The following is a 72,089-nucleotide window of genomic DNA, read 5'->3' on the forward strand; positions in this document are numbered from 1 at the left end:
CTCTGAAAGGTCTATCTTATTCAAAAGAAATGTGAAAAAGATAAAAGGGAATAATTTTATATTAAAATGTATACTTGTATGAGGAAGTGTGGAAAGTTGGAGGTAAAAACAAAGTGGGAAACAGTTGTATGAGGAGGAAAAGAAATGATGTTCTACATACCATCTGAACACAGGAAGAATTAGCTGAGAACTTTGGAAAATAGATCACAAACCTTTATGGAAGCATGGTACTGTAATGATGGAGGAATTAAACCCTATAGACACCTATTAGAATGTTCTCTGCAAAACAGAGAAATATACTAGAAAGCAGAACAGCTACTAAATTTTGATCAGCCTTTAATAATAATCTTATCATTTAAGAAGTTGGAGGAAACCACAAGGAGAATTGCTTCCTGAACTTGATTCTAACCTATAAGAAGCGACTTGTTGCTGAAGTAGAGAAATCAAGAACTTTGATGGCAAGTGAGGTACAGATAACGTAGGTGCTTTACCAAAGGTCACATAGGTAGTAAATACTTGATCTAAGATGTGAAAGATTTTTAAACTTCAAATCCCTGGTTCTTAACAGGAATGATTTGAACTCATTGAAAGCAACAAGATGCTTTTTCACTTTCTCCTTAGTTATCTTGAGTTTCCAATCCTATCTCCCAGCTTTTCTTCTTGCCAATCCAGAAATCATTCTCCTTGGAAGAGAAAATAGAAGTAAAATGAAGAGTCCCTGTCAGTTATGATGATCTCATCTACTCTGAGCAGCACTCCTATTCTTTCTTACTCCTGATACGGCTTTAAAAATGTTTTCTTTTTCTTAGCATTTATTACTAGCCTCAAGCTGGCTAGACTTAGAGAATGTGACCTGCAATGTCAATAATAAATCTCTAGGCACTGACATAGCTCTCATAAGCCAAATGTCTACATGAAGTACATGGGGACATTTGACAAAGTGTAAAAGCTGAGATTTTTACTAAGAAACTTAATTTATCATTAATGATAGAAATTGGTAACATTAATCTGAAAATGCTGTTGATCATCAGGGAATTTGTCCAGTCCTTTTAAAGGCAGTATGAAGGTGTGTGGGCACTTAGTAATTAAAGTCTTAGGGAGTTGCCAGAGGCACACAGAGGTGAAATAGCTAACATAGTAGATAATTGAGTGTTAGACTTGGAATCAGAAGAGTTCAAATCTCACTCTCAAAAGGACACTTCCACTGTGATCCTGAGAAATTTTCTTCATCTATTTGGGCCTCAGGCAATTCCCTAGGACTTACCTACTAAGTGTATATACTAAGGAAGTCACATCCTTCATAATGCCTTTGGGAGATCTGACCAATTCACTGATTTAGCAACAGCCTTTTCTGCTACCCATTTCCATCATTAATGATAAAATCTCAGAATTTACAATGTCATCAAATGCCCCCAAATAGATGAAGTGTTGTTATTTGGTCATGTCCAACTCTTTATGATCCCATTTGGGGTTTTCTTGGCAAAGATACTAGCACGGTTTGCCATTTTCTTCTCCAACTCATTTTACAAATGAGGAAACTGAGACAAACAGGGTCAAATGACTTGCCTAGGGTCACACAGGCTAGTAAGTGTCTGAGACCAAATTTGAACTCAAGTCTTCCTAACTCCAGACCTGGTGCTCTAGCCACTGTGCCACCTAGCTGCCCCATATAGATGAAGCAGCATTTGACTTATCAGATCTATATCAGGGGCTAGAGATTTCTGATTTTCTGGCAGAAATATCTATTCCATTTTGAAAACTATTATTACATGTAGTTAGAAAAAAATACTATTATGAGAAAAAAAGAGAAATATCCATTTTTACAATCTGTGCTTTGCACACATTCCTATCAGTATTAGAGTTTATATTTGTCCAGCTAGTCTTTGTAATCCATATTTCCATGTTCAGTCTGGCATGATTTGGTTCTAATGAGTGGGTTTAATATTTACCAAAATCTCGTCTTGTTCTGTTTGATATTCCTAATATTTTCAAGCCTAGCATATATTCACTTTATTTTTAAAAAATAATATTCCATGTTTTAGGAAAAATGGGGTCTCTGGGAAAAAATCAACATGTGTGCACTTGACTATCCAGACCCATTTATAGTCAAAAAGCAACTGAGAACCTTATGTGGATACATCTTGGGTGATGCGTTTTCCTACCTTTCATGAATTTGGATGAGAACTGGCCACCTGGAACATCTTGCGACAATTATTCAAGCTTCGTTTCTTATCATGAAGACATAAAGCACTCATGCTGAAGGATAAGAACCCCTGACAAGTTCCCTTAAAATTTGTACCTAGTTGACAAGCCAAGTGAAAAGAATTTCGAAGTCTGTAGGAATCAAAAACTTCTTTGTTGATAAAACTGATTGGGCTGGGCAATTCCTTGTGTGTGTCTTCAGTGTGTGGGGAGGTATAGGTTATTAAAGTATAGAGCTAGACTTGAAGCCAGCTGGGCAGAAGTGAGTGTTTGATCACGTCCTGGTATGTTAATCAAAATAGTCTTTTTTAAAGAAAAACTCAACTTTGGAGGGTCGGGAGGGGGAGAAGGGAGACATAACTAAAATTCATCTCTGTATCTTTAGGGACTTTGATCTTTAATAGCAGCCTTTAAAGTTCTATCATGAGCTTTTAAGACAGATGTAAAGTGTTGATGAATAACTTATGTTCTTCACAGTCTGGATTTCTTGCTTGTTGCTCTATCATGACATCCCTCTAGATCAGAGACCATGTCCCGAAGGGTTCAACTCTTACCTCTGGAACTCTAGCCCTGGGGCCATCACTGTACTGATTGGTGATTACCTCATATGGCCAACTATATCTAGCTAGTTCCTGCCAGACATCCCTTTGTACCCTGGCTATCTTCTTGCCTATTGCAGGACACTACATACCTCCCTGCACTTCTGACCTTGGAACCATAACCAAATACTGTTATTGAAACTGGAATGAATGGATCAATCTTCTTCCAAACTCTCCCTATGATTTTTCTTACATTTTTTTTTAAAAATTATATTATTTTCAATTTACAGAACAAAACAAGCATTTCCATAACACAATACAATAAAAAAAGATGATTGTACATGAAACTGCAAATCTACCATGAACAACTTGCTATTCCCTCCGAATATACAACAAAATTATAGTGTAAATTTCTTTTTTTTCCTTCCTCTCCACTATCCCCCCCACCATTATACTGCTCTCTGAGCAGTATTTGTTATTTTTCCCTGTTAAAATGTATGTTCCTTGAGGCCTGGCAATGTTTTGCTTTTGTATTTGAATCATCAACGTTTAGAGTAGTGATTGGCATATAGTAAGCTCTCAATGAATGCTTTTTCGTTCATTCATTCACACAAAGCTAATCGTACTCATCCATATGCTTTTACTGGCATTTCTGTTACTATTAATGGATTTACTCTTTACTCTTAGCAATTCCCATTCATTTAATTGGCTCCTCTCATGATCAATGAATAGCATTTATTTTTTAAATATCTTGTTGGGTTGGTGAAGAAAGGGGCAAAGGGCTATGTTTAAGAACCATATTTTTAAGCTGACCATAAACACTGACATATCTTAATACTCTAAATGTGAGATCTTTATTCATTTATCAATGAGTTGATATGCTACTTGAGGATCTGAACCTCACTGGTATTGACATCCCCAATATAAATTCAAACAGAAGATATGAAGAAACTGAATCTAAATGGATAAATGACTTGCAATTTCTCTTCCTGAGAAATAAAGGAATTGGTAGAGTTCATTTCACCAACCATTCAAAAGCACCAAGAAACAATTTCCTAGGACTCTTGGTCATCTTGCTGTGCATTGTTCATGAGGAGCTTAGACAAAGGAACCAGTATAAAAATAATTGCCATTTTTGTGCCAATGTCCTTTTCAAAAGATGAAGAAATGAAAAGATATGTGTTCACTAAGGTGCACACCAATGTAGTGGGCAATGTCCACCACAGAGTCACAATGGAATAGGGATTTCTTTATCATCCATATAGATCGTAAGATTCTCTAGATACTGCTACTTGCACAGTCTAGTATGAATTGGATACTATAATGTGATATCGATAGTGGATACTCCTGAATAGTAGTATTGCTCATATGCCATACTTCATGGAGCTTGGAGTCAGAAAAAGCTGGATTCAAATACCATCTCTCACATTGACTTGTTATATAACCATGCAATACAACCTACATATCTCAGGCAACTCCCCTAGCCCTTCTCAGCTAACTCCTAGATACATTTGTACTGATGGAGGGAATTAATAAAATCCTAGAATCAGAGGGTCATGGATTTAAAACTGTAAGGGGTTTTAGAGGCCGTTAAGACCAACTCCCTCATTTTATAGATGAGGTATCTGAGGCACAAAGAAATTATATGACTTGCTGAGGTTGTCACAGCTAGTAAGTGTCTGAGTTGAGATCTTGAACCTAGATCTTCCTAACAGTAAGTTTAGTACTCTATCATTTATACAATAATACCACACTTGGAGGTCCCTATACTGATAAAAACCACAGATCCTTCCCATATTCATGTAGACTACTGTTTCTGCTATGACATACATGTTTGCTCAAAAGAGATGAGAAGGCAATTCAAGCAAGAAAAACCAACTGGATGAATTATATGTGTTTCCCAGATTAGGACACAAAATTGAAAAGATAGTCCACTCAATTAGTTCATTACTCTGTGTGTCTGTGTGTGTGTATAGTATAATTTCTATATATTTACATATATAAATATATACATAAATTATATATATGCACACACATACAGATATAGTAAGATATAGTATGTGTGTGTATATGTGTGTGTGTGTGTGTGTGTGTGTGTGTGTGTGTGTGTGTATCTTGGATAACTCCTGCAAATAGATAATGAGATGGACCCAGCATTGAATAAGGAGAGGAGAATGAGATGGTTTACATTTGGCCAATTGTATAACTCTTTCAAAGATAACATGCTGGCCCTGCTATCAAAATCCATCTTCTTAATATCAATAAGCTCATAATGATGTCATGTGGCTTCAAATCAGAGAGCACCAGAATTTCAAAATAATCATTTTCAAATAATGCAAAGGTCAATGGAAAGATGCAAAGTAGATGTGAATAGACTTCATTCAATGTGTTGACAATAATGCCTTCCACATGAAAAGTGGCGCAAATAATATTATTGAGAACATGTATGACTAGAAAAGAGTGCTTAGCACTCTTAGTGCTTAATAAATGTTTATTAATTGATTGATTGACCTGATCAATAGTGAGAGTAAGAATTACTAGTGTAAGATTCTAGTGTTCCACTAGAATCCATGAAATATTAAAAGCCCCAAGAGAGGTCTTCTAGTAGTTACGTGGAAAACTCTAAGGAGGATTTATCTAAGGACTCAGAAAAGAATGTCACAGAATAAAATGATACGAGTAAATTGTAATCTCAAGACAATAAGATCATGGATCTATATAAGTATCAAAGTAGTACAGAAATTGTGCTAATTAGAATCATGCCTTGCCATTAGGTAGTAGGTAGGATATGGCTAATGGCAAGTGACTCTTTCCCTTGAATCAAATGGGTTTCCTCCATGTAATAAATAACATCAAATCTTAGCTAACCTATAGATTATTGACATCAACAACAACCACCAAAAATCCTCCACAAACAACAACCAAAAATAGAAATCAAGTACTTAGTTGTAAGTATAGACAGAAAAAATGTTTAAACTAAACAAGTATCCAAAAATGGATGTTGAGGATAAGCTGAGTCAAAGAGAAATGCATGACAGCCAATAATGTGGACAAGACAAGACAGAATCAGAACAAGATGAAAATCATATATTGGGAAAGGAAACGAAAGAACAAAGCTTAAGTGGACATTGAAAAGTAAGAGGTTGGTCTTTATGCCAGCATATGCCCACCACACACTATCTTACCTCCTAAAGGGACCATCCAATTTGGATCTGGAAATTAAGCAGTTGGTTCCATTGATTAGGGGTTAATGGTGAGCCAAATGTATCAGAATTATTGACATGGTCAGTTGGCTTCACAAGAAGATCTAAGTTCTACAACCTTAAATTGTACCTTCATTTGCATACTGGCCAATAGTCCTGTAATTATGTAACATTTGTCATGAGGGAGAGCAGGTTAGATATTATGGAAGGCTCAGCGCAGGCCAATTAGCTCTATAGAAACAAACTCAATGTATGTACTTTAACCATCTGGGATTCCATCCAAGTAGCTACTCTCTCCATGGATACAGATCATAATTTCTTGACATCCTCTCCAAGCAATTTGTCTTTATGTTTGCTACAGCCAAAAACCTTGTTACCCTGTTATCAGCATGATAATGAGCACCTCTACACTTTGTTAGGCTGGTACTCAGAAGACAGGCATACAGGCCATCATAAGGCCTGTGAGCCAAAAGAATATAAGCTCCTTGAGGGCAGGGACTGTTTTATTTTTGTTTTTCTATCATCAATTCCCAGCAGAGTGCCTGTCATATCATAGGTATTTAACAAAAGTTTGCTAAATGAATTCAGGAGGGGCAGCTAGGTGGCACAGTGGATAGAGCACAGGCCCTGAAATCAGGAGGACCTGAGTTCAAATCCGGTCTCAGACCAAACACTTGACACATTTACTAGCTGTGTGACCCTGGGCAAGTCACTTAACCCCAATTGCCTAAATTTAAAAAAAAAATGAATTCTAGAAGGCCTGTATTTGACTCTTTTTCAGTTTGGTGGGACCTTGCAGAGTTTGTACTCTGTACTGGCATGATGTTTAAAAACCCAGGGTCATATTCATGTCATGGTAAAACTTTGCCCAAAATGGGTTATCAGAATTATTATTTTTAAAAATAATTTTATTGATATGATTTATAGTTCTATGACCTAAATTTCCCCTGGCACCTCTCTCACCTGTCTCATAGAGAATCTTCCCTTATAACAATTTAAAAAAAAGAAAAAGAGGGAAGAAAATAAAAAACAATCAATACATCAAAAAAAAAATCTGATAATATATGCAGTGTTCCATGCCTATGGACTCTCCATCTCTGCAAAGGAATAGGAAGAAGTATATCTTACATCTTATATAAGATATCTTATATCTCTTCTTTGGGGTCACAGTTAATCTTTGTGATTTTGCAATATTCATTTTTGATCATTTTGGGATAGTAATTATTTTGATCTACTTTGTTGTCATTCAACAGTATTATTGTTATATAACCGAGAAGCTAGGTTTTCTGTTGAAGAGATAAGATTTATAAAATATTTCATAAAAGATTGATGTCAGAGATTAGGGAGACTATAAGTGTTATGGGCAGTGGGTTAATCCATTTTAGGATATCATGGAATGGAAATTCAGTCACACTGACTTCTAATTTACTCTAGGAATTTATTAATATCATATAAACCACTGGAAGAACATTCACTCCCAAATGAAAAAAAAAAAAGAGGAGACAAGGGGACATGTATTTCCTCCTCAATGCCACCCTTGGGTCCCAACCTCACAAGTAACTACAACCCAGGAAATGGATTCTATCCAAACTACAGTGTGGCTTGGGGCAGCCAGGGACTATACACAAGGAAGTTGGAGCCTTTACAAACAATCAACCTAGACTGAACAGACCACAGGCACCTTTGAATACGGCAGTTATGAACAGGTCAGATAATGATAAACAGAAGAATGGGTAGAATTACTTTGGCAGCAGGGACTGCACTCTGTACTCATCAGTCATTTTTGTTATCTCTGTCTACTTATCCCCTCCCTCCCTCCAAGGGAAGGGGCCTTGTCTAACCAACTTACATCAGATACCATTGCCAAGAGGTATTATAAATTTCTCTGGAAGTTTTTCAGACCACTAAAGCATTTAATTGCCTGGGGATGGTTTAAGCTCTCCCTCTCAATAAGCAATTGAATTAAATGATCACAGAATCACAGATTCTCAAAGTTGGAAGTGGTTCAGAGAGACCATCTAGTCAAACCCATACCTGACCAAAAATTGCTTCAAAGAGAAGTCCCATCAACTAGGAGACAGCAATGGGTAGAGTACTGGGCTTGGAGTCAGGAAGACCTAGGTTCAAATCCAACCTCAGACATTTACTAGCTGTGTAACCCTGGTCAAGTAAATTAACCTCTGTTTTCCTCAGTTTTCTCAACTGTATAATGGAGGAAATAGCAGGGTTGTTGAGAGGATTAAATGAAATAGTATTTGTAAAGCTTCTGGCACAATGCCTGACACATAGTAAATGCTGAATAAATCTGAATCGACCCATTGGTACAGTGCAAGCTTTGGAAACAGGAGGCCCTAGGTTTTAATCCATCCTAGCTATCTGACTCTGGGAAACCAGAAAGGTTAAATTTTTGTGTATAACAGAATGCTATAAAAAGAGAAAACAATTCATGCTAACCAACAAAGTTACAAAGCAGAAAAAGGAGAAAATAGGAGAGGCTGATAAAACTGCAAGATGGTTTGTACAGGAGAACTGAACTTTCTCAAAAATAAAATGCCTCAGGGCAGCGAGGTGGTGCAGTGAATAGAGCACTGGCCCTGAAGTCAGGAGGACCTGAGTTCAGATGCAGCCTCAGACCAAACACTTGACACATACTAGCTGTATGACCCTGGGCAAGTCACTTAACCCCAATTGCCTAAAAAAGTTTAATAAATAAATAAATAAATAAATAAAATGTCTTCAGGGTAAGAAAAGGGACTTCTGTCAATATTGTGTCAACTGAAAAATGATATTTGGTAAAAAACAAGGTCAGAATTGTTCAAAGGTATAAAAACTGGAGTAATGGAATAGAATTTGGTAGTCTCTCTTGCTGGCTACCTACATGAATGTATTCAGCCTGCATGCATGCATGTGACAATCAATAAAGTTCTCACGAACTTGAGATAAAAAAAAAGAAGTCCTGCACAAGGAGACATCCATCCTTTGCTTGGAAACTTCAAATCTGAAGGAACACAGTAACTCCCAATGCATCTCATTTTACTTTGGGACGCTTCTAAATGCTGGAAATGTTTTCTTTCCATCAACTATAAATCTATCTTTCTTCAACTCCCACTCATTGTTTCTAGTTCTACCTTGTGGGGCCAAAAAAACAAAACAAAACAAAGCAAAATCAAATTCCTCTTTTACATGATAGCCCTTTAAATATTGAAGACTGCTATCATGTCTCCAGGAAATCTTTTCTTCCCAAGGCATTCCCAGTTCCTTCAAAAGATCATCATGTGGAATGGTGTAAAAGTCCCTTATTATTCTGATATCTGGATCTGAATTCTCTTCAGCTCATCAACTTCCTTCTTAAAATATGATGCCTGGAGTTGAACACCATAATCCATATATGGTTTGAGAATTTCACATAATCTCTCTGGTCTTCTGCTTTCCCAGCTATAAAATGGGAGGATTAGATTAAATGATCACTGAGGCCCCTTCCAACCTATGAACTTCCTTTGTTGTAGACATGATGCCCTCTCTTGATACAGCTTAAAGTTGAATTAGCTTTTTTTTCTGACACAAATGAATGAATGAGTGAATGAATGAATGAATGAATGAAGCATTTATTAACTGCTCAGTATGAGCAAAGTGCTGTTGGGGCTACAAATAGAAAAGTAAGATGGTCCCTGATCTCAAGGAACTCACATTCTTCTAATAGAGAAGACAATACAGTACATAGGGAAGATTTCAGCTGCAAGTTAGATAGAAAAGTACCATGATCCTTAGGGTGCAGCAGCAAAGCAGATATTAATACCTCCTCTTTAATGCCATTTCCACTGACCAAATCATAATTTCTGATATTCAGCCATTTGGTAGTGACGAGGACTTTGGTGACAAAAACTTTTTTTTTTCTGGATCTTCAGAAGCGCCCACATGAGTAGTAGCCAGGCTACATCTTTGTAGGCAGTGCTTCCCAGGATGATGGCTGCACTCTTTTGAACTTTTTTGTCATGAATCGGGAACCTTGGAATTCAGCAGAATCATTTCAACTCTAAAACTAATACTTGTCAGTATCCATACCCTTGGAGCTCCTCCTTCCCTCTGCTTAAGGGTGGAGATGATCTCTCCTCCTAGAACCACCATTTAAAAAGGGAGGACAAGTCAACATCTCTTCATTTCCCACTGACTACACTCTTGTGGACTTTTCCATCATACCATCATGCCACAGACCCTCTTCCTCTTTCCTGCTTACAAAATACAAAGATACACCATACCAAAAGTTATATTGTCTTTTCCCATTAGATTGTAAGACTCTTGGGGACAAGAACTGTCTTTTGACTTTCTTTGTATCCCCAGTGCTTAACACAATAACTGGTAAGTAGTAGACACTTAATAAATGTTGATTGATTGATTGAGAACACTAGGCTAGAAGTATTGTTATTCCCAAGGCTCTCGGGTTCAGGGTCCCAGGCTGTCTCCATCAAGATCTGGCACATGCTGTCTCCTCTTTCTCCCTCAAGGTGCCCTTCTGTTTCAGCTAGGCTGGCTTGCCTGCCCTTTATATGGCAGTTGATTGGCAGTTGGTGGGGATGGCTGGCCCCTTCTCTGTACTAGTTGCTTTCCCAGATGATGGCTGTCACGTCATCAACAGTACTACATTTACAGTCCCCTAAAACCTACAGACACTTTTCAGACAAACTGTTGTCTAGCCTGCTCCATCTTATAATTTTCTCAAGTTGATTTTTTTAAACCACAGTATAAAGTTTTAGGTTTACTTTTATCAGATTTTATCTTCTAAGACACTGTCCATCCTTCTAGCCTATTGAGAACGTTTTGGATTCTGACTCATCTGTCAACATTTTAGTTATTCTTTCTAGCCTTCTGCAATTTGCAAATTTGAACAGCATCTACATCTTCATCAAGGTTCCTAGACACCACTGAAGCAAGGAAAGATCCCTGAAGAACTCCATTAGAAAACTCCCTCCAAGATGAAATCAGCCCATTAGTGACTAGTTTGAGTCCAGTCATTCAACCAGTTCCCAGTTTACATGATTAGCTCCATAATCAACTAGCCCACATCTCCATCTTTTCCATTACGTATTATATTGAGTTATGGACGTGAAGTCAAGAAGACCTATGTTCAAATCTTACTTGATAACAGTGTGACTAGGTTAAGGCACAACTTCTTTGAGCCTCAATTTGCTCATCTGTAATAATAATAATAGCAAACATTTATTTATCACTTTGTTTGCAAAGAGCTTTACATATATTACCTCATTTTATATTCACAACTACTCTAGGAGATGGGTACTGTTATTATCCCCCATTTTACAGACGAGGAAACTGAGGCCTAAAGAGGGTAAATGACTTGCCCAGGATCACCTAGCTAGTAAGTATCTGAAGCTAGATTTAAACTCAGATCTTCCTGACTCCAGGTCCAGATCTCTATCTAATAATAGAGGTCTAGACCTCTATACTATTACCTCTAGTATCTACTTCACAGCATTATTGGGAGGCTTAAGTGAAATAACGTAACAAAAACACTATTTGTATGCTAACTATTATTATTGCATAAGAAACTGTGTTAACTACATCTGTAACATTGCTACAACAATCTATTAGTCTGATATTCCCATCAAAAAAAGGAAACAAGGGGCATCTATGTAGCGCAGTGGATAGAGCACCAGCATTGAAGTCAGGAGGACCTGAATTCAAATTCAACCTCAGACATAGAACACTCACTAGCTATATGACCCTGGGCAAGTCAGTTAACCGCAATTGCCTTGCCAAAAAAAAAAAAAAAAGGAAACAAAATGAACTGGATTTTGGGGACTTCTTCCTTTTCTAGAATTTCAATAGGCATCCCTTCAATAAGAAATTCTAAAATTTTGCTAGGAATTGGAGTCAAGCATACCGGCCTATCCTTCAGATTCTACCTTTCCAGTCTTCTCACACCATACTCCCCAACATGTAGTCTTCAATCCAGTTGACACTACCCTCTGGGCTCTTCTACAAACTCAACACTCCAAATCTCTGCTCCGGTGATTCCCCCATGCCAATGCTCTCCTTCCTCCACTCCAACTGATTTCCCTGGCTCAACTAAAGTTAAGTCTCAACTAAAATTCCACCTTCTACAGAAAGCCTTCCTTTTAATTCCAATGTTCTCTGTCTTTTAATTATTTCCTATTTTTCTCATTTATAGCTATCTTTGTATATATTTGTTTGCATATTGTCTCCCCCATTAGATTGTAAGCTCCCTGTGGGCAGAGACTTTCACCTCTTTTTTTTTTTATTCCCAGTGCTTAGCACAGAGAATGGCATATACTAGGCATTTAAGACATGTTTGTTGATTGATTAGTTGACTCCACTCTCTACCTTTTTTGAAAATTGGGACATTTACTCTTCTTCAATGCCAAAGGGACCTCCCTTTTGTCCATAATCTTTCAAAGATCATTGACAGTCATATACATCAGTAATTTCAGTAGCATGGCACTTAATTGATCTGGGCCCTATAACTTCAACTGTTCAAGGGCACCTAGTCACTACCTCTGATTTATCTTGGGTTTTAATTTTTCATTCCCTATTTTTTTTAATTATGAAGAACACTTTAATACAGGTATGTGAATACAGGTACAAGCTGATTACAAGAAGAGCATAAGAGAGGAAGAGAGGGCAATGTCAAGGAATCAGGTGCAGTTAGTTCGGGAGGTGTGCTAGATGGTGAGTTGAATTATCAGTTCATCTTCGGTTGACAAAGAAGTCCTCAATGCCGGGACAAGCCTGGGGCAGGAGGAGCCAAGGTGATAAGCACAGGAGACACAGCTCATTCTCGGGACCCCTTGATGATGGCTTTGCCTGTGCTGGGCCAGAAACCAGTCTGTGGGGCTCCTCCAAACCCCAGTGCCATGTCCTTCTTGTTTTTGCTCTGTCTTATCTAATTTTAAAAAATCTGGTTGTTGTTTTTTTTAAGAAAAAGGACACATAAAAATTATTTATCCTAGAAAGAAAATAAGAATTGGGTACTTCAAATTTCTGTTTTTATATTTGCCAGATAGACACACACACACACACACACACACACACACACACACACACACACTATGAAAAAGCACTTACTTAATAATTCTCTGATACTAACTATAAGGCAAGGCAAACAAAGAGATTTATGCACACCAAGCCAAAGGTGTTTGCCCCTGTGATAGAGAACTATTTCAAAAACCAGCTTGAAGAAGGAGAATGATATCTTCCAAATGTTTCTGTTGGCAGAGATGTTCTTGCCTTGCTCTGATTGTATCAAGCCCTGGAACAATGCAGAAGCTCCTAGTAAAGATACTTAATTTCTCAAAAAAAGTTTGGTTTGACTATTCACATAGAAAATACCAAATAGATAAAGAGCATCTGTGGCTCAAATTATGACACACAGGTGGATGGGCAATTACACAGAGTGCAAAGCTCTTCTAATAATCCCAGGTTTCTCCCAGAAAGGATCATCTTTTTATTATCAATATTCTAACAAGTTTTTTTTATAGTCAGTTCTTCTAAGATGCAACATATGCATTTCTAAAAATAACCACACTATGCAAAATTGTGCAATAAAAAGCACAGGGCTTATGGGAAAAATGGGTTTAGGGGCACAATACTCATAAACTTTATCAGTGACACATAAAAAAAAGATAGAAACCTAGTTAAAAAAACAGTAGCACAGATTTATACATATCACATGGTTAAGAAATACAAGAATCCTACAATAAATGGTGGGCAGCCACTTCCTTGGGCTGTTGCATGGCCTGTATCCCAGTTCCTACAGGGCCCAGGCTAGACAAGTCAATAGGTGAGAGTGTGTCCTGTACAGGTCTCATCTACAGGAGGAGGAGGCTAGGGGCTGTGTGATCCTGGTACTTTGGCCACTGTGGAAGGTGAGGGAAGAGAGATGGGAGAGGTGTGTGTTGGGGGGGGGGGGGGGGCTAACCAGTCCTTCTCTGACTACAGCAACTACTACACCAGAAAACGTATAATAAATCTGAAACTTTACCCTTTAAAGGACCTGAAGTTTGTCAAAGCAGACATCAGAAGGGCTGCAGCTTGTGAGTTTTTGTGAAGTGATATAGTTTTCTGCATTCTCCACTGTTTCTCTTGATTGTACATCATTCTGCACTTAAGGCAGTATTGGCAGCATCAGGGATTCCATGCAAGGGTACTGACAAGTAATAAAAAGCCATTGTCATAAATTTGATCTGTAACATGGACCTGCGGCTTCGAACCCCAAGATAGCACCCTGTCTTCAAGGTCTTTCATCAAGCAGGCAGGGGACTATCTCTATTTGTCCTGATGTACATCTTGCCACTGGACCCAGATGGCTCCAGAGGAGAAAGTGAGTCTGGTGACTTTGCACAGCCCTCCCTCACTTAAATATAATTCACTTGCATGTCATGGAATCAGCTTTCTGATGCCACAGTCCTCTTCAAGAATGAAAGACAAACAACGAGCAATCATAAGCAAACTCAAAATTCACTTTATACTCAAATTGTCCTCTAATATATCGATCATGTTGGGACAAATTTGTGTTTTCAAAACAAAGGTTATAGCAGAACTATGTCCATACAACATGGAGACATGGAATATAACAGTCTTTGAAGAATTGAAAAGGAAAATCAGTATTATACAAAGGACAATAGAGTTCACACAGTGGGTGTAAGTAGGTTCTAAGATATAACTCAGTCAGTAAGCATTTAATAAGTGCCTACTATGTGCCAGACACTGTGTTAAGCACTACAAATAAAAAGAGAGGCAAAAGATAAGCCCCGCCTTCTAGGTGCTCACAATCTAATGAGGGAGACGACAGGCAAACAAATATGTACAAACAAGTATATACAAGATAAATAGGAAATATTTAATACATATAAATGAATAAATAGGAAATAAGGAAGTCACTTAGAGTTAAGAGGGGTTGGGAAAGGCTCCCTGTAGAAGATGGGATTTTAGATGGGATATGAAGGAAGCCAGGGAGGTCAGTAGGCTAAAATGAGGAGAGAGAGTATTCCAAGCTTAGGAGAAAGCCAGAAAAAATGTCCAGAGCCAAGACATAGAATGTCTTATTCTTGGAACAGCCAGGAAGCCAGTGTCACTGGATCAAAGAGTATGTGTTGGGTAGCAAGGTATGAGAAAACTGGAAAGGAAGAGGGGGATTAGGTTTTGAAGGGCTTTGAATGCCAAAAAGGGGATATTATATTTGATCCTAGGGGTGATTGAGAGTTATTGGAGTCTGGGTAGAGGGGTGACATGGTTGGATCTGACTGCATAAAAATAAAGTGAGGAAAGCCTCCCGAATATTGGGCGGCCTCACTGTGATGAACGTATGAAAGGACGTGAACAATACTCACACAGGATAAACAGGTTTGGATGTATCGCCATCTGCATCACTACAGAAAACCAAATCAATAAGATGGCAGATTCTTTTGCATTAAGTATTTCATTCTCTCTTCCATCCATTACCTCCATCACCCTGTGCAATAGTCCTATCTCTTCCTTGATCGTCCTCTTTTTTCATAATATAGCTAAAAAATTACTTTTGTCGTCCTTACCATGCAACTAGCATTGCCAGTCTGAATTCACACTGAAGATTAGTGTTTTTGTTGCTTCCTTTGCTTTTTGAAGAAGGAAATTGCCACTGAGGCAAGTCAAGAAGTTTAGAACAGTGCCTGACACAAAGTGGGTGCTTAGCAAATGTTAATCAATTGAATTGAATTAAAAATATTAGCTTCTCTATATTTGCCCAGATAACCGAAGTCCCCCATCACTAGTCTATGATGGTTCTTTGCCAACTGTATGATGTTCTACAAACTCATCAGTTTCCACCCTCTGTCCATATGGCGTGTAATATATTCCCAAAATACCATTGCTTATCTTTTTGCCTCCATTGATTTTTTACACAAATGCTCTCTGCCACGCTTGCCCTTTTCAGTTCCTGTATTTTCTCATAGGGGTAAAACTTCTTAATATGAAATTTGACTGTTCCCTAATCTGCACATATTCTTTTCTACTGAATACTCTTTCAGAGCCATATTCCAGGCATGGAATCTAAAACAGTCACAAGGTTTACTTTTCTTCCTTATATCAAAATTTCTATTCACTTTAATTATTAACTGTATTGTATACGTTTATAAGGGCAGCAAGGTGGTACAATGGATAGAATGCAGGGCCTGGAGTCAAGAAGACTCATCTTCTTGAGTTCAAACCTGGCCTCAGACATTTACTAGTTGTGTGACCCTGGGCAAGTTACTTAACTCTGACTCAGTTTCCTCATCTGTAAAGTAAGCTGGAGAAGGAAATGGGAAACCACTCCAGTATCTTTGCCAAGAAAACCCCAAATGGGATCATGAAGAGTTGGACATGACTGAAATGACTGAACAACAACATGCATTTATATCTAAAATTTGAGTCCATGAGATTGTTGGTTAATTTCCTGTAAATTACTGGATCTCTCCATTGCTATTTTTCACTGTTGTAGCTGCTTCTGTGTACTATAGAGGCACCCAAGGAATGCAGTGAACAGAGCCCTGGACCTGGAGTTAGGAAGACCCTAGTTCAAATCTGGCCTCAAGATGTTTATTAAATGAACAAGTCACTTAACCTCTCTGTGCATCAGTATCCTCATCTGTAAACTTGGGGTTAATAATAGCACCTATCTCCTGGGATTGTTGTGAGGATAAAATGAGATCATATTTATAAATCACTTTGCAAACCCTCAAGTGCTATATAAATACTAGCTAATAGTACTAGCAGATCAAGCATTTTTCTTTCCTTTCCTCTTTTTTCAGTTTAAAACCCTCTTAATCAGATTCACTAGATTCTAGGCAAATATAATTTTACTGGCCATTTGAAGTACACTCCATCACTGACTAAGATATTTTAAACTGTAGTCCAGAAAGCCAAATCCTGTTGTCACATGTTGTCTTCTTAACCAGCCTGTTATTAGCTAAATCTGCCTTTCTCATCTAAAGTCCCTGTCTTCAACTGTGGAGGGTTATGAACTAGTGCCTATGCCCCTGTGGTCACAGATTCTGAGAGTCAGAAGAGACCTCTTCAATGAGCATCTAGTCCAACTCATACCCTAAAAGAATCCCAACCATAACACACCTAATAAATAGGTATCCAGCCTTGATAATATCAGACAGATATGGGGTGGGGTGCGGATAGTGTGTGAGGAGGGAATACCTTCCACATTTCCAGACAGTCCATTACATTTTAGAACAGCCCCAACTGTTAGGAAGTTTTTCCTGACATCGAGTCTAATTTTCCTCTTCAGACCTTGCACTCTATTAAGGCTTTTTGTTCTGTTTTAGGGGGTGCACGGAACAAGCTACCCTGTCTCCCCCGATTTTTCTCTTCTCCAGACTGTTTCTTCTCCACAGATTTTATAATCTATAGCAATGCTTTCCAGATTCCTTCTGATGGTATCATTTATTCTCACAGCACACAAAGGAAGTAAGTAGTAATCACTACCACTGAGAGGGATTATTAAACTTGAAGTGTCTTTTGAGCTTCTTCATCATACCCATATATATATATAAATACACATACCTCAAGAAGCAACAAATCACTCTGTGGTCTACGTCAGGTCAAAAAATACTCTGTCTGGAAGAGCTGTTGTCACCAACGACCACCATTCAGATCCGCTCTCATTGACCTTTGGTCATCAGTCTCACTTCTGAAATCACCTTGACATCACCAAGCAACAAGGAGCGGCTTCCTTCTCAGAAGGCCCGGAACTTCCCTCTGGACAAGAGTCTCACTTAACTCCAAGTGTCCAGAGGTTCTTCTTCCTTTCCTCATCAATATCATGTTCTTCTACCCTCCTAATATTTCTTTCTGCATCTTTAGATCCTTCTTCTTTGTATTTATATTAAAGTCCTTTCATTTTTTTTCCAAGGAACTCTTCATTCTCTCTGATAATCTGAAATATAAGGAATTATTCCCGCTCTCCCCTTTTCATTCTTTAGGAAGTCCTAGCATTCATAGCAATTCCTTCCTTATGTCAGAAAGACAAATGTTTCTCTTACTATTTAAGTCCCTGGAAAATTATCCTTATCTTCCATACTTACTAGATGCAAGATCTTCAATTTTTCATGATTCTGGTTGGTACCTTGTGTGGCCAGCTCCCATGGCAAATTACCTCAGCAAACCTTCTGCAGCATTTGACATTACTGACCACTCCCTGCATCTGGATATTCTCTCCACCCTTGACTTCCTTGACCCTTCTTTCTCTTGTTTCTCTTACCAGACCAACTATTTGATGTCACTCTCCTTTGCTGATTCACCATCCTCAGTAATTTTCATTATTTCTCCCCAAGTTGCTCTACATGCATCCACTTTGAAAAAAGAGGTTGGTAATATGCTTTAAATTAATCTACATTAATAAATACTTGCAGTTTTTAGAGATCAAGATTTTAATCTGGATCTCATATCAAGCATATTTCTTGTTCTGATCATGAACCACGTAAATAAGACAAATGGTGAATAATATCCACTAGTGGTATTATACCTTCATTATATGAAAAGGTACCTAAATAAGCGTATGGAGATTAGGGAATAGGCAAGAATACTGAATCTGGAAATAAAATTATAGCAAATGTCAGAGGATAAAAATATTGAAGAATCACTTTAAAACAAATATGAAGAAAGATGCTTTCTACATCCAGAGAAAGAACTGATAAGTAAAAGTATGTTTAGAATGGTTTTACATATATATGTACATGTATACATACACACATATATGTATATATATGTGTGTATTTATTTGTATATACATAAAATACATATTTAAGTCTAATAGTAGCTATCTTGAGGGGAGGAAAGAAAAAAAGAAAAAGAAGAAAGTTACATGATAACTTTATTATGTATTTAAAAGGAATAGCAAGTTGGACATAATAGATTTGCAGATTCATGTCCAGTCATCTTTTTTTCTACTCTACTAAGTTATAGAAAAGCTTGTTTTATTTCTTCCAAATAAAATAAATAAAAGAAAAAATACATCTCAATACATGATTGATAGAGTAATTTTCTCCAAAGTTTTAAAATCATATACTCTATTAGTAAGATATTTCTGAGCATGTACCCCTAATATATCTATATTTATTCTTAAACTATATACATGTATACTATAAATTATATAGATGCATAAATTATATACATGTACTGAACTAATATAGTATGTATATTATAAAACATAAATTAAAATGAACATTAAAAAGAATAAGATAAAGATAGAATCAACAACAGTTTTAAAATACTTTAAATTTTTTATTTTTTATTTCTTAACAGGAAAGAAACTTTTGGTTCTGACAAAAATGTTATTATTAACCACAATATTTTAGTGATAGAAATGTGATTGAATATGTTTCATTATTTCTAAAAATCTTGTTTTACCACTTTGTGATACAAGGATTTAAAAGTCCATTTCTAGATTTATTTAAATCCTTGGGTTTAATGGATATCATAGCTGGTAAAGATCCTTCAAGATATGTAGATCCAAGTGGGTTTACAGTAAATCATTATCTATGTTTACTAAATGATGATACTCATTTTTCAATTCTATCCAAAATCATGCAAAAGTGTTTGTTTAAATTAGGCTTGATATCAATCAGTTGCTCTTTCAAACTAATCAGAAGGTGATTCATTTTCATTTTACAGATGAGGAACTGGATTAAGTGACTTGCCCAGGGTCATACAATTAGTAAGTTTCTGAGGCCTGATTTGAACTCAGGAAGGTGAGTCTTCCTGACTCCGGGCCTGGCACTCTATCCATTGTACCACTTCGTTACATGACCTTTACACAAATGAAAGTGTAGATTTAATTACTGCTCCCAAAGTTATGGAAAGTATCCCAGCATGAAGGTAGCATAGCATTAAGATGGCGGGGGAGCACTGGCATGGGAGAGTCTGGGTTTGGTTGGGTATGGGGAATTCTCCCCAGTCAGTACAAAGGGCTTTCAGAGGAAGCTGTGGCGCTAGGTTAGAGGCAGGGGGCATGGCATGAAGATTGCAGGAGAGGGGCATAGAGTTTATATTTTTTTTAAATTTTATAATTTTATAAACCCCCTTCACAATAAGTCTGTGGGAATGGTGATGCAAGTATTTTTCTCTATTTTATGTCTAGGGAGATTTTTTATGGGCCAAAACAATCTGACTTTACGGCAGACAGATCTGCATAACAAAAACATGAATGTGGGCTAGGAAGGGAAAAACCATTGGCCTTGACTCCTTGGTTTACCTTTTGATCTGTCTTAATTTCATTTGTGGGCAGCTGTGTGGTGTAGTGGATAGAGTGCCAAGACTGGAGTCAGGAAGACATCTTCCTGATTTCAAATCTGGCCTCAGACACTTACTGTGTGACCCTGCTCAAGTCACTTAACTCTGCCTTACTTTCCTCATCTGTAAAATGAGCTGGAGAAGGAAATGGCAAACCATTCCAGTAACTTTGCCAAGAGCCCCATCGCCCCAAAAAAGGGGTCACAAAGAATGAGACACACCAGAAAAATGACTACACAATAATTTCATTTGCAACTAAACCAAACAGGCCTTGGGGATAAGTGAAGATGGCTAATTAATGGGTAAAGTTATCTATAACTTTAATCTCTGTCCCAGATTTAGGAGTTGCAAAGGAGAGATCTAATCATAGCCTGGGGGTACTCTGCCAGGCTTTTCTTAATGGTGTTTAGCCTTTAAGACTAAAGGACTGGCAGTCTGCCCTTATCTGGAAAGGTTCTAGCTATTATATCCCAACTAACTGAAAGTAGAGAAAGTTGGAAATCCCCAAAACTATCAAAGAACTTGTTCAGCAGACACTCAAGTTACTGGCTTGGAGGAGGTCCAGTGAACCTATCAGAGGAATGTTTCCTAAAGAGATGGCATAGTCCTCAATGGGCAGGTTTCTTGCGACCACTGTCACCAGAAGACACCACCCTGTGGCATCAGCAATGTGACTTGCTCCTTCATATGTACTCTTCATTGGTCAATCCTCCATACTCTCTCGTGGGCGCTCCCTAATGGTGAGTATATTTGTGGGAAATTTTTTATTTCAAATCTTCTTATTCTGCTATTTCATATATGCCCAGACTTCTGCTGCCATGTATTTGTATCAGCCATGACTTCTGGGGATGGAGGGAAGAGAAATCCCCTACCCTCCTTCCTGGAAGTCCGAGGAGAACCGTCCCACTCCCAAGTGACATAGTTTAGAGAGACACTGGCCTTTCTCTATAGCTCTTATAATCTACTGAAGAGACAGCTCCTCTTGGTTCAGCTACGGTCACTTTCCACACAGCTCACAGCCATGGTGACCAAGAAGCAGTGACAGAATGAAGTACTTATCTTTCAGTACGAAGCCAACATCTGGGTCTATCCCTGAGGAGCCAGAGCAGAAGACCTTGGGAGGTACATCAGGAAGTTCCCTAATCAGCCTCATTTCATCAAATGAGAGTTGGGTTCAGAGAGTGATTTGTCAGTGGTCACATAGCTAGTAAGTGCTGAAAGGAGGTCTTGAGTTCAGGTCTTCTGACCTAATTTAAGATTCTAGTATTCAAGGGGCAGATAAGTGGCGCAGTGGATAGAGCAACAGCCCTGGATTCAGGAGGACCTGAGTTCAAATCCGGCCTCAGACACATAACACTTACTAGCTGTGTGACCCTGGGCAAGTCACTTAACCCCAATGCCTAGCCAAAAACAAACAAAACAAAAACAAAAAGAAAAAGATTCTAGTATTCAAAATTATCATGGTTCATATTAAGATTTACAAGGTGCTTTACAAAATAACCTGTTTGCCTGAATCTATTACAGAAGGAAATGACAATCCACTCCAGCATCTTTGCCAAGAGAAACCCATGGACAGTATGGTCCACAGGGTCATGAAGAGTTGGACAAGATTGAATCAACTGAACAGCAATTTCCTGATGCCAGGGCCAGCAATCTATCCACTGTGCCTCCTAGCTGCCCTACTTTCCTCATTTGACAGATAGGGAAACAGAATAAATGACTTACCCAAGATACCACAGTTAGTAAGTAACTAGGGAAAAATTCAAACCCCAGTTTTCTTGATTCTAATTTCAGGAGGCTGTATACTATCTCTCGAGCATGTACTCACACAAATGCAACCACACACACACACACACAAACACACACACACACACAAACATGCATACATACATACACACAGAGCTATATCCTGTAAACATATATGTAATATATATTTTCTCCATATGTAAGATACATGTGCATGTAGCTTATCTAAATGTATAGATTTATCTAAATATATATGTTTTGCGCTTCCATGGATAGATAAAACCTGAGGTCTGACCTGTCTTTAGGGAAACGATGAGAACCAAGGAAAGCCATGCCTCTGCTACCAGTATATTAGTTGGGTAGTCTCTATTCCAGTCTCCAAGAGGGATACTGAGCTGGAATATGTCTGTCTGCCACCCTTCAAATATCTCTAGTCTAGGAATACAAGTTGGGGTTCAGAAGGAAAGCCACTTCCCTGGTTGTTCCTAAGTGGAAAAGTAGGGGCAGCTAGGTGGCGCAGTGGATGGAACACCAACCCTATAGTCAGGAGAACCTGAGTTCAAATCTGGCCTCAGACACATAACACTCACTAGTTGCATGACTCTGGGCAAGTCACTTAACCCCAATTGCCTCACCAAAAAAAAAAAAAAAGTGGAAGGGTAGCCTTTAGTTTATACTTACTAGTTTAGCACCTTCCCACCAAACACTGGTTACACAAAAGTCTATAACAAATAGCAAATAGGAAGCAAACTTATTCATCCAAGCAAACAGCAAATAGAAATCAGAGAAGTTACCTAGATTAAAATATACCAAGTGGGGGATGGAGCCAAGATGGCAAAGTAAAAGCAGTGACTTGCTTGAGCTCTCCCCTAAACCCCTCCAAATACTTGTAAAAAATGATTCTAAACAAATTCTAGAGCAGCAGAACCCACAAAAAGACAGAATGAAACACATTTCCAGCCCAAGACAACCTGGATGATTAATGGGAAAAGTCTGTTGGGCTAGGCTGGGAGAGGAACACAGTTCAGCGTGGGCATGCAGGCAGAGCCAAGGCTGCAGCAAACCCAGAGCAGGCCTCAGGGGACTGAATCACAGGCAGCCGTGGCAGTTTCCAAACTTCTCAACCCACAAATGCCAAAGACAACTTAGAAGGTCAATGGGAAAGGTCTGATGGACCTGGGTGAGAAAGGAGCATGATACAGTTCTGGCCCTAGCATACTCTTGGGATGGCAGCCACAGTAGCAGTGGCTGCTTCTAGAGATCTTGGCCAACAGACAGTGGGGGAATCGAGTGGCTGATCAGAAAAGGATTGCAAGGATCTCTTTGCTGGTGCTGAGGCAGGATTCTCCTGTTTTGCCTGTGCTTGGATCTGGGTCTCAGTTCTGGGTGGCAGTCCTGGGGCCAGAAGGAGTGCTGGTGTGGTGGAGCTTGTAGTGGCAGTGGAGAGGAAATCCTCCTCACAGTTCAAAGACAGAAAAGAGTGCTTGTGGTCACTCATAGACCAGATCACAGGCCAGGAAAGGAGTCAATACCTCTCCTTTGATCACACCACTTTGAAACAACTAAAAATTTACAGGCCCCTAAAAGTATCTCTGAAAACAGCTACCCAAAACCCCTGAAGCTTGGAACAGAATACCCTCCACATTGAAAGAAAAAGCCTACCTTAACAAAGAGTTAAAAGGTCAAGTAATTAGCTAGGAACATGAGTAAACAGCAGAAAAAAACTCAGATTTTAGAACCTTACTTTGGTGACAAAGAAGATCAAAAGATACAACCAGAAGAAGACAACAAAGTCAAAGCTCCTACATCCAAAGCCTCCAAGAAAAATATAAATTGGTCTCAGGACGTGGAAGAGCTTAAAAAGGAATTTGAAAAGCAAGTAAGAGAAGTAGAGGAAAAATTGGGAAGAGAAATGAGAGTGATATAAGAAAATGATGAAAAATGAGTTAACAGCTTGCTAAAGGAGACCCAGAAAATACTGAAGAAAAAAACACCTTAAAAAATAGACTAACCCAAATGACAAAAGAAGTCCAAAAAACCAATGAGGAGAAGAATGCCTTAAAAAGCAGAATTAGTCAAATGGAAAAGGAGGTCCAAAAGCTCACTGAAGAAAAGAATTCCTTAAAAATTAGAATGGAAGCTAATGAGAAATCAAGAAATTATAAAACAAAACCAAAAGAATGAAAAAAATAGTGACATTTCTCACTGGAAAATAGATCCAGGAGAGATAATTTTAAAATATTGGACTATCTGATCAACAAAAAAGCCTAGACATCATCTTTCAAGAAATTATGAAGGAAAACTGCCCTGATATTCTAGAGTCAGAGGGTAAAATAGAAATTGAAAGAACCTACCAATCACCTCCTGAAAGAGATCCCAAAAGGAAAACTCCCAGGAGTTATAGCCAAATTCCAGAGTCCCCAGGTCAAGGAGGAAATATTGCAAGCAGCCGAAAAGAAATAATTCAAGTATTATGAAAACACAATCAGGATAACACAAGATTTAGCAGCTTCTACATTAAGGGATCAGAGGGCTTAGAATATGATATTCAAAGAGCTAGGATTAAAACCAAAAATTACCTACCCAGCAAAATTGAGTATAATTCTTCAGAGGAAAAAAAAATGGGTATTAAATGAAATAGAGGACTTTCAAGCATTCTTGATGAAAAGACCAGAGCTGAATAGAAAATTTGACTTTCAAGTACCAGACTCAAGAGAAGCATGAAAAGGTAAACAGAAAAGAAAAATCATAAGGGACTTATTAAAGTGGAACTGTTTATATTCCTATGTGGAAAGATGATATTTGTAACTCATGAAACCTTTCTCAGTATTAAGGTAGTTGGAGGGAATATAGATAGATAGATAGATGGATAGATAGATAGATAGATATAGATATAGATATAGATATAGTTATTGACAGAGGGCACAGGATGAGTTGAATATGAAGGGATGATATCTAAAAAGTAAAATTAAGGGGTGAAAGAGGATTGTAATGGGAGAAGGAGAAAGGGAGAGGTAGAATAGGGTAAATTATCTCACATAAAAGAAGAAAGAAGAATCTTTTATGGTGGAGGGGAAGAAGGGGAAAGTAAGAGAGAATGAGTGAATCTTACTCTAATAGGATTTGGCTTAAGGAGGGAATAACATACACACTCAATTGGGTATGGAAATCTATCTTATCCTACAGGAAAATAGGGGGGAAGGGGATAAGAGAGGGGGATAATAGAAGGGAGGGCAGATTGGGGCAAGGGAGTAATCAGAAACAAATACTTTTGAGGAGGGACAGGGTTAAAGGAGAGAATAGAATAAAGGGGAAACGAGATAGGATGGAGGGAAATACAGTTAGTCTTTCACAACATGACTATTATGGAAGTTTTTGCATGACTACACATGTATAGCCTATATCAAATTGCTTGCCTTCTCAGTAAGGGTGGGTGGGGAGGGAGGAACAGAAAGAATTTGAAACTCAAAGTTTTAAAAATGAATGTTAAAAATCGTTTTCACATGCAACTGGGAAATAAGATATACAGGCAATGGGGTATAGAAATCTATTCTGCCCTATAGAAAAATAGAAGGGGAAGGGGCTAAGAGAATGGGGGAGTAATAAAAGGGAGGGCAAATGGGGGGAAGGGGTATTCAGAATGCACACCATCTTGGGGTGGGGGGAGAGATGGGAAGAAAATTTGGAACTCAAAATCTTATGGAAATGAATGTTGAAAACTAAAAATAAATTAATTGATTAATTTTTAAAAATATACCAGATAATATACAAGAGTCAATGAGCTCTTCATCTGCAAATGAGAGAATCTCAGTTCAAACCAGGAGAGAGAAAAAACTCCCACCTATAGGAGGTCCATTTTTAGCAATCTTTAGAATTTCAAGTAAGTTTAGAGATATGATGGGCCCACCTTCCCATGCATGTCCTCTATTCCAAATTCTTCCTCCACCACCTCCCCTAGAGTATCCTCTGTCCACATTTCTCTCTCTAAAGTTTTTGGAACTAACTCAATAAGTCCTTTACACAGGTACAAAGTGTGCTGCTCATTATTTTCTCTGCCAACAGAGAAAATTATATTATTCATTATATTCAGCAATGCTAAAAATGCCTCAGGCTTGGATGAAAGTGAGGTTACACATACATAGTAATACTCTTGACACCCAAAAAATAGTAATTTTTTTTAATTTGGAAACTATGTCAAGGAAATTCCTTGTTTCTTATTTTACCAAAGGGGAGTGAAATGTATCATTCTTGTTAGTGATCCAGAGATCATTCTTCCTCTTAATTAATTTTGTTAATAACTTTCTGCTTTCAATGAAAAATAAAAATGCAAATTCCCTTCGAGAAAGTACCATGGGCAGCTCCAAGACTATGAAGATCATTTTTAACTATACATTTTAGTTCTTATGTGAAGATTTGATAAAAAAAATTAATTAGGACATTAGTTAAGAAACCAACGATTGTCTCACACATTAGTCATTGAAAATAATCCTAAATCCCACATGGTGAACAAAGTATTGGGTTACACAATCTTCAATGAAAATTTCTGCTCTAGATTTACAAAACCTTTGCACGCACAAAATAATACATAACGAATATTTATATAGCACTTACTATGCGCTAGGCACTGTGTCAAGTGCTTTACAATTATTATTCCATTTGATCCTCACAACAACCCTGAGAGGTAGGTGCTATTAGAATCTCCATTTTATAGAAGGGGGAAAGCTGAGACAAACAGGTTAAGTGATTTGCCCAGGGTCACACAGTTAGTAAGTGTTTGAGGCTGGTTTTGAATTCAGGTCTTCCTGGCTCTGTGCCAGGTGTTCTATCCACTATTATGGCATTATTTACAAAGTTTGTGATAGCTGTGAATTAACGGCTTAATGATATTAGATCATCTTCATTGAAATTTAGTATTAAAGGTTTCTAGATTAGGTTACACCAATAAAGGCAAAATTCAACTCACTAATTCTCAACTTCTAATGAGTCAGGCTGTTGTGTTCTTGTACGTGTTATATGCAAGAGCCAAGGTGCATCTTAGGAAACAAACCCTCCAAACCCTTACTCCCCACAACCTCTCTCTACCTCCCTAAGCCCCGTCCAAACCCAATCTTGCTTCATAAAGCAGAAAATTAGAGACTTCACCCATGACTTCCTGGGACAACGGGTGGAGTAAAGGGCAGATCTACAGGGTGAAGAGGAAAGGACCTGTGAACACGAGGACATTGTGTAAACATCCAGAATTATCCTAACATATGCTCTGACATTTCTGTCCAGCACATGAAAACTTTGCCTGGGGAATGAATGAGTGATCGCTTTGAAAGTGGGATCAAAGCCAGCCAGCCAGGCAAGAGCAGCATCTTTTGGCAGACTATCCTCAGTCAAAGTGTTTTGTCATGAAGCTCTTTGAGACCAACAGGGAAGAAAGGTGGGTCAGGGCTCACAATGTGGCTTGGTTATAGGCACAAACTGGAAATGTCTAAACAGGTGTCAAGATCCAGACTGCGAGGGATGTCATGGTGCGGTGGTGTGATGCCCTGCCTCTGCTTCCTTTATGCAATTAGCATTTATTTTTAATACTTGGGACATTTCTTAGAACAGAGCATTTGCTGGGTTCAGATTGAGTGAGTTAGGTCAAGGTTCTTGGGAGATGAGAAACCATTTTAATGAATCCTGTGAGAATTTTCCCATTTCTAAAATGAGTCAGAATCAATAAAGGTTTATGTAGTACCTACTATGCACCAGGCACTAGAGATACAAAGAAAGATATAAGACAGTCCTTGCCTGCAAAGAGCTTATAATCTAATGGGGAAAGACAACACATAAAAAGGGTGAGGAGAGGGTGGGAGTTCAATTAAATTCAACTCAAATTGACTTAGTACCTACTATGTGCTAGAAACTGTGTTAGGTGCTAGGAATACCAAGAAAAAAAATAGAACAGTTCTTACCCCTCCAGATTACATTCTTAGTTTACATTCTACTGAGGGAAGATACCATATATACAACAAGAGGACTGGCCACTGGCCATGCTCCAAGGGCTGGGCTCCCAATGGCCAATCTCCCTGTTATATGTACCACATATAATAACTGGAGTTTGCTCTCTCAACCCACACTCACACTGTCAGGTTAGTCCTCAGAGCTTAGGCTCCTATTTTCCCCTTCAGGGGCCTAAGTAGTCACCCTAAGGGATTGTGGGGTTCTTTAATACTATCATTCATGAACCCTCACATTGTATATTCCTCTCAATATGGATCAACCCATTAACATCTTCCCAATATCATCTAGCCAATAGTACTCCAACATAATTTTGATCAGGATTAGAGAACAGTAACTACAACAGACACAGAAGGGAAAAGGCCACAGGGCAACCAGGTGAAGGAGTCCCTAACCTTGCCTTGGAGGCTTACAGCATTTCTCCTCCACTCACTCAAAAAGCTGCTAGAAAGAGAGGCTAAACTATATTGGGGTCTTTTTTATGCACACTCAGTTCTATTTTCTGTAGCCAACTAAAAGGCTTTCCGAAGACATGTAAATTGACAAGAGACAGTTATCCAATCCTTATGCATACTCTGAGTTGGAGACAGACTCTTTCCATTGGGCACCATCATGAGTCTTCAGAAGCCAGCTCACCCCACCTCCTTGTGGGTATGCATCCCACAGAGACCACTGGGCATGCTCCAAGGACTATGCCCCTATTGACCAGTGTCTGTGTTACATAAACATATAAGTACATATGAAATATGCACAAAGCAAATAAAGAGTAATTTGGAGGCAGGAAAGAACTAATAATCTGGGGAAATGAAGAAAAAGCCCCTTATAGGAGAAGATACTTGAACTGAAACTTGAAGAGAGTGAATAGTACCAAGAGGTAGGGATGAGGAGGGAAGACATTGCAGGCATGGGAGGAAAGCCTGTGCTCAAGGTATAAAGGTAGGAGATGGCATGTTGTGTCCAGGGAATAGCAGTTATGCCTGTGTGGCTGGAACATATACTGCATGAGGGGGAGTAATGAGAAGTTAGCTTGGAAAGGTAAGTTGGAGTCAGACTGTGAAGGACGTTAAATGCCAAGCAAAGTATTTTATATTTGATTCTATAGTCCTATAATAGGTAGGGAGTCCTTGAAATTTCTTGAGAAGGAGAGAGATAGAAATGTATCTGTCAGGCAGCTTGCAGGGAGGATGGAGTGGAAAAAATTAGGCGGGTGACATTTGAGAACCCTTCCAACTCTAACATTTTGTGATTCTGATTTTCTAATTATAAATTTGGTTGAGTTTAAGACACTGTTCATATCATTAGTAAATATATAGCGGCCTCAGGAAAATGTAGGTTCTAGGACCATAGGACTTGTTTGCTTCTAAGACGTGTATGGCAAACGCCAATTTCCTTACCTATTCTGTCTGCTTCTTTTGTTTAACAAGTGGTGATTATCAATAATTTAGCTTACTTTTATGTCACTAATGTCAAGATATATTGAACCATTATTGTTGCAAAATTTTTGTGAGTGTGAGGACAAAAAGCTAATTTCTTTCTTTCTCTTTCTTTCCTTCCTTCTTTCTTCCTTCCTTCCTTTTTCTTCTCTTCCTTTCTCTTTCTTCTCTTTTTCTCTTTCTCTTCCTTCCTTCCTTCCTTTCTTTTCTTTCTAATTATTCCTTCTTTTTCTTTCTTACTCTTCCTTCTTTTCTCTTCTTTCTCTTTCTTTCCTTCCTCCTTTCTCCTTTGTTATTTCTTTTTTTCTCTCTCTTTAGTTTCTTTTTTATTTCTTTCTCTCTTCTTTAATGACTAGGAGAATGAAGAACATCAGCAAGATAAGAAAAAAATTTATAATTAGAAGCATGGAGAGTAAATATTGCCTTTTTGACCTTGAGCAAGTCATTTTACTCTCTGAGCCTTCCTTCCTTCTATGTAAAGTGAAAGTTTGGTTTAGGTGACCTCTAAGGTTCCTTCCAGAACCAAGTCTGTGATCCTACATCATGCCTGCTAATTATTTTTAACTTAGCAATACTGCATGTATTCAATTTAGAGTGAAGAAAGTTGTTGGGAGAGGTGTAGTGTTTTTTGTGTTTGTCTTTATGCCTTACACATGCTTATTGAATTGAATTGAGAGAAAGAGTGCAATTAAAATACAAAATATAAAATGCAGTGATTAGAGAGATAAACTCATCTTAGTTAGCTAGCTATATCTCACCTATTTCCAACAATGAAATCAAAGGAAGGGCTATATTAAAAGAAACAGCAGTATTGGTAATTTACATTGTTGTATATAATAAATTTGTCTGTCCTTGCTTCATTTCCTGGCATAAATAAGTAACTTCATATGAACATGTTGATTAGGTGAGCAAACATTTTCACTACATAGAAGATAAATGGAATTTGATTTTTTTTTAATCCCCCAGCATAAGGTAGGGGCAGCATAAATGACAGAGTGATCTGTAACACCAACGTGGGAGACTGTCTTATTTAGAGAGGCACCAGGTAAGAGAGAGAAAGACAAGATGCCTAGTGCATTCAGAGACACAGACATTCATTCTTGATATCCCAAACATAGCCCAAGGAAATATCCCTGCCACACTCCACTGGAGTACGGCTAGGCAGAAAGATAACTGACCTCTACTTAAGGAGCAAAGGACATGAGAGTTCTCTCACAGATCAATTTATAACCTTTGATAAGTCTTATTCATTACTCTTCACTTTCTGCTGTCACCAGCATTCACTGTAGTCATCAATCATCACCTGACATTAACAGCTAGCCTCTTTAACTTTGGAAGCATGAGGACTGCTCATACACACACAGGCATGGGTCTCAATGTACAAGGTAGTCATTACACCGCATCTGGGCCATTTCAGCCTATCGCCTGTCACCTAGGACTGCTAGAAAGATGCTGCTCCAAGGAGGGTAGGAAGACACTCTCTCTGAAGATATCCCTACCAAGGATGCATTTGAGTTACAATGGTTTCATTTGTTTGGTGGGCATTCAGAGCCACCCACTGAAGAAGCTACTGACTTCTTCAGGCACCCCTCAAACAATTCTTGGAAGGTCTGAAACTATAAATAGGTTAGCAGTGGTGCCAATCAATTTAGCCACTGGAGATTCATAAACATCTGTAAGCCATCCTTTCTCATTTTTCCCCCTGTCTCAATCTGTCACTTTGTCTGTCACTGGTGTTTTCTTTTCCTACTTAGTTCCTTATTCCCCAGTTTCAAAACATCAATTTCTCAAGCATGCTCTCTTGCTTCATTTCTACTTTCCTGAGAACTTATTTAGCAATTTATGGGGGTGGGGGACATAGTCAGGGGAAGGAGTTGGAAACCTATACAGAAAGATACACCTATCCAGATATAAATATTTAGATAAATCTATTCAGATATGGATAGAACTCAAACTTCCTCCACACTGAAACAGATCTGTAATATCATCAATTCAGTTCCCTCCAATCATGCAGATTGCAACCCTTCCCTTATCTGATCACCTTGTAGGACTTTTGTCCAGGTCCTTCTATAAGTTCATCATGTGGGGTCCATTCAATATGCCAGAGCTTTCCTTTTTCTTCTGCAATTGCTAGGGTACCAGTGGCTGCCCACCTGTCACCTCTTGTTCTTGCTATTTGAACAACCAGTCTTCTCTTCCTATCTTACAATTCTTCCCTGTCCTTCAGAGCTCCTCATTGGTTAAAGTAAATGGCATCTGCTTAATATTATTCTCGCTAACAAGCTAGAGAGGTAGAGCCAGGGCTTTGATTTTGACCACTGTTAGGCCGGTGCGTGATTGATTTGAGAATTATGAGCCAAGGACTGTGATTGATAGCCTCCAGTTATCTGGTTTGCTGGGGTTGGGGGAAGAAGAGAGGTGATGCAAGTGAGGTGATATATCACACAAAGGTCAGGGGAAGAACATTCTTATTCATAGTAATATTTTATCAAGGGTTGTAGTGAAGGAATTCAGAACTTGCTTATGAAGTCGCAGGCGACAGCTGGGCAGAGTTTTTTATACAATGAAAAAGGTGAACAGAATTCAAAGTGACATTGAGAAATTGAACAAACTGAGAGTCAATGAGGACAAAAGCAAATAACTAGTAGGACCAATTTAAAAATACAAGGGGTCAAAGTGAGTCCTAAGTTAAATATAGTCGAGTAGTGAAATCTTGGGTTTTTATTGAGGTTCTAGTTTTGTTTTGTTTTTATTCTGTTGTTGTTCAGTCTTTTCAGTCATGTCCAACTCTTCATGACCCAATTTGAAGTTTTCTTGGCAAAGATACTGGAGTGGTTTGCCATTTCCTTCTCCAGCTCATTTTACTGATGAGGAAACTGAGGCAAACAGTTAAATGACTTGCCCAGGGTCACACAGCTATTAAGTGTCTTCCTAACTCTAGATTCAGCACTCTATCCATTGCACCACCTAGCTGCCCTGCTTTTTACTCTACAGTAGTATAAATTGTAGAAAGCAATGTGGTATAGTGGAGTCAGAGCACAGTAGATTTGGAATCAGAGGGCCCAAGTTAAAATCTTGGCTCTGACTCTTACCATGTAACTTCAAACAAGTCACTTAACCATTCTGAGACTCAGTTTCCACTACCGTAATCTTAAGAGATTTGGAGTAGATGAACTGGAAAGTCCTTTTCATCACTAAATATGACTCTGTGGCTATTTTAAGAGCTCGTTGAAATTTACAAGGTCGGATCCGAAGAAAATGAACTTTGTCTCCAAGTGTCCCACAACATCCTCTGAGCCGTTTCCTTTTCTTCTATAATGCCAACCCCATCTCACCTCTTACACACACCTTCGGTCCCAGTATCCTCATGCTTTTTCCCCTTGTTTGGTCATTTCAGTTGTGTCCTACTCTTTGTGATTGCTTATTTTGGGGGGGGGGGGGGGGGGGTGGTGGAGTTTCTTGACAAAGACACTGGAATGATTTGTCATTTCTTTCTCCAGCTCATTTTACAGTGAGGAAATTGAGGTAAACAGGGTTAAGCGATTTGCCCAGGGTCACACTGCTACTAAGTGTCTGAGGTTGGATTTGAACTCACTTCTTCCTGACTTCAGGCCCTGAGTTCTTTCTACAGCACCACCTAGCTGCCCAATATGTCCCTACACCTCCATAAAAATCAACTTTCAAATTTTTTCATTCACATTAAGGTATACAAATAAATGATAACAACTTAAATGTTACTGTCTTCAAGATCAAAACCTCAACCTATATGGATTAGACTGTGACACTGTAACCTCAGGCATCAGCCAGTGAGTGGAAGGCTTTTTGAGGACCTAAAGGAGCAGTTCTGGGGGATCAGAACTGCCCTGCTGTCATGCCCCTTGTGTCAAGCCTCCCCCCACCGCTTCATTTGTGGCTCCTGGGTCTGGTGGGACCATTCCCACCCCATACCCCAACAACAATCCTTCCAACAGCCTCCTCCAATTCAGTCCCTCTCTACTCTTTCCTTAGCCCAGGAACCTTTTCCTCATCCTCCCTTCAATGCTGCAGCTAGAACCTGGTCCCTCCCCTGGACAGATGGTGCCAGAGCCGGCCTCCGTTGCCTCCCCTAATTCCTAAATTCCTGGAGTAAAGAGCAGTCAGACCAGCCTTCTGGCCCTTCTTGGGCAAGTCACCCCTGCCGGAGCTTGATACTGGGCAGTATTAATTTAGAGAACCCAAGGGGAAGACTGGTGGAAGACAACGGAATGTAATTTATCACTCTATCCCCTCTGAGGAATGAACCATCTGAAAAGGCCAATCACTTATGCTGAGCATCAATTTCCAAAAACAATCCTTTCATTTCTAAGAACAAAATTCAGTTATAATTTTCTCCCAGCAAATACTGATTCTTTCTTGTAGCCCTTAGAAACTCTAACTCATATATTTATTCTTATTTTTAACTGAATTCCTTTGTCCTTGCTAATCTACTTCATGTGAAACACAGTTCAACATAATGTACATCACAGCCATCCCAAGACAATTATTTTTAATTAATAGTATTGTAATATCTCCTGGTCCAAGACTGTTGATTTTCTTCCAGTGCCCTGCATATAGGAGGCAATTAATAAATGCTTAATTGTTTTTGATTAATTGAATGAATGACTAAAAAAGGCATTTATTAAGCACTTACTATGTGGCAGTCACTGTGCTTAGTGCTGGCAGAGCATGTTCCAGCAATCACAACAATCCCTACCTTCAAGAAACTTACATTCTAATAAGAGAAGGAGACACTTAAGAAGCTAGAAAGAGGTGGTGGAGGCACTCTCAAGGCAGAATGTTTTAGAAATGGCCAGAAGTGACATGCTGTACTGATTCCAGGCAAAATAAGGTGAAAGCTCATCTAACAGAAGCCATTGTCCCAGAATCCAGGTGTGTGTTGGGGAGGGGGAATGATTTGGGGGGATGAGGATGATGACTCAAGTACAGACAGGTAGCATGATTTGGAAAATTAATGAATGTTTAATTGGATTTAATGCATTCCTATATTACTAATTTCTCTGTAATGTTTGTAACTCCAGTTTTCTCCATTGTATGGAGAAGAATTTTTTACTTGAAAAAGGGGTCTTTCTGAACTTTACCAATGCTTTGATACTTCAATATAGGAAAGGGAACAAACATTTATTAAGGGCCTACTATGTGCCAGGCACTGTGCTTAGCACTTTGCAATTTTATTTCATTTGGTGCTCATAACAATTCTGTAAGGTAGGGGCTGTTAATAGCCCTTTTTTACAGTTGAGGAAACTGAGGCAGACAGAGGTTAAATGACTTGCCTAGGGTCACACGGGTAGTAAATATTTGAGGCTCCTGCTCAAGAACATGAAGAGAATAAGCAGAGAGACTGGACTTGGGTTGTGGAGGCAGGTAAAGGAAGCGTTGATCTTGGAAAGTTATGGTGTCTCAATGTAGTTTTGAGCCACCTCTTACATGTATTTGATGATTCGTGCATACTGATTACTATCTGTAGCCCATATACACTCTTGGGGTTTTTTTCCCAACTCTTCCTTCTCCTGACAAGATGGGTCCCTATAGAGCTCCAGACCAGCTCCATCTTTCCCCATCAATGTTCTAGTAGTACCCCTGAGGTATTGGGGCTGTCCTTAATGTATCAACTTGATACCCTATTCTGTTGTATTCTCCCAAAACTAATTCCCAGTTATAGCTAGTATTTCCCTTGTGTCATTGATATCTACAGTGAATAGAACTCTAATAGCATTTATATAGAACTTTAAAGCTTGCAAAATGCTTTACAAATATCGTCTCACTTTATTCTCACAACAACTTTGGGGGTAGATGCTATTATTATCCCCATTTTACAGGTTAGGAAACTGAGGCACTGAGAGTTTAAGTGATTTTCTCAGGGTCACCGAGCTAGTAAGTGTCTGAGGCAGAATGGAGCTCATCTTTCTGATTCCAGGGCCAGCATTCTATTGACTGTGACATCCTGCTCCCTCTAGCATCATATAACAATTAACATCAATTAACTTTTACAAAATTATATTTATTGGAAAGATAAATCAAGAGCAGATATTACACGGTATTTCCCTCAATACTTGTGGGCTTTGTTGTTCAATCATTCGTTGTGTCTGACTTTTTGTGACCCCATGTGCCACAGCACACCAGGCCCTCCTATCCTACACTATCTCCCGAAGTCTGTCCAAGCTCATGTTGGTTGCTTCCATAACACTGTGTATCCTTCTCATTCTTTGTCATTCCCTTCTCCTTTTGTCTTCAATCTTTCCCACCACTGGGGTCTTTTCCAATGAATTCTGTCTTCTCCCATGGCCAAAGTATTAAAGTTTCAGCTTCACTATTTGTCCTTCCAACGAGTAGTCTGAATTAATTTAAGTATTGACTGATTTAATCTCCTTGCTGTACAAGGGAATCTCAAAAGTCTTCTCCAGCATCCAACAATTCAAAAGCATCGATTCTGTGGTGCTCAATTTTCCTCAGAGTCCAACTCTCATAGCCATACATCGCTATTTGAAAAACCATAGCTTTGACTATATGGACCTTTGTTGGCAAGATGATGTCTCTGTTTTTTAGTATGCTGTCCAGATTTGCATGGAGTTTTCTTGGCAAAAAAACACTAGATCACCTTTTGTCACAGCTCTCCACTATGACCTGTCCATCTTGGGTAACCCTGCATGGCATAGCTCATAGTTTCATTGAACTATGCAAGCCCCTCCACCATGACAAGGCAGTGATCCAGGAGGGGACACTTTCTCCATTATACTACCTTGGTCTCTGGAGACAGTGGGCTCAGCCTTAAAGCAGTTGCTACAAAGCATTCACTCCACCAAGTTCACTTCCAAATGTGACGGCCAATAGATGAGTTACCATTGCATGATCCTGGCTGCCTTTGATCCACTTTTTGCTCAGTCAAGCAGGTCTGTTGGGACTTTGATACTTATTGGGTTAGGCTATCCACAAAATCTTACAGACTCCCAGACACCTGTCAGCTGCCTTTCCTGACCTTTTAAAGTTAACAAGGTCACAGCCTAGCTTGATACTCCTTTGCCTAATAGCAGGAAAGAACCATCTCAAAGAGGTAAAGCCTATCTGCTGGCCAGGAGGAGAGGGGCTGTGGCTTCTTCCCATCCAGAGGCTTATAGCATGTCTTCCCTACTGGAACCAGCTACATAGGAAAGAGAATGAACCTTGGCCGGTTAGTGCCATTTGAATACAAGCCCAGGTCAGCTCAGTAGCCAATCAAAAATCAATAGACTTCACTATGCAGTTAGTAGATGGAACATAGTCATAACTGCACTTCCTCCTGGGCCAGCTAAGGAGCCCACTGGGGCTGAGGTCAGGAAGATGTGAGTTCAAATCCAGGTTCAGACACTTAGTAGCAGTGTTACCCTGGGCAAGTCATTTAACCCTGTTTGCTTCAGTTTTCTCATTTGTATAATAAACGAGAAAGAAATGGCAAACCACTCCGGTATCTTTGCTATGAGAACCCCAAAATGGGGTCATGGAGAGTCAGTCATGAGTGAAGCTACTAAAAAACAACAACACATCCTCTGAAGCTTGTGTGGGAATTGTAAATAGCTGAACACACTGTACACACTCATAGCAGTTGGGCTTGGCCAGTCCCCTATTACATAAACTTGAATTGTTTTGCTGAGGTGATTGATTAATAGATGAATGTAAGTTGAGGAAATTTTCCAGTGAATAGGGGGAAAATGAGTCAAGTTGAACATCTAGAACCTGGGATAATAGAGAAAACAGGTCTTTGGGGAGATTACCCCAACATCATTACATCAATAGTCAATTCTGAGCATCCACCAAAGCAGATAGAATGTAAGGCTTGTAATCAGAAAGACCTGAGTTCAGATCTGGCTTCAGACACTTACTAGATTTGTAAACCTGGATAAGTGACTTAACTCTGTTTGCCTCAGTTTACTCATTTGTAAAATGGGAATAATACTAGCACTAGACCTCATAGGGTTGTTGTAAGATCATATGAGTTAATACATGCAAAGTTCTTTGCATACCTTAAAGCACTATAGAAATGCTGGTGATGGTGACGGTGGTGGTGATGATGATGATATGATGTTGACTTTTCCTGTGATCTAACTTAAAACTACTCAGAAGATACTAATTTAGAGGCATTGATGCTTTGTTCGAGAGCTATGCTTGCTTTTGACTAATGGACCATTTCTTCTGCTTAAATGTTAACACAAGTCTCATGGGTAAAAATAAACTAGAGTACTGATGTTGACAAACTCTAGCTGAGCTGCCATGTGAATTGAACTCTCAGTTTCAAAGGTGATCAAACTATTTACATCCTAGAAAATTCCTATTTACTTTTCTCTTTAGGTGCCAGGAAGGATTATATCCCTAGAGACTGAGACTGCCTGGCCAATTAGACTACAGCTCATCCTCTATCTCCTAATATCTGTGAGATCAGATTAAATTGAATACTATCCACTGAAGAGAAAGAGAAATATCAAAACTGAGCAAAATGAGCTAAAGGCAAGAGGGCCAGTCTGGGGTATTGATGGTGAGAATTATAATTGATGGTGCACACACACACACACACACACACACACACACACACACACATCTTGGATCTTTTTGTTTTTTTGTTTTTCTAACACAGTTTAATGGAGCTACCACTTACATTAGCTGACTTCCTGAGTCACTGCCCAATACCAGTTAATGGAGGCAGGGGAGGCTCTTGTGTGCTTAGAAGGGGCTGAAGTTTAGTTGATAGGATTTAGACCTACAAGGGAATCTAAGACATTTTCTATTCCAATCCCATCATTTTATTTTTTTTTTAATAGTTTATAACGGTATTTTTCCATTGCAATGGGGTTCTTGGAGCATTCCCAGATCATCTAACATGGAGATGCCATGAGGGCTTTGCCTGGACAAGGCCAGATCTGCTAAGAGTGCAGCTCTCCTCCTTTACTACTACGAGGGTGGCTGTAGCTTCCTTTGACTGGCTGCATAACTGCAGTAAAACTGGGAAGACTGAGCTAGTCTCTTTTTTTCTGCTTGTCTTTCTGGTTCATGCTCTTTTGTGCTGTGTCCAGAGGGTGAAATCTCCTTTTCCTTGCTCTGTCCAGAGAGTAAAAATCGCATTTCGTTCACAGAAAGGCAACAATGAGCTGAATGGGTGAAAGGGGAAGGACTTCCTTCCCTGCTCTCCCTCTCTTTTACCCTTGCTCTGAGAAATGGATCTGACCCGTTCTGCTCTGTGATGTTTGTTCTTTTGTGTTTCAGGTGCAGAGGGTGACCCCCACTGGAGTCAGGAATTGGAGCCACTGCAGCCAGCCAGCCCAGAAAAGCTAGGGTGCCTGGGACTTGAGTGTCAAGGGGGTTTTGGATTTCGAATTGGAATTGTGCTCTAAAGGAATTGAGCTAAACTGTGAACCTAATCCACTTCCCTTTACGGAAATTGAGACATAAGGGATGAAGATTATGCCTCCCATGTGTTAAAAGAGTATATTTGTATATTTGTGATTATCCCTCTTGGCATAAATATTTCTTTGTAAAAGCTAATCTGACTCTTAAGGGCTAAGTGGAATGGGGGGGAGGGGAATCTCCCCTATATTTGGGAAGCTGAAGCTTTTTGTAGAGAGTCTAGATACTCCCTAATTCCCTTTAAGAATTCCAGGAGAACTCTGGGAATGGGGTGAAAATGTGACCTACCTGGTCTTCCAGGCAGTGAGGGCCACAGTGGTCAGTATTACACAATTAACAAGTTTTTTTTTCATCTCCTCCATCCCCAACCTGCCCCCTCATTGAGTCAATTTTAAAAAGAAAAGGAAAAAAAAACAAAACCCCAAAGCCCTCAATACATAGATGTATCGTCCAGCAAAACAAATGACCACATGTCTGAAAATACGTGTCTTTTTCTGCACTTTAAATTCATTATCTCTTTCAGGAGCTGAGTGGCCGTATTTCATCTTCATTCTTTTTTGGCTCCTGGTTGACCATGCATTGATCAGACTTCCAAAGTCTTTAATGCTTTTTTTTTCCTCTAGAATGTTATCTTTATATAAATTGTTCTAGTTATGCTCTCTTTGTTCCGCATTAGTTTGTAAAAACCTTCCCAGTTACCTCAGAAACTGTTGATTTCATCATTTCTTGTGGCACAGTATTATTCCGTTGCATTCATATACCACAATTTGTTTAGACATTCCCCACTAGGAGAACATGCCCTTAGTTTCCAAGTTTGGGCTATCATGAAAAATGCTGCTACAAACATTTCTCCACATATACAACCTTCTTCTCTTTCTTTGATCTCTCTGGGGTATAAGAAAGGGACAAAGCATTTATAAAGTGCATACTATGTGCTAGGTAGGGCCTGTGCTAAGCACTTTACAAATATCTCATTTGATCTTTATAACAACCCTGGGAAGTAGGTTTTTTTATTATCCTTCTTTTGCAATTAAGGAAATTGAGGCAGGCAGAGGTTAAGTGGTTTGCCTAGGGTCACAGCTAGGAAGTGTCTGAGGCCACATTTGAACTCAGCTCTTGTTGACTCCAGGCCTGCTGTTCTATCCATTGCACCACCAAGCTACCTCCATGTACAGCCCTGAAAGTAGTAGAACAGCTGGGTCAAAGAGTATGCACATTCTGGTAACATTCTGGGCATAGCTCTACATTACTTTCCCTAATGGCTGGACCAATTCACAGCTCTACCAACAGTAGGGTCTTCTTTTCCTAAAGCCCTCCCAACATCTGTCATTTTCCTCTTTTGTCATTTTTGACAGTCTGATAGGTGTGAGGTGGAACGTCAAAGTTGCTTTAATGTGCATTTCTCTAATCATTACTAGTATTTTTCATATGATTGTTGATAGCTTGGATTTCTTCCTTTGAAATCTGCCTGTTCATATTCTTTGATTTATTGGGAAATGGCTCTTAGTTTTATAAATTTAGATCTTAGAAATGAGACCTTTACCAGAGAAACTTGATACAAAGCTTCTCCCTCCCACAGTTAGCTATATGCCTTCTAATTCCTACTAGATCAGATTTGTTTGTGCAGTAACTCTCTCATTGTATAAATGAGGAAGTTGTGCCCCAGAGGTCAAGTGACTGAGTTAAGGTCAAAAAAGAAGCAGATGTAGAATTTGAACCCAGGCTCTCTAGTTCTATATTAGTTTGCTTTCTAGGGCAGCATATGGCTGGTAGGGGCTGGGGAGAGGGTAGGGATATTTGACCTGGGACAGCTGGTGAGCTGGCATTATGATCAGGATAGGAACTCTCACAAGAACACACACTAGAAGGAAAATGGTACAAAAGTACCAGCAACAACTTCCCATTTCTTTGTCCCCAGTGATATACTTGTGATTAATTTTAAAAGTCAGATCAAATTAGCAAAGATTTATTATGCCTCTACTATGTACAAGACAAAAATACATTAAAATAGTAAAGAGGTATTTTAAAGTAAATAGAATCACAAAGCTTGTTTTCCATTTTTTAAAATGTTGTAATATTTAAACAAAACCCTTCAGAAATATTTTTCAATATGACACAATAGAGTCTGTATGTATGTGTGTTTTAAATATAAATTATGAAGAAAAAAACCTAATTATTAGGTCCAAGGAGTCACAGAAAATCTTTTTAAAAAAATTTATTTATAGTTACAATCCTCCCTCCAACCTCTCTCCCACCTATTGAGTAAGCAATAATCATTATACATATAAAGTCATGCAAAAAATATTTCCACATTAGCTATGTTACCACAGAAAAAATGCAAAAAAAATAAAGCGAAACATGCTTCAGTCTGCAGTTCATCAGTTCTCTCTCTGGAAGGAGACAGCATTTTTCATCATGGATTTGTCATGGATTGCTATCTTGATCAGAGTAGCTAAGTCTTTTACAGTTGAAGATTACTACATTGTTGCTGTTATATAATGTTCTCCTAGTTCTGCTTACTTCTCTTTGCATCAGTTTGTATAAGACTTTCCAGGTTTTTCTGAAATCATCTCCATCATTTCTTATAGCACAATAGTATACTATCACAATCATATATCACAACTTGTTCAGTCATTCCCCAATTGATGGGCAACCCCTCAGTTTCCAATTCTTTGCCATCACAAAAAGAGCTGCAATAAATATTTTTGTAAATGTGGGTCCTTTTCCTTTCTCTTTGATCTCTTTGGGGTACAGGGCTAGTAGTAGTTGTTATTTGTCCTTCATTCTTGAAGGGACCATGACATGAGGAAGATGATGCCATGACTTGCAAGTGAATTGGATTTAAGTGAGGGAGGGCTGTGCAAAGTCACCAGCCTTACTCTCTCCACCAGAGCCAACTGGATCCAGTGGCAAGATATAGATCAGGACAACTAGAGATAGCCCCCTGCCTGCTTGAAGAAAGACCTTGAAGAAAGGATACTATCTTGGAGTTGCAAGCCACAGGTCCATGTTACAGATCAAATTTATGACAATGGCTTTTTAGTACTTGTCAATACCCCTGAATGGAGTCTCTGACACTGCCAATGCTGCCTTAAGTGCAGTGTGATGTACAATCAAGAGAAGCAGTGGAAAATGCAGAAAATTATATATTTGCTGGGTCAAAGGGTATGTACAGTTGTATAGCCCTTTAGGCATTGTTCCAAATTTTTCTCCAGAATGGTTAGACCAGTTCACAACTCCACCAAACGTGCATTAGTGTCCCTGCTTTTCCATATCACCTTCAGCATTGTCATTTTCCTTTTGTGTCATCTTAGCCAATCTGATTGGTATAAGGTGGTACCTTAGAGTTGTTTTAATTTGCATTTCTTTAAGTATTAGTGATTTAAAGCATTTTTTTCATATTATCAATTGCTATGATTTCTTTTTCTGAAAAATATCTGTTCATAAACTTTGTCCATTTATCAATTGGGTAATGGCTCTTCTTTTTTATAAAGTTGGCTCAGTTCCCTATAAATTTGAGAAATGAGATCTTTATCTGAGAAACTTATAAAATCCCCCCCAATTTCCTGCTTTTCTTCTAATTTTGACTGCATTGGTTTTGTTTGTGCAAATCTTTTTTGATTTAATGTAATCAAAATTATCTAATTTTACCTCCAGTGATCCTCTCTCTCTTTCTTTTATTTGGTCATGAATTCTTCCCTTATCTATAGTTCTGACAAAGTATTTTTTCTATTCTCCTCTAATTTGCTTATGATATCATCCCTTATGTCTATCATATACTCATTTTGAGCTTATCTTGGTATATGATGTGACATGTCTATACCTAATTTCTGCTAGACTGCTTTCCAATTTTCCCAACAGTTTTTGCTGAATCACTGAGTTCTTGCCCCAATGGCTTAGATTATTGGGTTTATCAAACACTAGGTTATTGTGGTCATTTACTTCTGTATATTGTATGTCTCATATATTCCATTATTAACCACTCTATTTCTTATCTAGTACCAGATTATTTTGATGATTACTACTTTGTAGTATAATTTGAGGTAAGGTACTGCTTAGGCTTCCTTCCTTTGGTTTTTTTTTTCATTGACACCCTTGATATTCTTGACCTTTTGTTCCTCCAGGTGAATTTTGCTATTTTTTCTAGCTCTATAAAATAATTCTTTGGTAGTTTGATTGGTATGGCACTGAATAAGTACATTAATTTAAATGGTGTTGGGGCAGGCAAGTGGCACAGTGGATAGAGCACTGGCCCTGGAGTCAGGAGGACCTGAGTTCAAATCTGACCTCAGATATATAACATTCACTAGCTGTGAGACTCTGGGCAAATCACTTAATCTCAATTGCCTCACCAAAAAAAAAAATTTTAGATAGTGTTGTCATTTTAATTATATTGGCTTGCCCTACCCATGAGCAATTAATATTTCTCCAGTTGTTTATATCTGTTTTTATTTGTGCCCCTGAAAGCCTTAAAACAATTGGTCAAAGGGAGTGGTAGGCAAAGTACAGGGCCAGGAGAGATCATCACAATTTGCTACACTTTGGCAGCAACTTTGATGCCAGGCGATTAATATAAAATATAAATTGTATTTATTTAATAAGTTTCTCTGCAAACAATTCCATGATGCAGCAAACTTTTTTTCCAAGGGCTAACTATGTTCAATACACCCTGCTAGGTTCTGGAGATAAAAAGACAAATACAAAATAAGACTCTGGCCACAGGCAGCTTACATACTAGTCAAGGGTCCTCTACAGTATATATACAGAGAGGTAAGTAAAAGATAACTGGAAGTAGGTAAGAAGCAGCTAAGGGGATAAAGAAAGAATTCCCATAGGTGGTGGCACCTGAATTGAGCTTCGAAGTTAGTAAAGAGGGATTATATTTTAGGCATGGAGTTCAGTCAGTTCAAGGACATGGAGATATGCTTCCCATCTCCTGACAGGCATGTGACAGACTCAGCGTATAGCCTGAGACATATTTTTTGGATATGGCCAATGAAGGAATTTGTTGTGCTTTCCTATGAATATTTGTTACAAGTGATTTGTTTGTTTATTGTTGTTTTGGGGATGACAGGAATAGATTTTGGTTGATTAAAAAATTAAATTTAAAAAAAATAACAAAAGGAAATGAAAATCAAAAATAGAATGTTAAGTTTGGGTAACAACAAATAGGTCAATTTTACTGGAAGCTAGTAATAATGGAAAAGCAGTTGGGAGCCAGACTGTGGAGGGCTTTATATGGTAGGCTGAGAAATTTACATTTCATCCTAGAAGGAGTAGGGAGTCACTGAAAATATCTTAGCAAATACTTTAGGAAGATTAGTCTGTCAGCTATGTTGAGAATGGATTCTAGAGGGGAGAAACTGGAAGCAGAAAGGTCAATTAGGAGGCTATTAAAATACGTGAGGCAACAGGTGATGGGAGCCTGAATTATGGTACTAGCCATTTAAATGGAAAGAAGAGGACTCAGGCAGGAGATGCTGTGGGGATAGAATCATAAAGACTCAATAGCTGATTGAATATGGGGGTTAAGGGAGTGCAAAGATTTGAGGATTGCTACAAGGTCCTGAAAATGAGTGACTAGAAAAATGCCAGCATCCTCAATAAAAACAGGAAAATTTGGAAGAGGGAGAGGTTTAGAGAGGAAATGGATACTACTACCATGGCCATGCTGCTGCTGCTGTGTGAATCTAGCAAGCCTTGCTAGCTCCCTTCTCTTCTCTTGTCCTCTCTCTTCTCTCCTTAAAACTTTCTTGTAGTTTAAAAATGGCGCCCTCTAGTCCTGTTCTCATGCTAGCTTCTTCGCTTCCAGAGCATGAAGAAATACAACATTCAGGGTCTTTTGCAATTTAGGCCCTCTGAGAGAAGGACTGTTACACCTATACCTGTACATCTTATCTTCCTCATTAAAGTTTAAGCTCATTGAGGGCAGGAACTGTTTTCACTTTTTATTTGCATCTCCAGGATTTAGCATAGTGCTTGGCATATGGTAAGCAGTTAATAAATGCTTATTAATTGACTAAAGAGAAGACTCAATAGGATGGGGGCAGGGAGGAAGATATATCCAGAAATAAAGATGATTTAAAACAAAAAGCATCAGACTTAGGGAAACATGGTATGATGGGGGGAAAGCATTGGTTTGGAAGCATAGGATCTGAATTCGAACCCTGAATCTGTTATGTATTACCTTTGTGAACAAATTGCTTAACTATCTGTACCTCTGTTTCCTCATTTGTAAGATCCATTGCAGCCCAAAGTATGCAAATAAAACATTTTTTAAAAAAAAGGAAGAAAGAAAAATTGACCTGGGATTCTAGAAGCTGAAGACCACATGACCTGTGGAAAAGTAAGGTTGAGGTATACGGGATAATTGTATCTAGATAAGCAGCAGGAGAAATTATTTTCACCTCAACAAACAGCAATTTTGAATCACTAGGATAAGAGGGGCAGGAAATAGGTATCTTCTGGCCATAGGATAGGGAAGAAGCCAGTTGATCAGACAAATGTACAAGGTCCTGTCATGACTCATCTTAGAGTTGGTGTGAAGGTGACGGGTTAGTTATATTAATTTAAAAATGAAAATGAAAACTGGCAAACTTCTCCTCTTTAACATTAAGGTTATTTTGGTTTTTTAAATAGAAACAATCCACTTCACACCTAGACTGATTTAAAGAAGAAAGCATCCTTGCTTTCAATTATGTGTAATATTCATTTCATGTCATCAGTGGGAAACATGTCCCCAAACTGCAATTATGGATATTTGACAGGGCTTTTTTCCCTGAGAACCCAACATCAGAAATTAAATCATTGTACTTCAAAACTAACTCCATGTAATTCATTAATTTATAATTAGAGAAAAATTAATCTCCTGGTAACTGTAAACCCTAAAAGGAGTTCAGAGAGATGTTGTTCTTTGTAGCATGGAAGTTGCCAGCCTTTGAAAAAAATTCTGAGCTGAGATTTAGCTGCAATGTCACTATCATCCTAGCATTCTAGGGCTCAAATTAGGTCTAAAGTAACTTGCCCGAGTATTTAGGCTTTAGTTTGATTTTAATGCTCATGTAAATTCTTCTCTGTTGTGTCAGGATGTTTTTTCCCATGACAATTACATTATTATTAATAGGCCTTATTTCAAACTTTAAAGGACTATACCTATGCAAAGTGTTAATTTCATTATTTCATCCCTATCTGGGATGAAGCAGTAAGCTGTAGTAGAAAGAATGTTAAATTTGGAATTGAGTCCTGAGCTGGAATCCAGGCTTTGCTATCTTTCAGTCTTGCTTCAGTCATGTCTGTCTTTCTGGGATCCCATCTAGAGTTTACTTGGCAAAAATACTGGAGTAGTTTTCCATTCCCTTCTCCAGTAAACAGGATTGCAACTTGGCCTGGGTCACACAGTCCTGGGTCAGATTTGAACTCAGGAACATGAGTCTTCCTCACCTCTGGCCTAGTACTCTATCCACTGTGCCACCTAGCAGCAAATTGTTTGCCCTCCTTGGACCTCAGTGTCTTCATCCATAAAATTAGGGGTTGAATTAGGTGACCTCCAAGGATCCTATGGATCCTATGACTAAGTTAGGAGCTCAGAGTGGCACGTTAACCCCTGAGGTGCATAAGCAATATCCATTCAGTGCATTGTTGCTAGTTATTACTGAGGAACGTATAAGAAGGAAGAATTTAGTTGACTAATACATATTAAATATGTATACTATGCTAGGTATGAGACACAACAAAGAAAAATATAGCCCTTATTTTCCCAAAGTGCATGCTATCTCTAGAAGAAAGAAATAATTACAATGAACAAATAAGTCATCTTTATTTTCTTCTTGTACAATAACCTCTTTTGACACCTTTCCTGATGTCCCCAGTTTTTCTCTTTCTTTAACAATTACTGTGTATCTCTTTGTATTCAAAAGTCTTTAAGCTATTAAAGCTTAAAATTGCATTAATGCTTTTAGGACACTTTGAATAAACTGCCTTTATTTAATCTCTGAACAGGTTGTCTCTCCCCAGTATAAGTATTCTTAATTTTTTTTTCTTTTTTGTGTCATGGATCCCTTTGGAGATCTGGTTATCAGAATAATGTTTCAAATGCATATAACAAAATACACAGGGTTACAAGGGAAACCAAATGTATTGAAAAATGGTCGTCTAAATAAAAAAGAAATTTAAAAAAGTTTACAGACCCCAGGATAAGAACTCCTTTTGTATTTGTTTTCCCAGTACCAAGCAAAAAACTCCCTAAACCTCTATTTAAAGACAATTCAGGAGCCCAGCCAACTCTTCATTTCTTACCAGTCCAACCTCATTCTTTGGATTTAGTCCACCATCATCATGCCTCCAAGCTGAGTACCTCTCTGCCCCATCCCCCATTCCCACTTCATACTCCAACTTTTTCAGCTTCCTTTTGTGTGTTGTTTTCCACCATTAGATCACAAACTCCTTAAGGGCCTGGATGATCATTCTTTTACTTAAATATAACCCCAGCTATTAGCATACTGGCTAGCACATAGTAGGCACTTAACAAATATTTACTGTAGTGTACTGATAAACAAGATATGATGGTAACGTAAATAAAATTTATCTGAATAAATCTGTGATCTTTTGACAGGAGATATGGAAAAAACTTTAAATGAGGACAGAGTAAGATGTCTCAAATTGTTTTAAGTAGAATGTGATATGCTGACCCATATCTAGTCACAAAATTCCTCAGAAATGCAGATTTCAGCAATTTTGAGACACGCCCAGTAAGTCATTAAGTTGTAAAAGATATGATAGAAACAAAATCTCATTCCTTAATATATATTTTTGTAAAATGTGATTGTCATTTCTTTTATGCATAAAGAATATAACTAGATTGGGTTATGGAATGTTTTTATACATTTTCAAAAAATAATCAGTGTTAGAATGCTGAAGATTGGAAAGTGGACCCCACATTGTAGTACCATTACTTTTAGAAAAAAAATGAAAGATACCTTAGGATTATCCCAAATGGAGAGTTTAATGTAGTTTATGGGGAAAATAGAGACATTTTTTAACATTGCATAAAGGGGAGGATGTATAAAGAATGGTGAAAGATAACAAAAGTTCAAGAAAGAATATTATATTTTAGTAATTGTTACAAACTCTGAGGCTGTACCAAGAGTCTCCCTAAAGACCAAAGGGAGAAGATAAAGAGAGAGGATCTGGAGGATTTCAGAGTTCCACATTTAGGGCTGCTCTCATAAATGTCAGAGGTTAAATGAATTTTGGACTCCAGATAGCAGGGGCTGAAGTATGGGGGATAGACTGAGGGGCTTGGAGGGCCTGGCTTCAAATGGCAAGTCATCTAAAACTCACAGAGCCTCAGGCAATAGCCCTGGACTTATCTACTAAAACAGTTTGCATCCTTCTTGGGGGAGGGAGATCTCTAACCAGAGGAAATCATAGATTCTTCCTGTAGATAACAAGCCAAAAGATCAGTGCTTGCTAGAAACCAAAAAGATCTCTCAAGTAAAAGCTTCATTCAGAGGTGTCAAACAAGCAGTTGGTGCTATGCCCTTTGGTGTAGTCTTAACCAGATTAAAATGTCATTGGGAAATATTTTTTAAAAATGAATAAAAATACATAAAACAAATAATTTTAATTTGTAATTTTAATTTTAATTAATTTAAAAAGTCAATTTGTGGCTCTATGGATTCTTATGCATGGTTTGGTGCTCTATTTCCATTTGAGTTGGACACCACTAAAAATTTTCATTTATTCATTACATTCTTATTGGATCTCAGATTCTTTTGGTGTAAATTATGAAAGGAGGTAGAAGGTGTACACTCTGCATGTAAGGATTTTTTTTCTCTCCCTCAACTAGGGGAGAAAATATGGTAGTTTTAGAAAAAAATAATACCTTAGAATATTAGCTGTCATAATTGTTTGGTCTATGAATATGCTTAACACAAATCATTAACTTCTATGTTGATTTTGTTGTAGTCCATTTGTTTCAGCCATACCTAACTCTTCATGACCCCATTTGGGGTTTTGTTGGCAAAGATACTGCAGTGGTTTGCCATTTCCTTCTTCAGCTCATTTTACAGATGAGGAAATTGAGGCAAACAGGGTTAAGTGACTTGCTCAGGTTCACACAGCTAGTAAGTGTCTGAGGGCAGATTTGAACTGAGGTCTTCCTGACTCCAGGCTCAGTGCTTTATTTATCCACTTCGAGATACTGAAAGGCATTCTTAGGCCACAGGGCTACCTCCTGGGTAGGAGCAGGGAAAAACTTTAAATGTAGGGTGCCTAGGAGGGTTCTCTTTCACCTCTATATTTTGGGCTTTTAGAAATAAGCCTCAGAGGTGGGGCCAAGATGGCGGAGTAAAATCAGTGACTTGCTTGAGCTCTCCCCCAAATCCCTCCAAATACCTGTAAAAAAATGACTCCAAACAAATTCTAGAGCAACAGAACTGAAAGACAGAGTGAGACAAATTTCCAGCCCAAGACAACCTGGATGGTTGATTGGAAGGTCTGTTGTTCCGAGCTGGGAGAGGAATACAGTTCAGTGTGAGCGTGCAGGCAAAGACCAGGCCTTAGCAAACCCAGAACAGTTCTCAGGGGACTGAATCACAGGCAGTTGTGGCGGTTTCCAGACTTCTCAACCCAAAAACGCCAAAGATAACTTAGAATGTCAGTAGGAAAGGTCTGTTGGACCTGGGTGAGAGAGAAGCCGGGTAAGGCCCCAGCCCTAGCATAGCCCCACAGTGGCTATGGCACAGCTACTTCCAGAGCTCTCAGTCCACAGACAGTGGGAAGGAAGTTAATGACTCCATGAGAAATCAAGAAATCATAAAACAAAACCGAGAGTGAAAAAAATAGAAGACAATATGAATATCTCATTGGAAAAAGAACTGACCTGGAAAATAGATCCAGAAGAGATAATTTAAAAATCATTGGTCTACCTGAAAACCATGATCAAAAAAAGAGTCTCAACATCATCTTTCAAGAAATTATCGGGTTTAAGGGGGTGAAGCCAAGGTGGTGGAGGGAAAGCAGTGACTTGCTTGAGCTCTCCCCCAAACCCCTCCAAATACCTATAAAAAATGGCTCTAAACAAATGCTAAAGCAGCAGAACCCACAAAAAGACAGAGTGAAACAAATTTCCAACCAAAGAGAGCCTAGATGGTTGATCAGAAAGGTATATCATGCCAGGTGGGGAGAGGAGCGCAGTTAGACATGGCATGCAGGCTGCAGCAACCTTGGAGCAGGCCTCAGAGAACTGTATCTCGGGCAGTTGTGGTGGTTTCCAGACTTCTCAACCCACAACGACAAAGACAACTTAGAAGGTCAGGGGAAAAGTCTGTGACTGCAGTGAGAGAGAGAAGCTAGGTTTCAGCCGCAAGTCCTGAGTGCGGGCCTCAGCTCCCTCCTGAGCTTCCGGCCCACAGACTGAGGGGGAATCGAGTGGCTGATCAGAGCGGGGTTGCAGGAATCTCTTTGCCAGTGCTGAGGCAGGAATCTCTTGCTTTGCTCGTACTTGGATCTGGGTCACAGTTCTGAGGGGTGGTCCTGGGGCCAGGAGGAGCACTGGCTTGGTGGAGCTTGTTGTGGTGGTAGAGAGGAAACACCTTGCCCCTTATCATATCACCTTGGAAGAACTGAAAATTTACAGGTCCCTAGAAGTAGCTCTAAAAACAGCTATATAAACCCCTGAAGCTTGGGACAGTACATTCTCCACATTGGAAGCAGACTCTTACATTAACAAAGAATTTAAAACTCAAGTAATTGACCGGGATCATGAGTAAGCAGCACAAAAAGAGTTAGACTATATTATCTTACTTTGGTGACAAAGAAGATCAAAACATACAACCAGAAGAAGACAACAAAGTCAAAGCTCCTACATCCAAAGCCTACAAGAAAAATATGAATCAGTCCCAGGCCTTGGAAGAGCTCAAAAGGGATTTTGAGAAGCAAGTAAGAGAAGTAGAGGAAAAACTGGGAAGAGAAATGAGAGTGATGCAAGAAAATCATGAAAAACAAGTCAACAGCTTGCTAAAGGAGACCCAAAAAAATAATGAAGAAAATAACACCTTAAAAAATAGCCTAACCCAAATGGCAAAAGACTCCAAAAAGCCAATGAGGAGCAGAATGCCCTAAAAAGCAAAATTGGCCAAATGGAAAAGGAAGTCCAAAACCTTACTGAAGAAAACACTTCCTTAAAAATTAGAATAGAGCAATTGGAAGCTAGGGACTTTATGAGAAATCAAGTCACTGTAAAACAAATCCAAAAGAATGAAAAATTAGAAAACAATGTGAAATATCTCATTGGAAAAACAACTGACTTGGAAAATAGATCCAGGAGAGAGAATTTAAAAATTATTGGACTATCTGAAAGCCATGATCAAAAAAAGAGCCTAGACATCATCTTTCAAGAAATGATCAAGGAAAACTGCCTTGATATTTTAGAACCAGAGGGCAAAATAGAAATTGAAAGAATCCACCAATCTCCTCCTGAAAGAGATCCCCAAAAGAAAACTCCTAGGAATATTGTAGCCAAATTCCAGAGTTCCCAGGTCAAGGAGAAAATATTACAAGCAACCAGAAAGAAACAATTCAAGTATTGTGGAAACACAATCAGGATAACACAAGATTTAGCTGCTTCTACATTATGGGACCACAGGGCATGAAATATAATATTCTGGAAGGTAAAGGAGATAGGATTAAAACCAAGGATCACCTACCCAGCAAAACTGAGTATAATCCTTCAGGGGAAAAAATGATCATTCAGTGAAATACAGGACTTTCAAGCGTTCTTGATGAAAAGACCAGAGCTGAGTAGAAAATTTGACTTTCAAATACAAGATTCAAGTGGAACATGAAGAGGTAAACAGGAAAGAGAAATCATAAGAGGCTTATTAAGGTTGAACTGTTTATATTCCTGCATGGAAAGATGATATTTGTAACTCATGAGACCTTTGTCAGTATTAGGGTAGTTGGAGGGAAAAAATTATACGTATGTACATATATATAGATAGATAGATGGATAGATAGATAGATAGATAGATAGATAGATAGATAGATAGATAGGTAGATAGATAGATAGGTAGATAGACAGACAGACAGACAGACAGACAGAGGGCACAGGGTGAATTGAAGATGAAGGGGTCATATCTGGAGAATAAAATTAAGGGGTGAAAGAGGATTATACTAGGAGAAGTAGAAAGGGAGAGGTAGAACGAGGTAAATTATCTCACAAAAAAAAACAGAAAAGAAAAGGCTCTTACAGTGGAGGGGAAACAGGTGAAGGTGAGAGGGAATGAGTGAATCTTATTCTGATAGGATTTGACCTAAGGAGGGAATAACATACACACTCAATTGGGTATGGAAATCTGTCTTGCCCTACAGGAAAATAGTGGGGGGAAGGGGCAAGAGAGTAGGGGGTTGATAGAGAGGAGGGCAGATTGGGAAAGGGGGTAATCAGAAGCAAATACTTCTGAGGAGGGACAGGGTCAAAAGAAAGAATAGAGTAAATGGAGGGGGGGGCGACAGGATAACATTAAGGGAAATAGAGTTACTTTTTCACAGCATGTCTACTATGGAAGTGTTTTGCATAACTGCACGTGTATAACCTATATTGAGTTGCTTGCCTTACCAATGAGGGTGGGTGGGGAGGGATGAAGGGAGAAAATTTGGAACCCAAAGTTTTAAAAACACATGTTTAAAAAAATGTTTTCACATGCAACTGGGAAATAAGAAATACAGGAAATAGGGTACAGAAATCTATCCTGCCATACAGGAAAATAGAAGGGGAAGGGGATAAGAGAAGAGGGGGAGAGATAGAAGGGAGGGCAGACTAGGCGAAGGGATATTCAGAATGCATGCCATCTTGGGATGGGGGTAGGGGCGAGATGGGGTGAAAATTTGAAACTCAAAATCTTGTGGAAGTAAATGTTGAAAACTAAAAATAAATAAATTTATTAATTAAAAAAAAGAAAGTGGTTTAAAAGTCTCTGAAAAAAAATTATCAAGGAAAACTGCCCTGATATTCTAGAACCAGAGGCTAAAATAGAAATAGAAAGAATTCACCAATCCCCTCCTGAAAGAGATTTTAAAAGGAAGATGCCTAGGAACATTATAGCCAAATTCCAGAGTTCCCAGGTCAAGGAGAAAATACTGCAAGCAATCAGAAAGAAACAGTTCAAATATTGTGGAAACACAATCAGGATAACACAAGAATAAGCAGCTTCTACATTAAGGGACTGGAGGGCTTGGAATATAATATTCTGGAGGTCAAAGGAGCTAGAATTAAAACCAAGAATTACCTACCCAGCAAACCTGAGTATAATCCTTCAGGGGGAAAAATGGAAATTCAATGGAATAGAGGACTTTCAAGAATTTTTGATGAAAAGACCAGAGCTGAATAGAAAATTTGACTTTCAAATACCAGACTCAAGAGAAGCATGAAAAGGTAAACAGGAAAGAGAACTCATAAGAGACCTATTAAAGTTGAACTGTTTACATTCCTACATGGAAAGATGATATTTGTAACTCATGAGACCTTTCTCAGTATTAAGGTACTTAGAGAGAATATATATATAGAGGACACAATTTAAATAAAATTTAAATAATTTAAATTTTATTTAAAAAATAAAATTAAGGGGTGAGAGAGGATTGTACTGGGAGAGAGAAAGAGAGAGGTAGAATGGGGTAAATTATCTCACATAAAAGAGGCAAGAAAAGCTTTTACAGTGGAGGCAAAGAGGGAAGAGGTGAGAGAGAATGAGTGAATCTCACTCTCATTGGATTTGGCTTATGGAGGGAATAACATACACACTCAATTGTATTTGGAAATCTACCTTACCTACAGAAAAATGGGGGGGAGGGGATAAGAGATGGGGTGGATTGATATAAGGGAGGTCAGATTGGAGAAGGGGGTAATCAGAAGCAAACATGGGGGACAGAGTCAAAGGAGAGAATAGAATTGATAGATGGCAGCATAGGATGGAGGGAAATATATTTAGTCTTTCTCAACATGACTATTATGGAAGTTATTTGCATGACTACACCTGTATAACCTATATCAAATTGCTTGCCTTCTCAATGAGGGTGGGTGGGGAGGGAGGAAGGGAGAGAATTTGGAACTCAAAAGTTTCAAAAATGAATGTTAAAAATTGTTTTTACATGCAACTGGGAAATAAGATATACAGGCAATGGGGTATAGAAATCTATCCTGCCCTACAGGAAAATAAAAGGGGAAGAGGATAAGAGAAGGGGTGGGGTGTGATAGAAGGGAAGGCAGATTGGGGGAAGGGGTATTCAGAATGCACACCATCTTGGGGTGGGGGGAGGGGCAAGATGGGGAGAAAATTTGGAACTCAAAATCTTACAGAAGTGAATATTGAAAACTAAAAATAAATTAATTAACTAAAAAAAATAAATAAGCCTCATCACCACATGGATTATAATTAGTATTTCCATCATCAGTATTATTACGTTGTTAGTGAAGCTTCATAATAGAATGCGCCAGTGTCGTACGTGTGTGTGTGTGTGTGTAGGTGGAATTAATGATGCTGCCCTACTCTGAAGTGTTATATTCATTCATATGATATTCACTTTAAATAGTGTCCAACTATCTGCTTGCTACAAGCTACAAATATGTATGATGCTTCATGTAATCACGGTTTAAGCTATTCTGTGTGCTAGCTGATGCTAATCTTCTCATGCGATCAAAATACTCATGAAATCAAGAAAGGCAGAAAAAACCCACAAACAATCTGGCTTAGTTAAAAATATTGGGCTATAAATGAATGTGTGAACGAGAAGAACACCAGAGGTGAAACTGTAAATCAGAGGACGTTGGGAGAAAAATCATGCTTGGTTTCTAGAAGTAGAGAAGGGCTGTGTTATCTGATTCATCAAATCCTTATCAATCCTTTCTATGGACAGTGATAATTTTGCAGATAATTTGTCTCATTCTTTAAATCTGAGGATAATTGAGAAACCAAAAGTGCCTCACACACAGCAGGCACACTATAAACATTTGTTAAATGAAAAGAATGAAGAAATTAATATTGCTTTTAAAATGTTTTTTCTCAATTACATGTAAACAAAAAAATTTAATATTTGTCTTTATTAAATTTTGAGTTTCAAATTCTCCCTTTCCTCTTTCCTCCTTAAGAAGGTAAGAAATTTGATACAGATTAAACAAGTGCAGTCATGCAAAACATTTCCATATTAGGCATGTTGCAAAAGAAAATGCAGACCAAAAAAACAAGAACAATAAAGAAAATTTTAAAAGTATGTTGCAATCTATATTCAGATTACCATCAGTTCTTTCTCTAGAGATGTATACCATTTTTTTATCATAATTCTTTCAGAATTATTTTGGATCATTGTGTTGCTGAAAATAATTAAGTCATTCATAGTTGATCATCACACAATGTTGTTGCTGTGTACAATGTTCTTCTGGTTCTGCTCACTTCACTTTGCATCAGTTCATGTAAGTCTTCCCAGATTTTTTCTGAAACCATCCCCTTCATAATTTATTATGCACAGTAGTTTTCCGTCATAATCATCTACCACAACTTGTTCAGCCATTCCCCAACTGATGGGCAATCCTTCGATTTCCAATACTTTGTCATCACAAAAAGAGCTGCTATAAACAGTTTTGTACATATATGTCCTTTTCCTTTTCCTTTGATCTCTTTGGGGTACAGACCTAGTAGTGGTATCACTAGGTTAAAGGGTATGCATAATTTCATAGTTTGGGGCATAGTTCCAAATTGCTCTTATTTTTAAAAGATTTATTACATATTCAAAACCTGCTACAACTCTATAGTTAAGATAAAACCCTGTGTGGGCAAGACTATGAAGAAAGATCACTGAATTGGGAATTAGGAGAATTGCATTCTAATTCCAACACTATCACTAATTAGTGATTAGTAATGTTTTTAATGTTAATGTTAAAGTAATGTTAGTAATGTTAAACTAATCACTAATCTAAACTATGGTAAGACACATAAATTCCATTGACCTAAGTTTCCTCATTTATATGAGGTGAGATTTGGTGATGTTTGAAGGTTTTTCTGGCTATTAACATTCTCAGACTCAGAGAGCTCGGTTTCAAATCCTGATTCTGCCCTTTATCAAGTGCATGACTTTGGCCAAACCACTTAAATTTGGTGAGCTCTGTTTCTTCATCAGTAAAGTGAAGGGGTGAACTAGATGTCCTCTAAGGTCCATTCTAGCTATTAACTTCTTGGTATGTAGACTCCCTGTCTCAGTGCAGCTTCCAATCTAGCCACGTATGGGGTGGTGGTAGTAGTGGTATACTCATGGACTCCATATTCTCTTTGGAACTATATCCCCCAGAAGGCTGTGTTCATAGCATTTGGAACCTCTGAGTGTCAGGGAGTTTTAAAGAGTTCTGGGAGAAAGTTTATGGACAAGACATTGGGTTTGTCTGCACAGGAAACCCCTGTACAATTTTGAAAACACTGTCTTCTCAGGATGGGAGCTGAATAATCACTGAAACTCTGGATTATGGCTCTTGCTCTCATCAAGGTCCCAATGAATGCCAGAGCTTAGGATACACTGGTAATTTTCTGCTTGTGTCCTATTCTTTCCATACTTCTCCAATATCTCTTATTTTGTGAAATGTGTGCTAAAGCCAATTGTTAGATTTTAATTGAACAATTAACACATTTAATAATTAACAGTAACTAACACCTCTGAAATCAGTGAAATGATACATATCAGGGTTTGATTTGTTGTTTTGTTGATTGTCTAGACTTGAGAAAGTGATGAAGAAAATGTTAAAAAAAAAAAAAGATTAAACTTAAAAGTCTGTCTCTCTACACTTTTTTTTTTCCTGGAGAGGTAAATGTTAAACTTCTACCTGCATACCACTGGATGTCCACCAGAACATTTTACAACCTCCATACTATTTAACAAGCAAATTACAAGCAGTATGTTGTAGTTAAGTAGAGAGCTGGCTTCAGAGTTAAGACCTGGGTTTCAAATTCTATGTTTGACACATATAAGCTGTGTGACTCTGGGCAAGTCATTTAATCTCTCAATGTCCAAGAGAAGTTTCTACGACTTTAAACTGGAGATTAGTTACTGATATTCATTGGTAGAGGGAGTTTTTCACTTGGGAATTTCTTATAGCAAAGAAATCACAGATCTGTGACACTTCCTTTCAGGACAAATATTTTTTTAAGTGCCAGACATCATTCAAGGCATAGAGTATAGGGACAAAAATGAAATAGTCCTTGCCCTCAAAGAGCTTACATTCTCCCATGCTCAAAGGTTCCACATTCTATGAAATGAGACAGCTTTCCAGGGGATGTCATTCCAAAGAGAAGTTGGCTTCCCTGGCAAGGCACACCCCCTTCCACATATCTGCTACATGATTCTGGTCTGTGCCTTTCTACAAATATTCCATAGAAAATATACCCAACTGGTTGGAGACCTTACCTTGAGTCTTTTACTATTTTGAGCATACTTGTTATCACTCAGTACTCATATGTGATTCCCATACTTCCTTTCTGCTCATGCATTTCCTTAATTATTTCTTTTATTTCACTTTTTAAAAAAATTCATTAGTGATAACAGAGATAATATGGTAATATAAAATTGACAGCCAGGGGAACAAAACAAATGGTTGTAATCTAGCTTTTGGCAAAGTAAAGGCTATTTAGATTTATAACTAGATTGCAGAATGATGCAATTGAAAGAGAACTGGATTGGAGCTAGAGAGGCTGGGTTTGAATCCCAGTTCTATAACTTAATTTCTGATCTCGGTAACCACTTCTGTGTGATTTCTTGTCCCTGTCATAAAATGGGAGAAGTGGGCTAGATAATCCCTAAAATAAACTTTCCAGTCAAGTCAAAATCAACACCAGTCACAGATCCTTCATGCAGATAACAAGACAAAAAAAATGCTTACTAGAAACAAAAAAGATCATTAAAATAAGTGTTTCATTCAGAGGTGTCAAATGTGTAGCTGGTGCTATATTCCTGAGTGCAGCCTGAACCAGATGAAAATGTAATTGGGAAATAGTTAACAAAATAAATAAAAATACAACAAAACATGAATAATGTTGATTTGTTTGTTTGTTTGTTTTTTTAGTTAATTTGAGCATTCTCCAGGGATCTTTATGTACAGTTTAGCCCCTGTTTCTTTTTGAGTTCAAGTGCTAACTTGGTGCTAGTATTTATACTAGGTGCCAGGTATTTAAAAGGAAAAAAAGGGCAAACATAGTCTCTGCCCTCAAAGTGCATCATGTTTGAAGGGGAGAGACAGCATGCAAACAAATGTTTACATACAAGAATATAAACAGGGTAAACTGGAAGCAAGTTGGGGATGAGTAAAGGGCTGGAAAGGTGTCCTCTAGAAGGCAGACTTTGAGCTAAGTTTTGAAGAAAGCCTGAGAAGGTAGGCAGCAGTGTTGAGGAGGGAGAGCCAGTGAAAAGGCGGGGCGATAGAGTTGGGAGGTCATTTCATTTGAGAAATAGCAAGAAGGTCAGTATTTCCCAAAAGTCTCATGATGAAAGATGTTATCCACCTTTAGAGAAAAAACTTAGGGAGTCTGAATGCTGATTGAAGCATACTTTTTTTTAAACTTTATTTTTCTTGGGTTTTTTTTTTTTGGTCTTTGTTTTCTTTCACAACATGACTAATATAGAAATACGTTTTGCATAACTGCACATATATAATCTATATCATATTGCTTATTTTCTCAATGAGGGGGGGTAGGGAGGAAGGGAGAGATTTGGAATGCAAAAGTTTAAAAAAGGACTATTGCTAATACGACAGAAAAGGAAAATGATAAATGTTGGAGAAGATGTGGGAAAATTGGGACACTAATGCATTGTTGGTGGAGTTGTGAACTGATCCAACCATGCTGGAGTACAGTTTGAAACTATGCTCAAAGGGCAATCAAACTATGTATATCCTTTGATCCAGCAATACTATTAGTAGTTCCGTATCCCAAAGAGATCATAAAAAAGGGGAAAGACCTACCTCTGCAAAAAGATTTATAGCAGTTCTTTTTTGTGGTGGTAAAGAATTGGAAATTGAGGGAATGCCTATCAATTGGGGAATGGCTGAACAAGTTGTGGTACACGAATGTAATGGATTACTATTGTGCTATAAGAAATGATGAGCAGGCAGTTTTCAGAAAAATCTGGAAAGACTTGTATGGACTGATGCTGAGTGAAGTGAGCAGAACCAAGAGAACATTGTACACAGTAACAGCCACGTTGTGCAGTGACTAATATTGATAGACTTAGCCCTTCTCAGCAATACAGTGATCCAAGACAAGTCCAAAAGACTCACGACAGAAAATGCTGTCCATATCCTGAAGAAAGAACTATGGAGTCTGATCGTAGATTAAAGTATATTATTTTCACTTTCTTTGTTTTTTGTTTTCATAGTTTGTTCCTTTTGTTCTATTCCCTCTTTCACAACATGACAAATGTGGAAATATGTTTAACATGATTGCACATATATAACCTTTATCAGATTGCTTGCCGTCTTGGCGGGGAGGGAGAAAAATTTGGAACTCAAAATCTTATAAAAAATGAATGTTGAAAACTATCTTTACATGTAATTGGAAAAAAATACTATTTACAAAAAAAATATTAAAATTGCTTTTACATGTAATTGGAAAAAATAAAATATTTACAAAAAATGTTAAAAGAAGGCCAGTGTTGCTGGCCAGTAAAAAATAAGAAAACAAGAAAGATAAGAAGGATCCAGACTGTAAAGGTCTTTAAAAGCTAAGCAGAGGAGGTTCTATTTTATTCAGTTTGTCATAAAGAGCCACTGGAGTTTATTTCATAGGGGAGTGGCACGTTCAGACCTGTAGTGTAGGGAGATCGTTGATATCTGAGTGAAGGATGAGCTGGAGTGGGGCAGGAAGAACGAGGCTATTGCAATGGTTCAGGTGTGATGTGATAAGGACTGGCATGAAGGTGATGGCAGTGTCCAAGTTAAAAAGGAGGTATATATATGAGAGATGTTGGGAAGGTAAATACAACAAGATTTTATAATTTATTAGATGTGCAGGATAAGGGCAAGTGAAGAATCAAGGATGACACCCAGCTTTGAGCCTGGGTGACTTGGAGGATAGTGGTGCCCTCAAAAGTAACAGGGAAGTTCAAAAGAGGGGAGATTTTGAAAGGAAAGGGAATGAACTTTACATTTTGTATATAAATTCAAAAATTGTTTTCAGAATCTTGGGCTAAGTTCATTTTATGATAAATGATGTTATTTATAGTTTTCACTTAGAGAATTTTGTTATATAAAAATACACTACTATAAAAATATCAAAATATGTCACCCCCTGATTATGATATTATAAATCAGTTTCTCCAGGGAAGATAGAATGTCTACCGGGTTGGACTATTAGATAAAGAAGAATTAATTAATAGCAAGACAAGGCCAGGCCCACAAATGCACAAACTTGGCTGAATTGAGGCAGCAGTATGTGGTCATTATGCATCCCATAAAAATTCATTGTCTTTATTTGGTTCTGCGCTTAAGACACAGTGTCAGTCACCAATGCTTCATGTTTTTCAGTGCTATAGTATTTTCTTGACCTTGCTTTGTGTATGTTTCAGGTCTTTGGAGGAATCTTGGAGGTTTACACAAAGAAGAAAATGATCTTTGGCTCCTTGCCCCCATCTAGAGTTACTTTAGGAAATTTTTCTAATATATTTGTGACATATCTAGGCAAACATAATTGTTTGCCTCAGTTTCCTCATCTGTAAAATGAGCTGGAGAAGGAAATGGCAAACCATTCTAGTATCTTTGCCCAAGAAAACCCCAAATGGGGCCTTTAAGAGTCATTCATGACTGAAATGACTAAACAACAACAACAACAAAATACATTTAGCATCTAAATTTCCCTAAATATAGATAACAAGGGTCCTTAGCTCCTGTACAGACACTCAAGGTAAAATACTAACTTGGGGCAGTCTCCATTTCACCCCTTGGAAAATGTAGATGATGTGGGGTAGCTAGGTGGCACAGTGGATAGAGTACCAGCTCTGGAGTCAGGAGGACCTGAGTTCAAAGCCGACCTCAGACACTTGACACTTACTAGCTGTGCGACCCTGGGCAAGTCACTTAAGCCCATTGCCTAGCCAAAAAAAAAAAAAGAAGAAGAAGAAGAAAATGTAGATGATGCAAAAGACCCACAGGAGTCTATAAACAGTAGACAAATAAATAAAACATTTAAATAACCCATTAGCTTCACCCTGTCTCCATAAGGGAGAAGAACTGGGGATTTCTTCGGGGGCAATGCTTTGACTTTCTCATAAGTCCTTTATTCCCACAGAATCCTTCACAGTCTTCCTAAGACTCATAATATCACCTTGCGGTTTAGATTTTCCCTAGAAGGTAACACAACTGTGGGTTGCTGAACAAGCAATCTCTTTCCCATTGGGTCTGAACTATCCAAGTGATTCACTGGCTTTATTCTCCAAGAAAGCATCACACAGGAACTATAAGAATGAACCTCCAAGGAGAATGCTGTATCAGGAAATAGATCTCTACAAAGATTCTTAATTCGGGGTTCATGAATTCTTTTTTAAATACTTTGATAACAATTTCAATATAATTGGTTTCCTTTTTAATTCTACACATTATATTTTATACATTTGAAAATATTCTTTTGAAGAGAGGCCCACAAATTTCACCAAACTGTCCAAAGGGTCCACGACCAAGGGTGTGCTGAGACTAGCTCAAATTGGCTCTCAGGGTTGATGGTTAAACTTTCAGTGTGAGCATTTACGCCTTAGAATGTGAAGAAAGGGGTCTGATTTATTATTTTGTTGTTTTAGACTTAAGAAAGTAATGGAGAAAATGCTAATAATTCAGATTAAACCTAAAAGTATGTCATGGGTTTTTTTTTTTATTTCCCAGAAAGTCTGTTGTTAAGACCTTTACTAGCACACTGCTGTCCATGATAAATTTTTTTTAAAAAGTTAAAAACCCCTGATCTAGAAGGTTTGAAATTGGAAACTCTAGAACTAGGTATTTCTGCAGAGGTCCTCCCCAGAAAATCTTCCTTCCCTGACTAGAAGTCTAGATTTCAGGATCACTTTACCTAGTTAGGGAAAATCCCCCCCCCCACCCCAATCCTTCCACATAGTAATTAGGGTTTATGAACACTGTCCATAAACACTCAGGCCAACTACCAGCACATAACCACCTCTGTCACGCACTTTCTGTGACTCTTCATCAACTGTACCTAGGAAGGGAGGGAAGAAACTATAAATGGGTATGGGTTCCCCCAGTCATCACCAGAATGCAGGTCTGCTCTGCTGCATGCTGATTTGTTTAGAAAGCTGGTCTCACAGCTTACTTTCATAGACCACAGAAGGTCCCTTTTCTGTTGAGTCTACCCCCAAGAATGGCTGAACAAGTGGTATACAATTGTGATGGAATACTGTTGTGCTATGACAAATGACAAGCAGGATGACTTGAGAAAAATCTTGAAAGACTTAACATGAACTGATACAAAATAAAGTGAGTAGAAACAAGAGATCACCATACATAGTAATAGCAATGTTGTACAATGACCAATTGTGAATGACTTAGATATTCTTAGCAATACAATGATCCAAGACAATTCTGAAGGAAAAAATGCTATTCACCTCCAGAGAAAGAACTAATGGAGTCTGAATGCAGAGTGAAGCTTACTTTTTTACTTTATTTTTCTTATTTTTTTTTGGTCTGCATTTTCATGGCTAATATGAAAATACATGACTTCACATGTATAATTCACATGTATAATTCACATGTATAAAGAAGGCACATTGCTTGCCTTCTCAAGAAGGGAGGAGGGGAAGGAAGAGAGGGAAAGAATTTGGAACTCAAAATTTAAAAAATATGAAAGTTAAATTTTTTTAACACGTTATTGAGAAATTTTTTTTTTTAGGCAATTGGGGTTAAGTGACTTGCCCAGGGTCACACAGCTAGTGAGTTTCAAGCGTCTGAGGCCGAATTTGAACTCAGGTCCTCCTGACTCCAGGGCCGGTGCTCTATCCACTGCGCCATCTAGCTGCCCCCAAAAAAATTTTTTTTAAAAGTCCACTCCTGTGTCTAAATCAGTCAATCATCTTGGAATTTCCCATGTTGTATTGACAAAGTACTGGTGGTCATACCTATAGTTCTATGGAGAGGTACCCCTCAAGTGCCTCCAAACAAAGGCTCACACTCTGTATTCTCTCTGTTTGATTAGGAAACTCAGAAAGTCAACTAGGAAGCTCTTTAATCTAACTCTTAGCTCTTTAAATAGAAATGAGGAAACAGAGAAGCTGTGACTTGGCCAAGGTCACATAGGTAGAAAAGAAGGGAGGCAACATCTGAACTCACATCTTCTGGTTAAGAATTTAGTGCTCTTTCTGCTAAACAACACTGCCTTATAGGACAAAAACTACCCCCATTATCAATGCCCTAACCATAAGTAAATATTTTCCCTTTTCTGCTTTTTATTTCTCTCTCCCAATCATAAATGAATTGGCTATTTCTGGTTTAGAGACTCTTGGGTTGCAACTTTTAAAATAATAATAGTTGACATTTAGTGTTTTAAAGTTTACATTTGCTGCTCACAAACCCATGGTTAGATATTATTATCCTCATTTTACAAATGAAGATACTGAGATTGAGAGAGCTTAAGTGACTTGCCAGAAATCCTGAGGCAGGATTAAAACCCAAGTCTCACCTGACTCCAGATTCAAAGCTCTTTCCACTAGACCATGTGGCTTTATAGACAATATTTACATGTGAAAAGTTTATTCTCAAACCTGGGAAGACCTGTATGATCTGATGCTGAGTGAAATGAGCAGAACCAGGAGAACATTGTACACGGTAACAGCCACATTGTGCGATGACTAATATTGATAGTCTTAACCCGTCTCAGTAATACAAGGATCTAAGACATCTCCAAAGGCCTCATGATGGAAAATGCTATCCACAAAAAAGAAAGAACTACGGAGTTTGAATGAAGATCAAAGCATACTATTTACTATTTTTTTTCTTCTGTTGTGTTTTGTTTTCTGTCTCTGGTGGTTCCTCCTATTGGTTCTAATTCTTATCTATATCACTTATGTGAAAATATATTTAAGAGGAATACATATGTATAGCCTATATCAGATTATACGCTGTCTTGGGAAGGGAGGTGGGGAGGAAGGGAAGAAAAATTTAAAACTCAAAAGCTTATGGAAGTGATTGTTGATAATTCAAAATAAATTAATATTTTAAAAAAGAATTTAAAAAAGTTTATTCTCAAGATTCAGGAATATCAAGGGATAGCTTATTTCTTCATGATGTATGGACAGATTGGTAAGTTACTCATGCTCTAGGTAAAAGGATGGTGATATGAGAGTTTGTGAAAGCACTTACATAAGACATCTGAGAGTTATAACAAATCAAAACTTCTGGCATATGATCCAATTTCTTTAGTACTGTAATAAGATACGCAACTTAAGCAAAGCACAAAGTAACCTCTAAGATTGGTCTCCATTTGGCCTGTCATATGCTATTTGTTGTCATTCAGTCATTTCACTTGTGTCCAGCTCTTTGTGACCCCATTTGGGATTTTCTTGGCAAAACTACTGGAGTGGTTTGCCATTTCCTTCTCCAACTTATTTTAGAGATGAAGAAACTGAGGCAAAAAGGGGTAAGTGATTTGCCGAGGGTCATACAGCTAGTCAATGTCTGAGGTCAGATTTGAACTCAGGAAGATGAATCTTTCTGTCTTCGGACCAGGCACTCTATCCACTGCATCACCTAGATGCCCTTATCTGATACTATAGGATAAAGAAAATAATTCTGATTTGTAATGTTCCAGTCAAATGTTCTATTCTTAAAGAATAGTTTGTTTTTATGGATGTAAATTGAAAAGAAAACTAAATTAATGGAGTTATCTCCACAGTGGAAACTTTAAAAGATATCTTTTAATAAGTGACTAAAGCCTTCCAAGGAATAGTTCTCAATTTTGTAGTTATTCACTGCTGAATAAAACTTTCTATTTTGCCAATATGGATCACTCTGCCCCCTTTTCTCCTTCCCCCTGCTTTCTTGGACATTAAAAAATCAAAAATCTTTTTCTTGTTTGTTAGCTTCTATATCCACAAAACAAAGATAATGATATTTCTCTTTTCTTTATATATAGAGTATATATTTATGTAAAGCACTTAGCACAGTGTCTGGCATACAGTAGGCATTTAATCAATGCTTTCTCCTTCCTTTTCCTCCCCAAGGAACTGTAATAGACATTGGGGATGCATGCTTACGGGTGAGGACAAAAACATCTTTCATGTCCTGAACCAGGCAGTGAATGGGTGGGAGAGAAAAATGGGTGATGGTTTCTAGGAGGTAGAGGTTGAGGCTGCCCCAGGACCCCTCCACAAGTGAACTATAAGAAAACAATGCTGAGACTCTAATACAGACTCTAGCTGAGTTGAGCAGAAACCACATGGAACAGACCCTGGGTAGTTGGATTCAATTCTGCTGCTAAACACAGAATTGGAGATTCCTTACTTTCCTGTCCCTTGCATTAATCTCACTCTTGCATTTTCCCAAGAAACAGCTGAGGCAATCCTTGTTTCTTTAAAAGTTTATTTTGCTTTCTCTTTCACTATTCGTTTTGAAATATACCAGTTTCTCTAAGATAATGTATTCACTCATTGCATTACTGATTTATGTATGTCCTTAGGAAAATTCATCCAAGAACTAAGCAATGGGTGGTGAGAATGCACATGGTGAAAGACAGATTTTTATTATTGCTGGGAGGTATTCCCTGGCAAAATTGGGGACTTAAAGCAAAAAAAAAAAAAAAAAGATATTTTATTGATTCACACTTTTTCTAGTCTTCAATGAGTTCAAGTTATCAGGCTTAGATGAACTGTATCATTAGATACTGAAAGACATGGCAGATACAACTGCAGAGGGATAACTGGCAGGTCCTGAAGAACAAGAGATGTGCCAAAGACCTGTAGATCAGCAAATGTTACAGTTTTCAAAAAAAGAGAACAGTATAATTTCTGTAAATTATATAGGAAGATTGATTTCCTCTTTTGGGGGGTTTTATTTATATTATCTGTTTCTTACATCACCATAGTAATAATCCCTTTCCCTTCCTAGAAGGGCCATCTCATAGGACAAATAGTATACTTTTAGAGAGGAAAAATAAGTCACCACAACCTATTGATACATCGAAAAAGTACAAAAATATATGCAATGTGTAACACCTGTGGACCTCCCACCTCCATAACTACTGAATATTCCTTCAGTTCTTTGTTTTATTTTTTCTTTAAGGAACACTTTATAATTGAATCTATATAAGTCTTTTGTGTGCTATGGGAGGTCAATCTTCAGCTATCTTGTGCATTTTGTAGTTATTTGGAATGGAATTTCCCTATTACAGTTTCTTGTGTTTTGTTATTATTATATAGAAATGCTATTGATTTTTGAGGATTTATTTTGTAGCTTACAACTTTGCTGAAGCTATTGTCTTAATTAGTCCTTTCTGATTCCCTAGAGTTTTTCAAGTAAACCATCATATCATCAGCAGTTTTATTTCCTCTTTACCTATCTTTCTTTATTACTTTAATTTCTATCTCTTGTCTTATTTCTATTGCGAGCATTTCCAGAACTATACCAAATAATAGTGGTGAGAGTGGGCATCCTTGCTTCACTCCCATATTTATTGGAAAAGGGTCTAATATACCTCCAATGCATATGCTGCTTGCTTTTGGTTTTAGATAGAGGCTTTCTATGTTATTAAAAAAGGTACCACTATGCCTATACTTTGTAGGGGTTTTTTTTTTTTTTAATAGCATAAAAGTTGTGTGCTTTGTTAAAGGCTTTTTCTGAATTGATTGAGATGAGCAAGTGGTTTGTGATGTTTTGGTTTTTTATGTTGCTTGTTTTCCTAATATTGAACCATCCTTACATCCCTGATATAAATAGCACTTAATCATAATGAATGACCTCATGGAGACATCACTGTAGATTGTTTGATAGGGTTTTGTTTAAAAATTTTTAGTCAATATTCATTATTATATAGGTCTATGGTTTTTCCATGTTCTTTCTTTTTCTGGTTTGGGTATTAGGACTATATTTGTCTCATAAAAGGATCTGGGATAAAGTTTTTTTCTCAATTTTTGAGAATACTTTGTAGGGGCAGCTAGGTGGCGCAGCGGATAGAGCACCGGCCCTGGATTCAGGAGGACCTGAGTTCAAATTCGGCCTCAGACACATAATGCTTACTAGCTGTGTGACCTTGGGCAAGTCACTTAACCCCACTGCCTAGCCAAAAAAAAAAGAGAGAGAGAATAATTTGTGAAGTGTAGGTATTAACTGTTTTTTAAAAGTTTGATAAAATTCTCTTGGGAATACCTCAAGACTAGGATTTTTTTTTCTTTGATAGTTCCTTTACAGCTAGATCTATTTCCTTTTCTGAGATTGGGTTATTTAAGATCTTTATCTAGTCTTCTGATAGTTTGGGTATTTTATATTTTTGAAGCTATTCCTCTATTTCTTTTGTGTTCTTGGTTTTTTTAAGCATAAAACTGCATAAAATGTTCTGGTTATTTTTTTATTTCTTCTGGTTTTGCTGTAATTTCACCTTGCTCATTTGCTATTTTATTGATTTGATTTTCTACTCTCTTTTTAATTAGATTAGCTTAGGGTTTATCAATTTTATTAGTCTTTTCAAAGAATCAGCTTTTAGTTTATCTATCATTTTTTGTTTCCAATTTATATATTCCCCCTCTAAAATGTTAACATCTCCTCTTTTGTACTTATTTTATGTTTGTTTAGATATTTTTGGTTTTCTAATTTTTTAAAATGCATATTTAGTTCACAAATTTTTTTCTATTTTGTTAATGAATATTATAAAGATATGATTTTCACTCTGCTTTAGCTGCATCCCAGAAATGTTAATATGTTGTTTTATCACTTTCTTTTACAGTTATTGTTATTATTTGTTCTTTAACCCACTTTAACTCCCTGTTTAGATTTCTATCTTTTGTTTGTGGTCCCTCAACCAATTTTAATTTTTATTGTGTTATGGCATGTGAAGGACGTATTAATTATTTCTGCCTTCTTACACATGTTTGCAATATCTTTGTGCTCTAGTACAAGGTCAATTTTTTTTTCTTTTTACTTTTTGGCGAGGCAATCAGGGTTAAGCAACTTGCTCAGGGTCACACTGCTAGTAAGGGCATGGTCAATTTTTCAAAAGTTCCATGTAGTATAAAGAAACACACACACACACACACATTCATTTACTTTCCCATTTAAAAGACACCATGACTTTTTTAACTCTAGTTTCTTCAGAAATTTGTTCAGTTCCAAATTCTACCCTTTTGTTTACATTTCTGACTTCTCCAAAACTGATAGAGGGATATTGAAGTTTTCTGTCACTATTAGGTTACTGACTATGTCTTCTTGAAACTTAGGTGTTTCATTTATGAATTTGTATGCTAAGGCATTTGGAGTACATAAGTTTATTACTGATATTGGTTTGTTGTCTATGATACTTTTCAGCATAATATAGTTTCCTTTTTTATCTCTTTTTATTTTTTGAATGTTTGTTTTTACTTTGTTAGATAGGATGATTGCAACTCCTACTTTTTGGATTCACTTAAAGCATAGTAATTTTTTTTCTATCCCCTCAGTTTTACTTTGTGAATTTATTTGTTGTTTTTTTTAACTGTATTTCTGGTAAGCAACAGATTGTAGGATTTTGTTTTCTTATCCAATATGTCACTCTTTTCTGTTTTATTGGATTGTTTAATCCATTCACATTTAAAGTAATGAGAATTTGGTTTATATTTTCATCCATCTGTCTCTAATATGGAGCTTTTTTTTTTTCAAGTTACATATTTTCCCCCTCTTCTGCTGTCCTTCAGTTACTTGTATCTTTTTTTAATGTGGCCCTGTTCCCACTGGCTCTTTCCCTCTCAGTACTTATCTTCTCTTCTTGTTGTCCTTTTCCCTTTGGGGTTTTGTTTATTAGTTACTTTTATTCTCCTGCTTTCAGCTAGTTATAAAATTCTTCCCTCAATTTTTTCCCCTCCTAGTTTAGTCAAGTAGATTTCCCCTTCTTCTCCTCTCCTTCAACTAGTTCTGGTCATTAGATTTTAAAATTGCATTTTTTTTGCATCCCTTTCCAAAAAGGACTTTTCTCATTCTCGTCATTATCCACCCTTTCTATCTATCTGCTCTACACTCTTATTCTCTGTTTCATGACCTCTACAATTATCTGGTCTCTCTCTTTTCTCTGTATTAATCATGCAATCAAAGCTTCCAAGGTAGCCTTTCTAAGCTCTTACCTGCCCCCCCGCTTTCTGCCACTGTCTCAGAGGACTCGACCCATAGATTCCTTTTTTTCCATTGTATCTCAATCTCATAACAATGCTAGTTATTGCAGATGTTGGAGAAGACTGCCCCATAGTAGGGCCTTTCCCCCTTTCACGTCCTTAATTATCCAGCCCAGCCCTGAACTATACCCTTTCCTGGTTACCATTTCCCCTCCACATTTGTCTCAAAATATCTTCCCTATGTCCATTCTCTCCCTGGTTGAAAACTATCTCCCTGCCATGATGTGAGCTTAAGTCCTCAGCTTGTCACTTACCCATGACCTCTAACCTTTCTCAGTCTTAGCTTCCTAATTCATAAAATGGATATGGTACTACCCATTAGGTTGTAAAAATTTAATGAGATAGTATCTGTAAAGCACTTTGCAAATATTAAATCAGATGAGTTATTGTTGTTGTTGTTATACTCACTTTTTTTTTGGCCAAAGGTTGGAAAATTAGACAACAAACTAACTCCTCCAAATATGTGAAGAATGTAATTAAATTAAGATGACTTTTTTTTTTAGGGAACTTGATGTAAATGAAATTAAAAACCTAGTGATTCTGCCAGAGCTACCTAGGAAGAGAATCTGTCCAAATGAGTTTAAGTTGATTAAATAAAAAACTAAACAGAAGATGAAATTTGTTGATGAAATCCAGCAAGCTGTAAAAAATTTTTTTATAGATGGGCCATTCCCAGTGACAGATTCATTTCAGCATGAATCATCCTAGTATAAGGAATAGAAATGATGCTACTTGGGCTCTTTTGAGAAAGACTAGATTAGGGGAAGCTAGGTGGCGCAGTGCATAGAGCACCAGCCCTGGATTCAGGAGGACCTGAGTTCAAATCTGGCCTCCGACACATAACACTTACTAGCTGAGTGACCCTGGGCAAGTCACTTAACCCACTGCCTAGCCGAAAAAAGAAAAAGAAATGAGAAAGACTAGATTATGATTTCTGACACTCTGATTCTATAAATATTTCACTCCATGTTTAAATCAGTGCATACTGGTAGGTCTCTGTCAGTCTTTAGATGTGTCAACTATGGTTCTTTCTTTGGTATTTAAATACTTATGATTTCATCTTTGTAGAGCTGTCCTTCAACGGTACAGATTACAACCCTTCTACAGGTAGGGAGACGGTCTTATAGAATTTGTTTCAATGATCACCTCACCTTATAACTGGCCAACCAACTTGGCGGGGCTGGTTCACTCATCATCACTGGGTCAGCACTTGAAGCTCTTCCCTTTGGAAGGATCTGCCAAAGCTTGTGCGCTTCTGGCCTCACCTTTGAGAGGACCAAGTCATCTCCATGCCACGATGAGGAACAGAAATAGAAGTTTAGTGGTCCTGTCTGTTATAAGAAAACATGCATTTTTATAAAGACCAAATCAATGCACTTGGTTATCGGGGGCGATATAGGTGGTGGCTAGAGTGCTGAACTTTGGAGGAAGGATGACCTGAGTTCAAATTCTTTCTTAGACACTTACTAGATGTTGTGACCCTGAGCAAGTCTTTTAATGTCTCTAAACCCCAGTTTCTTTATCTGTAAAATAGGGATAATACCACCTTTCCTACAAGGAACAAATAAGATAAAGCATTTTTCAGATATTAAAGCAGTATATAAATGTGAGATATTATTTCTTTGGGAGCTAGTTTCAACCAGATTTGGGCTATTTGGTTTTGTTTCATAATGTTTCAAAGGAATTTTCCTGACAAAAGTTCCCTAACTGTGAGTATATTAATTTCCCACCCTGCTTTATCATTAACATATCATCTCAACAATTTAGAACTGGGGGTCAAAAAGCACAATACAATACAACACAAATATATAAGCTCAATCTTAAAAATACTACTATTTCTTTTTTGAACGTTTTTCTTCTACCTCTACTGGAATAAACTTACTAAGCATCTATAATGTGCTACTGTTGGGGCAGCTAGGTGGCACTGTGAATAACGCCTGGCCTGAAGTCATGAAGACCTGAGTTCAAATCTGGCCTACTCATTAGTTGTGTGACCCTAGGCAAGTCACTTAACCCTGTTTGCCTCAGTTTCCTCATCTACAAATTGAGCTGGAAAAGGAAAGGGCAAACCACTCCAGTATCTTTGCCAAGAAAACCCCCAAAAAAGGTCACAAAAAATCAAATCTGACTGACAATGACTAAATAAACAAAATGTGCCACTATACTAAGAACAAGGGATTCAAAAAGAGGTAAAAGATAGTCCCTGCTCTCAAGGAGCTCAAAATCTACTACTTTAAATAATGTGTATAGCTACTGTTATTTCAAACATTGTTTTTTCAAAAAGTCATTTTTGTTTAACAATTTCTATCTGAAATTTTCCATTTTCCATGGCTTTTCCATTTTTCATTTTCATGATCTTCTCACAATGGGGATGATAAACTTTTACTCTCAATAATAATTTATAAAAATAAAATTAAATAGACCTGACATATAATCACATATAAAATCTTCCTTTGAAGATTCTATGTCTTTTTCCTTCAAGCTTCATGAGGATGTTTAGTAGTAGATAGCATATTCAACTAAGCTTTCTGGGATGACCATTTGAGAATAGAGAAGTAGGAACAGTTGGGTAGTGAAGTGCATAGAGCTCCGGCTTTGGAGTCAGGAGGACCAGAGTTCACATCTGACCTCAAACATTTCACACTTATTGGCTGTGTGACCCTGGGCAAGTCACTTAACCCCACCTGTCTCACCAAAAAAAAAAAAAAATAGAGAAGTTTTTCCAATCACTGAACATTTATTAACCATCTACTATGTGCCAGGCACTGTGCTAAGCATTGGGAATACAAAATGAGGTAAAAGATAGTTCTTGCCCTCAAGGAGCTTATAATCTAGTAGGGGAGGCAACATGCAAACTATAAATGTAGCAAGCTATAGATAGAGAAAATAGGAAATAACAGAGGGCA

Source organism: Vombatus ursinus, unplaced genomic scaffold, assembly GCF_900497805.2.
Source record: "Vombatus ursinus unplaced genomic scaffold, bare-nosed wombat genome assembly UNPS02014812.1, whole genome shotgun sequence".
In the NCBI taxonomy this organism is placed as follows: Eukaryota; Metazoa; Chordata; class Mammalia; order Diprotodontia; family Vombatidae; genus Vombatus; species Vombatus ursinus.